Below are 72089 nucleotides of genomic sequence, written 5' to 3' on the forward strand. Positions count from 1 at the left end.
CAGCCTTCGATACCATCGACTATGGTATCCTTCTGCGACAGTTGCGAGAGGTGGGAGTGGGAGGCACTGTTCTTTGGTGGTTCTCCTCCTACCTTTTGGACAGGTCGCAGTCGGTGTTGGTCGGAGGGCAGAGATCGACCCCAAGGCCCCTCAACTACGGGGTGCCACAGGGTTCGGTCCTGTCCCCCCTCATATTTAACATCTACATGAAGCCGCTGGGTGAGATCATACGCCGGCACGGGATTAAGTACCACCAATAGGCAGATGATACGCAGTTGTATCTGTCTGCCCTGTGCCAACTCAGCGAAGCAGTAGAAGTGATGTGCCAGTGCCTGGAGGCTGTTAGGGTCTGAATGGGAGCAAACAAGTTGGCACTCAATCCAGACAAGACCGAGTGGCTTCTGATGTTCCCTCCCAAAGATTGGCAATTATTCCATCTCTCAGGCTTGGGGGTGAAATTATACGACCCTCAGAGAGGGTTCGCAATTTGGGAGTCCTCCTGGATCTCCAGCTGACTTTAGAACACCATTTGTCAGCTGTGACCAGGGGGACCTTTGCCCAGGTTCTCCTGGTGCACCAATTGCGACCCTACCTGGATCGGGAGGCCCTTCAGACAGTCACTCACGCCCTTGTGACCTCAAGACTGGATTATTGTAATGCGCTCTACATGGGGCTGCCCTTGAAGAGTGTTCGAAGACTTCAGTTAGTCCAAAATGCAACCGCGCGAGCGATTGTGAGTGCACCCAGGTACACCCACGTCACACCTATCCTCCGCGAGCTGCACTGGCTACCCATTAGTCTCCAAATCCGCTTCAAGGTGCTGGTCACTACCTATAAAGCCCTACATGGCATCGGACCTGAGTACCTGAGAGACCGCCTCCTGCCAATTATCTCCCATAGACCGATTAGATCTCACAGGTTAGGTCTCCTCCGGATTCCATCTGCCAGCCAATGTCGGCTGGCGACCCCCCGGGGGAGAGACTTCTCTGTTGCAGCTCCAGCCCTCTGGAATGATCTCCCTGTCGAGATCCGGACCCTTACTACCCTCCCGGCCTTCCGCAAAGCCACCAAGTCCTGGCTACTCCAGCAGGCCGGGGGGGCTGTGAAACATCCAGCCCCACGGAAATTGTGAATGTTGTGGGTTTTGTTTTTAAAGTGTTGTCTTTGTCTAGTTTTCCCCCTTCCCTTGTCTATTGTGAGCCGCCCGGAGTCCTTCGGGAGTGGGCGGCATACAAGACAAATAAATACAATACAAAATACAAATAGGTTTGGCCATGCCACCACTTCATGGCCATTGACAAGCATTGCCTGCCTGTTCAAATGCAGACAGCTCATCCCAGGGTGGTGACTTTGACAGTTGAGAATTTTCCCTGTTTAGTGAGAGGTCTTAATGTTTTTCAGAAATCCTTGGCATTGGAGATATTCATGGGGAGGCATTCCCTCTTGTCTTTCAATCTTACTATCCTGGGGTGAGGCCCATCTTAAAAACTCATAGATTATCCCATTCTGAATGCCCCAATATTTTCTTGCCCCTTTACCTGAGTTAAGATTTGGATCTTCCGTTGTCTGGATTGTTCACAAGGGCAGATAGATTGAAGAGTGAGCCTTATAGGTTTTCTTGGATTTCAGTTCTTTCATCTCTTTAATATTGGCCTTAGCATGGATCAAGTCAACATCCCCTAAAGCCCCAGAACTTGGGTCATTAACCACCATACACATACCTAGAATCTTCCATTCTGAGAAACTCAACTTCTTCTGAAAAAGAGAAAGAAGCATAAAGAGCTTAGAAATCTTTGCACATTAAGAAATACAACAAAGATAATTTCCTGTTGTGCAATTCTTCTTCCAGTTATTGGCTGAAGCTATAGTGTCACAAAATATTTACCAAAATGGTGACTTTTTGTAGAAAATAGTAACTGAATGTTGGAAAATCAAGGAAACAGAAGACAAATTTGATGAGTGAAAAAATATATTCTTGATGTGAGAAAGGGAAATTAAATACTGAAGACCAGAAATGGAATTTGGAAGTTTTCAAATAGAAAACTCAAACAACTGTAATAGCCTGTGATAAACTTTCTAAAAGGGATTCCACAAAATGTGTTGGATTACATTTCCCTGAATTGCAGTTTCCAGAAAATGTAATATAGCAAACTGGAGGTGTTCACCTGCAACATTACTTTAAATATTCAAAATTAATAAAATATATATCGAGCAAAAGTTGTGATGTGATCATGAACCAAAGGGGAAATTATTCAGGACAACTATGATATAGGACCAATGTACCTTTTCCTGAGAGGGTTGCACAAACCCCAGGGAATAAGATTTCTTAAAGCAATTGCATGTACAGATGTTGCATGTACAGATGCAGCATATGTGTTCAAAATTACCTTTTCCATTTAAATCCAGATTTTAGTCCAAACACTGTGCAACTTTACTAAACAATTTGTGGAAAATCATAGCAATGGCACAAATTATTTTTATTGCAATACAATTAATCCATGATTTACAACCATACATGTAACAATTGTTTAAAATTACAATGGAACTGAAAAAAGTGAATTAAAACTGGTGCTCACACTCATGTCCATCATTCCCATACTCACATGATTAAAACTTGACCACTTGGTAGCTGGAATGTATTTTTAAAAGTCATAAGTGCATCCCTGGGTCATAAGATCACCATTTACAATTTGCCAGCTAGCTTCCAACAAGCAAAATCAAAGGGGGAAGCTGGATTCATTTAATGATATGATTGACTTAACAACAGCAGTGATTTGCTTAACAAATAAGTCGTAAAATCAAGTACAATTGTCTTAACAATCACGTTGCTTAGCAATCGCCTTGTTTAGGGTGAGAGTGATGGCGTTGGTATTCTCTTAGATATGAAAACATGTCTTGCTTTCTTTCTATTCCCTAAGACTGCTCATATACTTTTAGGCTTTCGTCACAACTTTAAAGACAAACTGTTGCAATGCTGATCTGCACGTAGTCCGGTATCTTCCCATAAGCAATGTGACAGCAGGACATGTGGCCATGAATAATCTAATGTTCTCCTGATGAAAGTGCCCTGTCATGATATTATTCTAAGCAAGTTCAGTAGTGTGGGGGCAGTGTTTGCTAACTTGCTAATAATTTCATATTCTAAAGAGGATTCACACAAGCATATTATGTGCATAATTTTATCTGCAATCCTTTGGAAACTGCATTGAATGCTGGATTACTTTGGAGCAGATATACATTGCTATTTTCTGGATTTTTAAAGAAAGGAAGGTAAACAGAATATCAATAAAGTACAGTACACATGCTGTCCCGCCTCTTCTTAAAAGCTTCCAGTAATAGAGCTCTCACAACTTCTGAAGGCAAGCTGTTCCACTGTTTAATACATATAAACACAACCTCTAGATATTTGATCCATGGGTAAATTTGCTCAAGGAAGGCAATGTACACATTTAAAGCAATGCTGTTTATTGCAATTCATTGACAAAATAATCAGAAAATATCTCTAGTTCTCCCTAAATGCACAACAGGAGAGACCTACCTCACTGAATGAACTAAAGACTGTGAAGGGCCTGTTCAAGATTTATAGCTCTTTGTCTGCTTATTACAGAATTATTAGGGCCATGGAACCTTTAGTGGAAAGGATATCCGTTTTTCCACAAATTTCTCCCAAATGCTGAGGGTCACCATAATAGACTTGTCTTATTCTTGGACTCATCTTCCCTCTTGTTAAAAAACCTGTGTCCAGAACTTCCCTCAAATCACACCAATGTACCTGCAGATCCATTGCTGGCTCACCTTTTAGCTCACCTTGGAGAATTCTACTGCCAGATTTTTGGTATTGCCGGGGGCACAAATGGGTGGGATCAGAACTGCCTCTGAAAGAGAGGAAGCTCTCTACCAAATTCTGTCCATTCGCGCGCCCCCCTCTCTCTCCCCATTTAACCCTCTGTAGTCTGTTTCAGAGAACTCTCCTAGTTATAAGCTCTGTGATTCAAGGCAAGTCTCATTCAGACCAGTTCAGCTACTCCCTGGTACTGCCATCAGGGTGATTCAGAGTCCTTATTCTGCAGTCAGTTGCATTGATTTTGTAGTAATACACTCATAAATAAGAATATGCAGATTGTAGACCTACAGACAAATATAATTCCTTGCAATTGTACTCCATTTTCAGTTTGCTATCTACAAGCTACCAAAAATGCTGGCGCATTTCACATCTCATGTTATGCCATAATGTGGTTTATTTCATTCTGGTTTAGTTTAGTTTAGTTTAGATTTGTAGTTGAAACTGGAGGACTGAAACTATTGGTACTTATTACATGGAGATATTTATATACAAAAAGCAATGTTGTTTTCCCCCAAATTAGAGCCTCATCTATATTAAGGCAACAATATTCTTAGCTTGTGGCCTAATTATACACGATAAACTGAAACCCTAGTGATACATCCTCCTCTATTTTTCCTCCTCCAAACTGACAAAATAATGCCTTTCTGAGCATCTGCCTGTTAGGCAAAGAAGGCATGAGGGATGGAATACTGAAGACGTATAAAACCAGATTTTGCTGCAACCCCCTTCCCCACAATACACATATAACAGTAAAAATTACAACTACCATTCTTCTGTATTTCCTTCAATAGCTGAGCTGAAAACCTTGAAAGAATCGCCTGCAGTTTCTTGCAGTCTGATCTTGGCTGGGGCTCTCATTCACACATTCTTCTTGCTCCATTTATGAGTAGATGACCTCCTACGAAACCAAACCCTTCCTGCGCATCACTGGTATTTTCCCCGGGAAACCTTGAAGGAAAACCATTTCATTTGATTTTACTTTAATTGCTGCTTGAAAAAAACAACCCACCCACTATTGATTTGAAATATGGCAAGAATTAAACCGAATGTGAACTCCCAGCCCTAGAGATGATCAGGAAACTGGGTTTGAGCAAAAAGGGGATGCTTTAGTGCAGGACACCCTTCCTGCTCCTCTCTTTCTAGGATCAAAACTTAGCACTTGAATTTTAATAAGATTGGTCTCTCTGGGGTAGTGGATTGGCTGCAGCTGGGCTTTGTTGAAAGCAAGCTATAGGTGGAAATGCGGGTGGGGGTTGAGAAGCTGTGCTGCAAAAAACCGAGGGGGACAAACACCTGAAAGAGGTAAAAGGCTGGTGGACGAAGTGGAAAATTCAGGGAATTTTTATATAGCTTTACATCCCAGTCTCTTCTAGCGATCTGGCTTCCGTAGTATAAAGTGACCAGATTTTAAGATGGGTAAAGCGGGACACCATTGACGGGGCGGAGGCTCCGAGCACCTGAGCTGTAAAAAAAAAAGGCTTCCCCCGATTGCCTTCCCCCAACACCCCCCAACACCCCCCAACCCTTTCAAAAGCCACCCCTATCGCCAGCCTCTTCCAACCGGATCCCCGCCTGCCTCCCCTCGGCTCACCCGGGCCAGGTTGCTAACGGCGGCTTGCACAGCATGGCTGCAGGGAGAGCGGCGCCTGAGAGAAGCAGGCAGAAAAAAAAACTTCCAATGGCTGAGCCACTTGGCCCAGGACCAAGCCTCCTCCTCGCCACGCTGCCACCACCAGAAAGCCCCCCACCCACCCAAGGCCGCCGGACGGTTGTCGCAAAAACATCGTGCGTTGGCGCGCACATGTGCAGGAGGGAAAGGAGCCTCGCCCCTCGTCGGGTGCTTCGAGTGAGCCGAGCGGAGGGAGGGAAACCACTGCCCTCTAAAGGCCACATAGGGAACGACACTTCAGAGAAATAAAAACTTTTTTTAAATGGCATCCTTTTTAAAATTGATGATTCAGCGTCTTTTCTTTCTTTTGGAAAATCGGGACTTTTTGAACACACCGCGGGACATGGGACAAATTTTGAAAAATCATGACTGTCCCGCCAAAAGCAGGATGTCTGGTCACCTTAGTAATGATTGATTGATAGGATCTAGTGGGCCAAAAGGTTTCACAGCCATCGCTTCTTGTATTATACAGTATTAGAACTATTTTTCCTGAGCAACAAATGTGGTCAAGCGTGAAGCTTTAAAAGATGATAAAATTTTTAAAAAATTACTGATTCAGGACGATCTTGTCAACTTTTCAACTAGTCTCAAATCTTTCTGGACCAGTTCTGTTCTTTATGCTGCTGCTTTTAATGTCCTGTGAGTTTCTGGTTCTGATGAGGATTCTAGGTGAGAGTGCTTGTCTTTTGCCCCCCTTTTTTATCCAATTCTGCCCCTTCTAGTTTTCCTTCCTTTAATAGTAGGAAATGAAAACAGGATCTAGCTGAGCAGAAGATATATTGGGAAGGCCCTTCAGCTATTGCCTTTGAATATTTTAAGGAAATGAATGAAAAATTCTGATTGCTTCATTTAAAAAAATGTCTTTCAATCTATACCCACATCGTTTCCTCTTTATATGAATAAAGCAGTGGTTTCCACGGGGGGTGGTGGTGGTTAATTTTTAATGGGATCAATTTGGACCTTGTTTAAACCAAGTTAATGACCTTTTAGGCTTCCTCTATGTGAGTAGAGTTCACTTTTTGAATAAAGTAAGAATTATATGTCGGGGGGAGGGTATCAGGATTTTAAAGATGCTTAGGTGGGTCATGGCCAAAAAAAGGTTGGGAACCGCTGATATAGAGCGGGGGGATTGTAGTGGGAGCATTTACACCAGATCAACTTTAAACAGTGGTGAGTTCCTACCAGTTTGGACCTGTGGTAGTGGTTTGACAGCCTGGGTCGCTGGAACCGGCAGTGACCCAGGCCTGCCAAGGCCCTGAGCTGGTTCCCCGGGCAGTGGGGTGCAGCACCATCATGCTTTTCAGTTCTGTTCATGCACATGCAGTGCACATCAAGCGTGCACATGATTGAACTGACAGTAGTGCCTGCTGGAACCCACCACTGACTTTAAATATGGGTCAATATGTTGAAAGCAAATATTGGAGCCTTTGGGGGATAAACTGGCCATGTGGAAGCCCCTTAGCCCTTGCTTTGTGGAAAGTTAGCTTATTGGGAAGCTGGCAGAAGCCTGCAGTCCAAATTCCTGGATCCGTTGGGAGAAGATGGTGATCTGCTATGCATTAGAATCAGGAGGGCTGATTATATATGTGTGGGTCAGAGGAGGCTGTAATGTTGCCTTTTCCCAATGTATATTTTATATTTAAAAGGAGGGGCTTTAATTCAAGTTGATCAGGAGGTGGTATGGATTTATCAGTTTGGATTTTATAGAAGTAGAAAAAATGAGGAAGTACTAAAATTTCTAAGTGCTTCTTTTCCCCATCCCCTCCCAAATTTGGGGCTGCAATATTTCAGTATTGCAACCAAGATGCAGAAACTCCCAAATCAAAAGATCATAGTATATATACAGGGGGGGGGGGGAAGCACAGGAGTCTATAGCAAAAGCTTGATCTGTCCTTTTATTCTGTTATAGGCCCAGAGGATTGAAGGGCTAGCTTGGGGAGTAGAAACCGGGGGTGGGTGGTGTTCCTGATTTTCTGTAGAATGTGTTTAATCCCTGAGCCAATTAAAGGCTTGTCTTAGTCCGCTCATGATTCACACAACATTTCTGCCTCCCCACCCCCACAAAAAAGAGGTTCTCCTTCTTTGGGATCAGCTATTTCCTCAATTAAAATCTTTGCCACTGCATTTTCAATGTCTGCTTTTTTTTTAAAAAAAAAAGAACTTTGTATCAATTAAAAAATATCTCCACTTCTTTTTATAATTGTGATGACAATTATAATTCATGTCAGAAGAAGCAACTTAATTCTTGCCCTACCATGTACTGTAGAAATGGATTTCAAGTTGGCACATGAGGTCCCCGTTTCTACAAGTTAGATCTAGGCAACAGAATTGCTGGCATCATTTGTTTCATCATTTATTTCAATGATAGTTTGCTGAACATACTATAAAGGCCTTTTTTATGCATAACTGTCAGCCCTAAGTGTGGGTTTATAAGCCACAGTGGATGGTTAGCTTATCAGCTGAGTAAATATTCCAATTAAGCCATCACAGCTTAGTATAATAAAGTTATGCTTTACTTAAACTGTTCAATGCTTGTATAAATTTGGGTTTGAAGAAGAATGAGACAGAAAAACTAAAAGTTTCTGGAAGTTGTTGGGTGTTAATGTAAGTTCCTTTTTAGTAGTAGGACACAGCTTCCTTCTGTTTAAACAGTAACATTCCCCCCCCACCCTGCCCGATGCTGTGCCTAAAAGCAGACAGGAAAGGATCCATTTTGCAGACAATTCAGGCATTTTAATGCAACGCTTCTCAACCTTGTCACCTTGAAGCTGTGTGGACTTCAACTTCCAGTATTCCTCAGTCAGCACGCTATTATAGTTTGAATTATTTTTCTGTGTCTTTTCTTTTTATTCAGGAACAGACATATTTTTCTTGGCTGAGAGCTCTTGCCTTCAGATTTAACTGCTTTGTAAGCTGCCACTTCTGTGTTAGTAAGAAGACATTTTCATCCAGTTTTCAAAGTAGGAATTGTGCAGTGGTATGATGTCTTTCTTTTATTTATTTGACATTCCACACATAAATTTGAAGACAGCAGGCTTAAACATTTTTGTTTATAGAAGTTCAGTCTCTAATCCTCCAGGTGGGCAGAGGTGGACTTCCTTCTGAGGAACTCAACTCTATCTGATATTTTTTCTAAGCTGGAAAAAGAGGCCCAAGAAAGGCATTTGCCAAAAGGGTCTGATGGACCAGGAAAAACACACTGTTTCAATACATTCTAGCGATGCTCAAGATCTGTTCCAGTGGGCCATATCAACACAGGAAGGAATTCCTCACTGCCTCAAAGGTCAATGGCAAAAATATTTGAAAACAGTCCCACATCCAATCTCAGGATGGGAAGCCTCACAGTTGCCAGGTCTGACCTTATGGGAGGACTTGACTACCTTTGATCATGTGGTTGGTGCCTGCCAGTAGTCTTGGGAAGGGGTGATCCACCTTCTGCCCACTCTTGGGGCTGAAACCCAACAGATTTTAAGTAATCTGAATGCCAAAGGGGACCATAAGAGGATTAAAACAACTTCCATGAGCAACAATTCAAGTACTGCTGAGATTCAGTGGCAGCTCTTTCACTTCTTCTGTTCTCTGCAGGTTGAGGGACCCTGTTAGGTCTTTAGCCAGTTACGGGAACTCTGCCACTGCTGGTTGGAATCAGAGAGTTGCCCGAAGGAACAGATCCTGGAGCTGCTAATTCTGGAGCAGTTTCTGACAGTTTTGCCAAAGGCATAGGTTCTGAGACCTATGCCCAAGCTGTTGCCTTGGCAGAGGGGTTTCTTTTGCGCCAGCAGGAGAATTTGGAGTCACAGATGAGGAGATTTATTGCATAAATTGTGTAGAAAATGAGTAACCCATATTTCAGAAAGATAAAATACCAATTGCATTGCATAAAAAGCCACTCCGTGTTAGCAGCATACATGTATATATCTTTCGGTTTATGATGGCTGAGCTCACACAACAAGCTAATCCAGCCTCAAGATGGATTAACAGTATAAAATTACAGGTGATCTTTGGTTTATGACCACAACAGAGGCGAGAATTTATGTTGTTAAGCAAGGCAGTTGCTTAGTGAGTCATGCCCAATTTTAAAACTTTTTTTACCATAGTTGTTAAGCAAATCACTGCAATTGTTAAGAGAATCATGTGGTCATTAAGTGAATCTGGCTTTCCCCATTGACTTTGCTTGTCAGAAGATGGCTGGGAAGATTGCAAGTGGCAATCCCATGACCACAGGACATTACAACTGTTGTCATATATTTTAGTTGCCAAGCACCCATATTTTGATCACATAACCATGGGGATGTTGGGTCAGTTGTAAGTGCGAGGACTACTGATCAGTCCCTTTTTTCAGTGCAATTGTAACTTTGAATGGCTACTGAATGAATGATTATAAGTCAAGGACTACCTATACTGTGTTCATGTATAGTTATGCGCAATGGTGGGATTCAAATTTTTTTACTACCAGTTCTGTGGTCATGGCATGACTTGGTGGGCATGGCTTGGTGGGCATGGCAGGGGAAGGATACTGTGAAATCTCCATTTCCACCCCACTCTAGAACAAGGATACTGCAAAATCCCCATTTTCTTCCCCCCCCCCCCACTACCCTGCTTTCCAGCTCCATTCTCCTGTGCAGGGCAGCAGAAGAATACCCATCTGATCAGGTGGGGACGCTGATTAGCTGGTACTCAGGAGGCAGCGAATAGATGGGGGCAGTGCCACCCAGAGGTGATATTTGCCAATTCTCTGAACTACTCAAAAGTTCCACTACCGGTTTACCAGAACCGGTCAGAACTGGCTGAATACCACTTCTGGTTACGCTCTAACTAACCTTATGATGACTTAATGCATGCTGAGGCAATGATTAGGATGCCAGAATACACAAAGCTTATGAACCTTACCAATTTCTAGTGCGCATGTGCGCACACACACACACACACACACACACACACACACATGAAAGCTGTCCTCCATATTGGTCTTGTGAATAGTGTTATGCAAACAATCTATAGGATATTTTGTATAAACAAATTCTGAACAAATTTTGTTCAATCATGTTAGTCTTTGGGGTTGCTAAGAGCTAAGTTATTGACACCATGGTGGAATGCTTCCCCACTACCACCACTTTTACACATGGACCACATTCTGAACTGTTAAGAACACTTCAGAAACAATTACATACTTGAGTTTTTTCAGAAAACCTTAGCTTTCCTGTTCCCCAGGTTTGGAACCTTGTAATATTCAACATGTAACTTTTCTACCTACAAGAAACCTCTTGAAGATGAGAAAAGACTACTAGCTTTACCTCTGATATTTGCATATTTGGCCATAGGGCACATTGATGTGCATATTGCTTAATGCAAATTAACTAAGGGAAGTCTTTTTTTTAGACATGGTGCACTGAACTCTGCAGATCCCTTTGGAATTATGCAAGTGAAGAAGAATTATGATTCAGCCCAGTTATTCAGAAGTGCACACACAGCACTCCATACTATTTCTCAGTAGCAGTGAGATTCAAGTCTCACTTCCTTTTGCTCTCATAATGTTTGCTAGAATCAATGATAAAAATCTTCTGGAAAAGAACTCTTCTGATCTTCTAGAGGACAGCTAGGAGGAAAATAAGGTTGAATCTTCCTTTCTAGTGATTCTTAACAAAACTGTGGTTTTTGCCATTCAGTTGAAAATGCCCCCAAAATAGGTAGGTCTCCTTATTTGGTTTCAAGTGTGGCCACTTGAGTTGGTGCCCATATTGTTAGTGTGCCCAACAACACTTTTCTTGCCTCTTTGTACACTCTGCCCTACCAGAAGATTTATATATTTTAACGAGAAGCAGTCCTTTCATACTACAGGGCGGGGCATAACCTTTTCCTAGGGGGTCACAGCAAGATCGACAGCAGTTTACAACTTCCGCGACACCTCATTTTAAAGCCCATAAAAAACTGAATTGAATGAGCTATTAAATGTTAAATTTGCTTTAAGAATGGCTGGAAAATTCGATTCGGAAGAACAAAGGATCATTGACAGAATAAAATGCATTGCCTTTCGAGAGGCTCGCGATGCTGGAGCGACGTTTATCAATCGAAAATGGATTGCAAACAAATTGAAACGTCATCCGGATTGGGTTACTGATAATTGGAACAAAACAGCCCAAGAATGTTTCACAAAATTTGGAGAAGGGCGTCCTCTGCAACTGTCCCAAGAAAGCAAAGCCATCATTGCAACTGGCAGTCGCAAACAACGAAAAGGAAACCGAAAAGTGGCCCAAGAAATCCTTCAAATTCGTGGAAAACGAGTTGATCAAAGGACAATCGGCCGATATCGAGAACGAGAAGGTTTGAAGCCATTCCACGTCATTTGCAAACCATTGAAAACTCAAACACACGTTCAAGATCGGCTTTGGTTGTGCGATTGGTTGTCTGAATGGACCGAGGAAGATTTTCTTCATTTGGCGCCATCTGACGAATTCTTCGTTTATGCCATTCGAAAACCGAATTTCCAGAACGATCGAATTTGGGCTAAAGACGTCGACGACATCGCCAAACATGAACGATATCGACAAATCGTTCGCAATCCGACTTGCATCGGGATTTTCGTCATTTTCACAGCCAAGAAACTGCATTGGGTTTTGAAGGATAAAGGGGAATCCTGGGATGGCAGTTATTTCCGTGAGAAAATTTTATTGGAGAATGTCATTCCATTTCTCAGTGATCCAGACAATGTCTTGGTGGTTGGTGAGGCTGTCTTTCTTCATGACAAAGCTCCTTGCATGCGTGCAAATGCGACTCAGCAATTGTTAAAGGAAAACAATGTCGAATTTTGGGGCAATGACGTCTGGCCGGGAAATTCGCCAGATCTCAATCCGGCAGAGAACATTGGGGCCATAATTAAGGATGAAGTGGAAGCTCTGATGATTCAGGAGCAAGGTCAAAATCGATATTCGGTTGAAACTTTGAGAATGAATTTGGAAACTGTGTTGAAAAATCTGGAAAATCGAACGGAACTGTTTGAAGATTTGTTGTGTTCTTATCCACCTCGTTTGAATGCTGTTCGAAGGGCTAATGGTGGTCATACTGACTATTAAATCGTGTCAATAAACTCAGTTTTTGATGGGCTTTCGAATGGTGTATGAATTATTTGTGTTGTTATTACAAGTGTTGCTGTGACCCCCTAGGAAAAGGTTATGCCCCGCCCTGTACTTCTATTATAATTAGCCATGCATACTATGATGCCTCAGAATGCCTGTTATGTATTTTCAAAATTCCAAATATCCAGATGAAAAAAAGCAAATGGATCCAGAAGTTTGAAGCTTTTGGCTTAGCTTTGCAGTCTAATCAAGAAGGATTTTTGGACATCAGGTTGGGCAACTTGCAGGCACAAACAGTGGCATCTGATGCCATGATAGCAGCAAAATTTCCAGATGATTTTTTTTTAAGATGGGGGGAAGCTTAAAAAAATGGGGCTAAGACCCCATAGGATTGTAGTACAATAATTGCCATTGGGATGGATATTATTTTATGCATTGTTGTTGTTAGCTGCGAAGTCATGTCCAACCCACTGTGACTCCATGGATAACGTTCCTCCAGGCCCTTCTGTCCTCTACCATCCTCTGGAGTCCATTTAAACTCACTCCTACTACTTTGGTGACTCCATCCAGTCACCTCATTCTCTGTCGCCCCCTTCTTCTTTCACCCTCAATCTTTCCCAGTATTAGGTTCTTATCCAGTGAGTCCTTCTTTCTCCTTAGGTGGCCAAACTATTTGAGTTTCATCTTCAGGATCTGGCTTTCTAAAGAGTAGTCAGGGTTGATCTCTTCTAGGACTGATCAGTTTGATTGCCTTGCAGTCCACTAGACTCTCAGGAATCTTCTTCAGCACCATAGTTCAGAAGTCTCAATTCTTTGGTGCTCAGCCTTTCTTATAGTCCAACTTTCACAGCCCTATTTTTTATGTATACATAGCCTTAAAAAGTAGGAAAGGGAGTAAAATCCTAACTTTTCGGAAATCGTTGTGTTATTTTCCTTTGTCTTGTGACCTACAGTTGCCTTCCTCCCTTCCAAAAAAGCAGGGGGAACCTTTATGCTTTGGCCAATTATGTAAAACTTAAGATTAATGCCAATGAGTTTGCAGGTGTTGGTTCCTTCATTTCTGCCCATATACAAAATGTTCATAAACACCTAAACAGTGTTCTGTATAATAGCTAATGTTTTAATGCATGACTTCTTATCTGCAGCTGGTTTCATTTCTATTGGCTTTATCTGTTGACATGATATCATTTTGCTAAAAATTGTTTTTGGAAAAAGGGGCTTGGATATTAACTTACAGTGTCATTTCAGGAGTCTGACTCATTTCAAGAGGCAGCTGTAAATCTCTCCAAAGGCAAGCAGGCCATGTCAGATGCCAGACAAAGGCTTCTTGCCAAGGAAGTCAAGAAACATGATAATGGGAAAGCAAGCTTGTTAGGTAAGCCTTTAATTTGCAAGTGGTGATAGTCTTTCTCTATTCAGCTCAGTGTAAGGTCATATGATCAGGCCTGTGTTTCATTCTACATCACAATATTCTGAAAAGGACTATGACCATGATGGTGAACCAGAGGTGAGTTTCAGCCGGTTCTGCCAGTACACATGTACCGGTTGAAATAATTTAGCATGCCTTCCTGTACCGGGGCTTCCAGGGCCCGATACCAGAACACTCTCTGCCCTAGCCTGCTCCTCTCCTCCCCCCTGCTCACCCACCAGCAGAAGCCTTCTGGGAGGTTTTGGCTGTTGGGCACGCAGAGGGAGAGCGGGGAATCCATGCAGAGGTAGGAAATTGCATGGATTCCCCACCCCCTTCATTAGAAATGAGGTAGCTGTCAGAGGAGAGAGCAGCGCGTGCCCGTTGGCTTGTCCAACGAATCCCCCTCCTGTTAATTCCTCTTTTTTTTTTGAACAAGCCACATTGGGGGGGGGCACTCTCTTGCTTTGACAACTGCCTCATTTCCATTTGGGGGGAAGAAATCCATCTTTTCTGTCCCTCTTCATGGATCCCCCCCAATTGGAAACGAGGCGGCTGTGAAAGACAAGGCAGCGCACCCCGCGTGGCATGTTCAAACAGCAAAAGAAGGAACAGGAAAGTTCCACGCCAGGCTTTTTAAACAGCCAAACTCCCCTCCTGTTCCTCAGGCAGGCCAGATTGAGAGCGCATGACAAGCTGTTGCTCCTCCTGTCTCTGCCACTGTTGCGACTCTTGTGAGAGGAAGAGAAAAAAATAATTAAAGGCTCCTGCCATGGAGCGACTCACCCGCACCCCGACTGGCAGAGCTTTTTTTCCCCTCAGTTTGGCTCTTCTTTGCCCCCCAAAGCCCTGTCCCCTCTTGGCTGCCCTCGCTGTCACCACGCCCCCTCTGTATGCCCAGCCGACAGCCAGAAGGGGAGTGAGTGATGGCGGCATGAAGCAGCTGGCAGTGGCTACTGCTCCTGGGCTCGCTGTGGGTAGTGGGCAGTGCCCCGACTCCCCCGCCACCACTGCTGCACTTCCTCAGCAGCAGCACCTCCTGCCCGCAGAACCAAGACAGGGAAGAAGATCAAAAAACATGGAGCCACAGACTCACCCCCCTTTCCCCTGCTCCACAGCTCACTTCCTTGGATGGGACCAGGGCGCGCATAGGGTGAGTGGAGTTTGCGACCAACTTTAAAGTGAATGGGGCTGTTTGTGACTAAATGGGACAGAGAATATAAAAGAATACAAGGGAACATGGAAGTAATCTAGTCCAACCCCTTTCCAAGGCAGGAGTCCTTCTTTCTCTTTGAGAGATGTCAGTGGCAGACATGAGAGAAATTGTGTGTGTGTGTGTTTGTGTGTGTGTGTGTGAGAGAGAGAGAGAGAGAGAGGGAGAGAGAGACAGAAAGAAAGAATGAGAAAGAGAAAGAAAGTTAGAGAGAGAGAGAAAAGAAGGAAAGAAGGAAAGAAGGAAGGGAAAGAAAGAAAGTAAGTGGGGGCGAGAGAAATAAGGGAGGGAGGGAGCGAGGGAGCGAGAGAGAGAGAGAGAGAGAGAGAGAGAGTGAACTTATGATCACAATTGAGGCCAAAATTTTGTTTGCTAAGCAAGAGCATTGTTAAGTGAGTTTCACCACATTTTCCAACTTGGCCATGCCCACCCGGTCATATGACCACCAAGCCACTCCCATCTGGTCACAAGCCACTCCCAGAAAACAGGCCACACCTACAGAATAGGTTCTAATTTTTTTTTAAACCCACCACTGTGGTGAACCTATGGCACATGTGCCAGAGGTGGCACACAGAGCCTTCTCTATGGGCACATGCGCTGTTGCCAGCTGCTCTTCTGATTTCCAGAATGCACATGCGCACCAGCTAGCTGGTCTTCACGATGCTGGAGCACCAGAAAATGGTCTAAAAATGGCCTGGAAAATGCCCCCAAAACAGGCCATTTTCTGGGCTTTTCTGGGCTATTTTTTCAACCGTCTTTGGGCCATTTGTCGAACATTTTTTGGCTGTTTTGGAGCCATTTTTTCAGGCCAAAAATAGCCTGAAAACATGCCCCAAAAAACCAGGCATTCACACACCAGCCAGCTGGTCTTAAGGCTTCCGGTGCTCTGGTATGCATGAAGAGCAGCTGGCTGGCATGCACATGTGCTCCAGCTGTTCTTCAGATTTCACACCAGCCAGCTGTTCTTCAGATTTCTGGTGTTTTGGCATATGGACATGCACATGCATGCATGCACGTTCTCGTTTGGGCACCGGAAGTGCTGAAAAGGTTCACCATCACTGGAGTATGAAAATGCTGGAAGTCAGTCCATCTTCACTTGTGAGGTGTCCCTTTCATACTTTGGATGGGCCTTTCTATAAAAGTTCATTCTCAAAACATTTTGAAATTACATTTTGCAAATTCCTAGCTGTATTTCAAAAGAAGAGGATTTCTATAGGAAAGTTAGAAATTGCAACTTCTGAAATCTTTTTTGGTAACTCCTGGCACCATATACTGCTGACTTTTGCTTTCTCTCTGGAACAAAAACATACCCAAGTAAGTCCGAAATAGGAAAACTAAATTAAAATCCCAGCCTGTGTTATAAGCATCATATAAGGTAAGGTTATAGTTGAATCAAATTTGATACCTAGTGACACCATGCATTTAGTTGTGTATTCTTTGAAATGATGCAGAAGAGGTTGGCATTGCCTTTTAACAAAGCTTGTTTTTACATCTAGCCTATGGTGGTGATGATTTCTTGATTTTACATCCAAATAATATAGGTAATCCTCCATTTATGACTAAAGTAGAACCCAACATATCCATTGATAGACAAGACAGTTGTTAAGTTAGTTTCACCCCATTTAAGGGCCTTTCTTGCCACAGTTGTTATCTGATTCACTGCAGTTGTTAAGTTAGTAACACAATTGTTAAGTGAATCGGTCTTCCCCATTGGCTTTGCTTGTCAAAAGGTTGCAAAAGATGATTTCATGATTATGTGACCCTATGACCATAAATACATCCAGTTGCCAAGGATCCAAATTTTGATCATGTGACTGTGAGACTGTTACAATGGTTGTGAGTGTAAAAAAAAATCCATAAGTCATTTTTTTTCAATGCCATTGTAACTTTGGTCACTAAATGAATGGTTGTAAGTCAAGGTCTACTTATAATGCATTCCGTTCCACTGTAAGATCAACTAAGGTTAGCTAGATGCTGACAGCCATCCATGTATAAAAAGGAGGCAAACCTTTCAATTCTACCTGTTGTCCTGCCAGTTGCAGCCTCTGATCCTTCATTACCCCAAAATACCAAGTTTTATAGTTACCATTCTCTGCTGTACAACATGTAGTCTGGCTTATCTCTGGAATCTTCTAAGCAACTTGTTTAGAATAAACAGTAAGTTCCCATATTACATAGAAGTAAAATATCTAAAGCTGTTGTTAGTAGAAAACAACTTTTAACAAACTGGGATATCTTTTTGGGGTTTTCAAGATCTTGATCACACCAGTGCATTAAGTAACAACCTCTGAAATTCTTTCTGCACTATCTCCTAGGTTCCGGAATCACCGACAGAGGAGCAGGAGCCATTCAGAATCAAGAGATCAAAGGCGAGGGGACACATGGTATTTTGCAAGAGGCTCTCAAAAAGGAGAAACCCTACAATTGTATTGACTGCGGGAAATGTTTTGTGAGGCTATCAGACTTGGCGAAACATGACAACATTCACACAGGTGCCAAGGCTTTTCACTGCATGGAATGTGGGATAAGATTTAGTCAATTGTCCCACCTGACTAGACATCAGAAAATTCATGCAGGGGGAAAATCATACACGTTCACTGAATGCGATGCATCATTTGCCCAGAGACCATCGCTGATCAGTCATTAGAGAGTCCACTCTGGAGAACAGCCTTATCATTGTTCTCATTGCCAACAGTACTTCAGCCATCAGTCAGCATTTAAAGTACATGAACGTATCCACCCGGGCCAAAAACCTTATATCTGCCTAGAATGTGGGAAAAGATTTGTTTCTTCTTCTACACTCACAATATAAAAATGGATCCATACAGGAGAAAAACCATTTTCCTGTGCCGAGTGTGGGAAACAATTCATCCAGGGCTCTAATCTGATTTCACACCAATGGACACACTTTGGGGAAAACCCCTTTTGCTACAGATTCAGTTATCCATCGGACCTCACCCGGCACCAGAAAATTCACACAAGAGAAAAACTATTTCCTTGTGTGAAAGGAGATTCACTAGGTTTTCAGATCTCCTTGTACATTGGAGAATCCATACCAGGGAGCACCCATGTTGCTGCCTGGAATGTGGGAGGAGATTCTGTCAGAAGAGTGCATTGGTAACACACCTAAGAATCCACATGGAAGAGACAGCAGCAGGAAAAATCAAACAGTCACAGAAAAATAATGAACTGAAAATCTGTGACACTGAAGAAAAGGCATGCATTCCAGAAGAAACAGGAGTAAAATGCTTCAAAGGTGAAGGAGCTCACTTCAACTTGTCTTTTTGACTCCAGGTCCATCCCTTTCTCATGATCTTCTTAGGGAAGAAAGTATATAGAGAATGGGAAGAGTTCATGTATTGTTTCTTCAATAACTTCTATTCCTCCTCCAGTGACTGATCTTTCAAGGAACATTGCTGGACTTTGTCCCTAGTTTTAGGATTAGCCTGGAATATTATGGCAGTAGAAGCTGGAATATTCTGCTTTGGATTAGTACAATCAGTACAATCGAGCGGGTTCAGAAGTATTTCACAAGAAGTTTTGCACTCTTCTGTACATAATAGAACTCACTATGCTACTAGCCTTGATAACTTAGAACTGCGAAGCTTGCAGTCAGGCCTAGGTATTGCATACAAAATTATACGTAGTAATGTTTTACCTGTAAATGACTTTTTCTGTTTTAATCACAATAATACACACTAACAACCACTTTAAACTTAATATAAATCGTTCTAAACTTGACTGTAAAAAATATGATTTCTGTAATAGATTGTCAAAGTTTGGGATGCTCTACCTGATTCAGTTATTTCAGCTACAATTTTTCACAGCTTCAGTTACAAATTTACTTCCATGGATCTTACATCATACTTCAGTGGTTAGTAGAGGGGGTGTGCATAAGTGCACTAACATGACTATCATATCTGTCATGGTATTTTTATTCTTGCTCTCATTTTTGTTTGAAATTTTTAAATAAATAAATAAATAAAATCCTCAAACCAATCAGCTCTCAGCGTCACTTATAATGATAATGGGGTAGACTTCAATTCCTTGGATGAAGGAAGGAGGATCATAAACATATGTAAGGTATTCAGATTAGATACAGACTGTTAGCTGAAGTTAACTAAATCAAAACTATGGTCTGTCTTAGTGATAGCTGAAATTTAGCTGAAGTTTAGTCCCTTAAAATTAAATGCTATGATTTATATCGTTTGTACAAAATTCTCTACAGGATTCCTCTTCTATGTTCTGATTTTCCTTCTCCTTTCCTTTCTGAAGCTGAGATATTTGGAGTCTCATATGTTGTTTGAGGCCACCAAGTTCTGGGACTTCCTTCTATTCATGTATCTACAACTGAAAATAATAAATATACTGTATCTGGAATGACTTCTTAATCACACAATCCTGATCTGCTGTGCTATGGCCCACTGAAGGAACTCCCAGATTGTACCAGTCAGGAAACGGCAAGGCATTTTTCTAAATTGTGCCAAGCTGGTTTCCAAACAGGGCCAAATAATCATCATCACTGAAGGAAACAGGACAGTCTATAAATTCTTTTACCACTGCAGACTTCAAAATTGCCAATTGCTTTATCGTTTATTTTATTCCACAGGTAGTGTTACTGTCATACAGCAGAAACTGGTTTCCTCCACGTGTATTAATATGTTTGTGAAAATTGGCTAGATGTAGGATTAGCATCAGATGTAAACCCTGTCTCTTTTGTAATACATCAACACATACATGTTCAAAATGGACAAGGTTTGGATTGTGACACTACATCCACTATCTTGTAGAGTTTGAATTCTTATATGCAGTGCTTACAGTTCTTGAAAAAAAGTAGCAGGAGTTTCTCAACACAGTGCAATCTCTTTTATCGTTATCGGAAAATCCACAGTCTAGATGGAATGCTCTGAGGAGCCCATCACTTCATCAGCAGTGATGCCTACTGTTGATCAAACAAGTGAATGAAGTAACAGAACAATGACAAAGAAGGTAAAGAAGCCTATGAGTGCTTGTGGGCAAGAGATAGAAATTATGGTCAATCTAAGGGAAGCCTGCTGTCCAAGGAAAACTGATAATATGGAAGGACACCGGGCACTTCTGCTATCAAGCAGCTAAGAGGCAGATATACAAGCAGATCTTATAGGAATTCTTAACTACTTAGCCTAAAGAAATCCAAAACCACTTTCAGGAAGCTGGCCCAAAGACCCAGGCAGGGAGTTTCCTGCTAAGGCTGAAGGAAGGCAAGAGAGAACAGCAGACAGTAATATTTATGCCAGTTTGTCACAATCCTGAGAACTTCAGCAGCAACAAAGGAATATGGTAATGAGAATTAATATCTTCTTTAGGAATTCCATGCCTTTACATACCAATAAGCTTCACTGAAGGTTTAACTTATGCCTGAGATATAAATTTTGGAGGACAGAATATCAGGAGAATACTCTAGTGAAGAATGTGGAAGTGGGAGGACTAGGCTGCCTCTGATGTACTTCATTTTAGACATAATTTTCTTAAGCCATTTTAGAACCAGTCCACATTAGGATGGTGTAGGAAGTTATTACCCAGCCCTCTCCCAGAAAAATGAAATAGGAAATATTGAAAAGGCAGATTACCCTGGATGTGAAAAGGAAGAAACATGTTTTAAAGACAGAATAGCTCCGTGCAGCTTCCTGCTCATCCCTCTTTGTCAATGGGCCATTAAGATTAAGCCAATTCCTTTACATAATAAAGAATTCTCCCCTTCAGTTCCAGGGTGATGGGATTAAGGCATGACTAGCCTTCACTCACTCCCCACATGGCATCTGAGAAATCAACCAAACCTGGATTCAAAGCACAGCCTACAGAGTTGCCCCTGCATGGCCCCATGGGAGTCTGACAACCAATCAGAATACAAGCTCAAGATCAAAGGCCAGAGAGGGCATAAAACCAGGGACTTTCAGCATCTCAGCCCTTCTCCTCTCTTCTTCTCTACCCAACATTGAAGCATGTGATCACCTTTTCTGTTCAGGACTCAAGCCATGTGGCCTGTCCACCATTAAACTATCTTTCCAAGCTGCCTTCATGTCTCCCGTGTCTTTCCCTCCACTTGGAGCTGAACCCAGAAGGACATTTCTTTCAACAATGGGTCAGAAGCTTTTATCTGTTGTTTTGATTATGGTCGCCAAAGGAAACAAGCCAACATGATACAGATTATACTGAATCACAAACCCTACAGGAAGTTACATGGATTCCTCTAATCTTTTTTTTTTAGCAAGCTTGTTTGCTAGCTATAAAGGTAATAATTAACAGCTCTAAAGGATTTTCATTGAGCCATATTGTTGAACTTTTCTATATTGATCCTAGATAATTGGTAACTTTATTTTTTCTTGGTGTTTTGAAATGTATTCTCTGAAATGTTTTGAAATGCACTCTCTGAAATGAACATAACATCACCCCCACCCTCACTCATTTTGGGAATTTTTGAAGCAAATGAAACTCTAATGTTTTAAACCTATATTTTTGGATGTTTTGAATCTACATTTCTGTGGTGTCTTAAATGCAATCCCTTAAAATTAAATGAACATAGAAGCCACGTCAATACAAGGAGATCAGGAGTGGGGCTTTGTGCTATCAAAGTTGTCATCTTGAATTTTGCACTCTGCTATGCTTGCCTCAGTTTAGATTAATTTTAAAAGCCTTTCAGTTCACAAAGTGGCCAAAAACAAAACAACAAGATATTTCAGGGAGAGAAAAGACAGAAAGAGGAAGGCAACTGAAAGTGAGAGAAATGGCATCAGAGAGAGGAAAAGGGGGTGTCCCAGTTTATGACAATCCACTTTGCTCTCCTAGACTTTGTACTCTGGATCTAATGGGCCATGGACGCCTTATTTAGTAAACAATGGTCTTCTGGCAGAGAAAGCTGGTCAATCAATAATGTCCTATCAGTATTGTTTGAAGAATTTCAACATCTAAAAGCCAAATTGTCTATGTTTTATACATTTCCTGCTACTGTAGAGACAGCAAAGACAGGCTAATAATGCTAAAACCAGAAAGCAGAAAATTATTCTGCTGAAGAAAAAGACATTCTCCATTTTCCTCTTACTAACTCAAGGAAGAACTATAATAGTATTATACCACAGATATCTTGGATTTCTGTTCTAAAATCTTGTTTCTTGAACCCATTTTTGCCAAGTCTCTGAAAGGCTATTTCCTCTGAAAAAGAAAAAAAGCCCATCTCCTCAACAATAAACTTCAAATATCTAATTATTTAAAGGCAGCGAGAATATATTACATTCATTGGAAAGACTTGGGTGAAAGATGAGTCAAAGGGTTAAGAGAAAAAGATGGAGATTAGAAAACTAATCGGGAATTTAGCTTGAATGGAAGGAACGGTTACTTTTTACGAATTGGATCAGCACTTTTTAGTACATTAAAGAGTAATTCAGTTGCATATTTGGAGAGGCCACAGTCAAATTTTAGGGGCCACCAGCTGTACACCATTTTTTTAGACAAATATTTGGATCGTTGAAATGATTTCATCAGCTACATTGATTCTTAATTATAGCTTTTTTCATCTTAAAAATATATGAAAAAAGTTATAAACCTTCAAACCTGCATCCCATGCTTATCTTGAGGGTTGAAATCTTTCTCATCACACACCTTCCTTCAATACTAGGATATCGACAACTTATTGATGGACAACTCTCCCCTTTTCTTTGATTTGATGTTTATTATTTCTCCCCAAAAGTGTATTTTTATACAAGAAAATTTTTTGATTATACAGATTACACCTAATAGAAATGCTCAGAATGAAGTTACATAACAAATATTTATGTAGTTTAGCTTTAAATGTAAAATTCAATTCATCTATATCACCATAAGCAACTAAACCATTTTCCCCATTACACCAAAGGTTAAAGTAGGCAAAATTACAAATGGGAGTGAAGTTTCAGATAGACAAACATGGGATGGAAAAGAAATTCTGTACGGATTTTAAGGGGATTTTAAGGGATATAAATGATATTACTTGTGAAAATGGCCTTTGGTACAGCCTGAACCAGTATTTGCCTTTCTCTGTATTTGCCTTTCTCTGTATTATCCTCAAAAATGCACAAAAAGGAGGGTATTTGGAAAATATATATATTTAAAAATGCTCATTTTGAGGGTACAAAAATACAATCTCCCTGAAGATGAGCTTGGCTTATGATGACAACATGGATACGTCCATGCTGGCTTTTTTAAATAGTAATACTGAGATGGTTTCTTATTGATATCTTCAGGGATTATCCTATATCATTGAGATTTCCTGGATGTTTTTCATACAACTGTTATTATCCTTAGATTTTTTAGATCAAATAAGGTTAACTAGATTCTACCACTAAGGTAGCTGATGTACTTGGAGTAGTTGGATATAAAAAAGAATTCAGATATTTATAATGTAGAAAAAATATACTCAAATGAAAGCTAAATAGGGGAATTTTAAGAAAGTTGTAAACATCAAACGTTCCTTGTCCAGCATAAAAAATATATAAAGAAAATTTTGATGGAAACAAATAAGTTTTGCATACCCCTGACTCCAAGATGGACCCAATTCAGGTTGACATGTTTATCTTGATATGTTTCAGGGATTGTCTAAACTTTATAGCTCAGTTAGTTCAACTCTGCTTATATTTTGATATGGATTTGCAGGAAAGTTGATTCAAATGTGTGATATAGGATTTGTCTACACCTTGTACAAAATCTGTACTGTCCTATATTTTTCACAATGACAGGCCATTCAACCTATTTGTATATTGGCTTTTTATTATTTTATTAGGGATTGGAATTATAATTCCTGGATCTAACTTTTTAATATGCAGCAAGTGTGATCTATGATGGTTCTAGTGAGGATATTAAATCAAATGTTGTCACTTATAATGAACAATAATGAAAACAAGGAGTTTGAAAACAATTTGCCAAAGTCCCATCTTGTAAGAACACTAATATCATGGATATCTCTAAGTACATCCATGTTGTCTTCAATCCTTGTCTAATTACTTCAATTTCTGGGATAGTGAGAATAGTTGATCAGTCCAAGGGATGCCAGCAAAAGTCTCTAAACATTCATGCTAATAACATGAGAACTGATGACATGGTTATGACATCCTGTGAGCGGATCACAGAAGGACCTATTTCTGACAGTAGCTTCTGTTTTTCTAACACTTAAACTTTTGTCCCTTCCCAGTCTGTCAGTCAGTGCTGCTTGCTGAAGGATCAGATGGGGCCTTCACAAGGCAGATGGTGTCACCTTCAGGGTCCCCTTCAGAGGCGATTTGTTCTCTTCCCCGACTATACATTTCTCGAAGGCCATTGACCATATTTGACCCAACACTGATGTTTTCCATGAAGGGCTCTGCAAGAACAAAGAAAAATGTTACTCCACTTCTATTTCGATTGGATCTTCTTTTCTTCTACTTGTTTCTTCACACCTTTTAATACTGGACCATTTGAAGCATCACCTGGTTATGTGGCCATGATTTACAATGTTTCTGTTGGAAATTGGTGTTTACTTCCAGTTTCAGGGGGGGGGGGGAAACGATAGCACTCAGTGGTTTCCCTTAATGACCACAACATTAATAACTGTGGCACTTGTTTTATGGCCACTGCAAAATAAGTTGTAAAATCTGGTGTGATCATATGGTGACCTAGAATCAAGTTCAGACATACTGGAGAAAAGAAACCCATGCCATCTTCTGAAACTGTGAATGTTAAAGGAGTCTGTCACATAGAGAAAGATGGATGCTCTTTGAATGCTGATCCAAATGGGTCAGCAATCCAAGACGTCAGAAGACATGCAACCCTAACCTATGTTTACAAAGCCTTTTCCCCTTGAATTCCTTTGATCACATAGTAAAGTTCAGAAACAAAGTAGAATGGGGCAATTCTAAAATTTTGGGCTGGACTGGGAAGTTAAAAAAAAGTCAGAAGACAATACCACTTGCTTCTATATTGCTTCAAAGAAAACTTAAAGGATGTGCACATATTATCATCAGATGTCAAGTTCAACTATTCTATATGTGTATAAATAAAGTAGGTGGGTAACAATCCAATTAACTATTTTTATAGAAAAAAAATATGTTATTGTGGTAGTTAAGAATAATCTAGATTACAATTTGGATTTAAGGCTATGTAGAATTTTTATGCCAATAATTATTTGAAGCATTATAGAAACAACACAAGAATGCTAGCACATGTTTCATCAGTTAGCAATTCAGATCTAAAACAATTTATCCAAATCAAAAGGAAATGAATCAATTGAAGTAGCATATTATTATTTGGCGTTTGCTATTAGAAACTATGCATATGTACTTCTATTCCCCCCCCCCCCTTACACAGTGCCTTCTACTGGTCAATATCTAATATAGCATCTAAAGGAGCAGACTTTGTTAACTATTCTGCAAATAGTGAACCTGTGTACGTAAGCAAATAAAATCTGAGGTACCCTGCCAAGTGGTCAAATGTTGAAAAACTGTTGTTAACCTCTTACCTCGTCTCTGGCTGAAAGGATTCAGTGCAGATAATTTCACACCCTTTTTCCACAGGTAAAACGATAAACCCCCGATGAGTAAAATAATAGCTAGCAAGCTTAAAATGATTGCAGCAGTTCTCCCTGAGCCTGGAAAGTGGGGAGGAAGACAAGTCAAGGGTAAGACAGCTGCATTATTGTTACCTTCCTGATCATAATTCCTACAATTTGGACAGGATATATACCTGACTGTCCTTCACATACGGCTCCCGCGTAGGAGCCACAGATGCACTTCTTGGAACTTGTGGTTGCAGCTTGGCACTCAGCAAGGGATGATTCTGTTCCTTTACATTTCACATTATCCAGAAATGCTGGGCCATTACTCATGCCATATTCATTGCCTTTGGGCACAGACAATGCTGAACCACAGCCCAATTGTCGACATATCACTGTGGCTTCATTAAGACTCCAACCTGAATCCCCAATAGAGAGCCAGGTGTGATTATAGTTCAACTCTACTTGTCCAGTACAGGGATTGGGGCCTTTTGCTAATCGTACATCCAGGAGACCTAGAAAACAAAAGAGAGTTAACTTGATCTTCTCAACTGATATGGTGTGTCCCAGTGTTCAGTTTGAGATCATTTTAGCCACAATTAAGATTTTGGAAATATTTGGAAGGAAGAGCCAACGTCGCAAAGAGATGGATGTGCGGTCTCAATGCTCTGAGACTGCAGCCAATACTTTTGCCGCTGGGTGGTCCAATTGGACCTAGACTGTCCTGAAGAGACAGTGAACAGGAAGCATAAGTCTTGCTGACCTCAGGGATATTGCAAATTCCCTGAAAGAAATAAGAGAAGTTCTTCAAGCCAGTGACCAAAAATCCAGCCAAGGCTGACAAAGTCGGGGCGGCTCCAAAACAGAAGGTATGGAAAGAGAAAGTGTTTCCAGCTGGTGAGGAACTTTTACTGTTTTAAAAAGAGACTGCCTATAAAAACTTAAAATTAATCTAAATTGGAGAATAGAAGAATCAAGCAGCAGGATTAAATTTGGAATGATTTTGGACAGTGGTTATCTTACTTTTTAAATGCTATTTTCATGGATGGAATTTATGCAAGCCTTTTGAAACGGATGGATTAAGTTTTCTTCTTCTATTTTTTCTTTTATTGTTCTCTGTAACCTATGGACTAAAGTTTTCCTCTTTCATTGCTGTGGGTGTTTTTCTAATTCATTTAAAGATTGGACTCTTTTTTCTAACTTGAAATACAAAAAAGATACAAAAGGAACTTAGATTTTCAACAGCATTAACGCCGCTCGGAGGCTGGGGGGATTTGTTGATTGGAGTTTTGTGTATTGAAAATGGAACACTTTTTTTTCCTCTACGGATTGTTTTGACTTGGCATTTCAAGGTTTTACAGAGAGTGATAAGAAGGGAAGCACACAGATGTCCCTTTGAAGTATATTTCTAATCAGAGAAAAGTGAAAACAACATTCTTTAATTTTATTAATCTTCCAAACTAGAGCAGCTGTGTTTGTTATAATGGCACAATTTCAAAAGAAAATAGAAGTCTCAAGTTTGCAAAAAATAATTTCAGAAATACAGAAATTATCAAATACATATGAAAGAATAGAGAAAAAACTGTAATACTGAGAGCACATAACAATAACATATGATGATGAAATTGAGGATGTCTATCAAATGCAAAACGGGGTGGTTGAAACTCAAAAAATTGAAGTGGAAAATGAATAGAAAGAAATTAAACCTGCTGATATTTATGGTGATTGCTTTGTCTCTGAAAATGGAAAGAATGGAATACTGAAAGAGGAATTAAATAGAAAGGAAATCTATTCCAGAGGGCAAGATACAGAAGAAGAAGAAACTAAAGAATCTATGGATTTAAAGAGAGAAATTCTATTAGCAAAAGCATTGATAACACTGCTGACAATCAAAGATAAGATGAATAAGGAAACAGAAAGAGGGCATCAAGATTATATGAGAGATCTTATAAGCAAGGAGTTGCTAAGAGAAGTCTATACAAAGCTGACCAAGAAGGTGATTAGAGGACTGGCACTACAAATGGCAGAAGATATGAGACTGTTTTGCTATTGGAAAGATACAGGTTGATAGATGGAAGAATATAATTTAAAACAAGTTAAACTTAGTGAAATTTATTGATAATAGATATAACTTAAATAAATAACTGATAATGTAACTAAAGTATACAATGTGTAGTGTTATGATGAGTATAATTGGATATGAATATTGAATGGCACCCATGTAAGGAAGATTAGCAATCCCTTTGGATTATACATAAAGGATAATAATAATAATAATAATAATAATAATAATAATAATAATAATAATAATAATAATAATAATAAACTGTTAGATACAATTAAAGTTTGATTATTAGGGGGAAATTTTATGATACAGGATATAGTCAAATCAAGGAGGGATAAGAATAACAACGTATATATAGATATGGGAATAACATAAGGAAACTGGATGTAAACTTTAAACAGTGATTTGAAAAGGAGGATTAGAAAATATGTTATTAAATATTATGGATGTTTAGCTAGAATAGGACATAAGGATTAACATATTAATGCAGAAGAACTACTGCCTTCTTTGAAGAAATATATGAATAACAAACTGAAAAGCTGTAGGAAACATATATGTTGTTTTGGCTCTAGTTCATCTGCCTTCCATATTGCTTTCCTTTCTCCATATTTTCGATTGTGCATTTGAGGGTAAATACAACTCTGGAACATTTAAAGGATTTTGAGCCCTCCTTTATTCCAAACTGTAGTTGTGCGCGCACACAAACACACACACACACACACACACACAATTACACTTTAAACTACAAGCATTTGTATTTAATTTGCAATTTCCTCCACCTGCAAGTTACCTGAGCAAACAGCACCAGCATCTTCTGAATGATCACAGTCATGCTCTCCTACGGAACGTCCTCGGCATTCTTTGATTGACATTTCTGTCCCAGTACAGTTCACGTCATCCAGGAGAATAGGGCCAGAACCTCTTCCAAAGTGTGCCCCAGAGTGGTATTCCAAAGGAATGCCACACTTTAACTGCTTACACACCACAGCTACATCTTGAAGACCCCATCCATCATCACACACAGTTCCCCATTGATCTTGGTGAAGGACTTCAACCCGGCCTGCACAAGAATTTGGACCATCTTCCAGTCTTATCTTTGCCACATTGAGGGTAAAAGTGTCTACAGAATAAACAGATTTCATACAATTTAAACAATGTCAAGGCTTTCAATCCATTCAAATAGAGCTTTCTGTCCTCCCCTCAGAAAACCTTTCTGAGGGAGAGAGGAGGAGAGAATGAGAGGAAAAGGGAGAAACGAAGAAAGAGGTAAGGAGAGGAGGATGGAAGGGAGAGAAAGAGAAGGAGACAGGGTAGGAAGGGGAAGAGGAAGAATAGGAGTAGAGGAAAGGTAAGGGAAAAAGAAGGGGAAGGAGAGGAGGATGGAAGGGAGAGAAAGAGAAGGAGAGAGGGTAGGAAGGGGGAAGGGGAAGAGTAGGAGTAGGGGAAAAGGTAGGTGAAGAAGAAGGAGAAGGAAAGGAGGAAGGAAGGAAATAGAGAAGGGAGACAGGGAGAAAAGAAAGGGAAAATAAAGTGGTGTTACAACAGGCGGAAGGGATGGTAAATAAAGCAACCTGAACTGTATATTAAAACCTATTAAATGAAATAGCAAATGTATAAGAATGACAAATGTAAAGATGAATAACATTTATGTGAATGTATACTTAAAATGAGAAATGCAAAAAAAGAAAACCTTTCTGAATACCTCCCCCCACCCCAAGCATGAGACAGTGCAAGTACAAAGTATCCCCAAACATGTTGTGGTAGTTGAGGGCTGGAGGAAGAAATGGAAGAGGAGAATCCTATAGGCACTTCTCTGTTTAGCCTCAGAAGAACTGACCTTCCTCTTTCACACTAGGTTTTGTGTTCCTACTTGTTCTCATCCACCATTCAATTCAGAAAGAATGTCCTCTTATTCAGAATAGACTCATGACTTCTTTTCTCAAAAGACACCTTCCCACTCAATTTCCTCAAAATCTTTTATCTTTCAGGCATATCTTTAGGCATGAAAAAAATCTGGAAAACCACTAGACACCAGCATCTCTCCATTACCATGTAGTGGTTACCCAGATGTTTGCAACTCAGATATACTTGGCATATTCTCTTTACCCCCATTCTTCATGAGCTGGACATCGGTGGAGGAAGAGAATTAAAAGAGAGAAAAATCAGGTCTCAGCAGATGCCAGGGAAGCATCTCAAGTCTTTCACTAACAGGCAAAAACTGGGGCAACAGGAATAGCAAGAGAGAAAGAACTGGGAGCAACAGTATCCCTCCCTCCCTCCCTTCTCATTTGACAATGTTCCCATTGAGTCCCAGCACTCCAGGCAATCCTCAGAAATGGTTGTGAGCACATATACAATTTTTTGCTTTCATATAGTAATTATCCACATTTTTTGTGGTCCAGATGTGGAAATCTTTCTTGGAGCAATGAGGTTTGATAGAGGTGTGGGGCAAGGGAAAGTGATGGAGATTTCTTGTTTCTAGGCTCTAAAAAGTCTCACTCACTTGCCTTCATTCTACAGTACTTCTATAATTGCCTCTATCTAGCAACTTTGTAGAACATTAGAATCTTTGGTGAAAAAAATGAAATCGTAGGCTCATTCTGTCTGTTAGAAATGAATGCAAGAAAGGTACAGAGCAAGGAAAGTTAAGGTTTGCCAAGAAACACAGCTGAGCTAATATGGCAAAATACTTTCAATTGATTGAGGCAACTAAAATTTGGGCCAATTTATTGCCAATGTCTTTGCATCAGAAAGCTCAGTAAAGGATAAAACTGCCATCAGGAACTTAAAGGAAGATGTCAAAAATAGCTGCTGACAATTATTATTCTTTCTTTATAATCTGCAAAGTTTGCATCTCTTATGAATGAAGGGTGTCCACCTTGGCTCATCCCCATTTTTGCAATCTCAAAATACTTCTTCCAAATAGAAAATTTGGTAGTAAATGTATTGCGTTTTCTTGGCATTCGTATAGCATAGGTATACTATACATCTGTAGGACTTATGTAGGATTTAGCATGCTTCCCTAAGAATTTTTTTAAAAAATACCAAGTCTGGTGAGGTCAATGCCATGCTGAGCTGTGTTGAAAAGTGGTGAAGCTCGGTGGCTGAAGAAAATAAGAAAATTTAGTGGTGTTGATTAAGATTCTCAGTTAATCAGATAGAATTGTCTGGAAGTTGAATGATGGCAACTGGAGTTCTTTTCATTTCTTCCATAATCTGGATAGACTCATTAGGTGAGTAGGTAAATTGTCACTATGGTATAAGTGTTCCAACTCCTAAATCCTTTACCCTAGGACCGTGATGGCACAAATGCCAGAGGTGGCATGCAGAGCCATCTCTATGGGCCTGCCAGCTGCTCTTCTGGTTTCCCGTGTGCACACGCATGCCAGCCAGCTGGTCTTTAGGGGCACCAGAGTGCTGCAAAATGGCCTGAAAATGGCCTGAAAAATAGCCTGGAAAATGACTAAAGTTGGCCCCAAAACATCCTGTTTTGGGGCCTTTTTCAGGCTGTTTTTCAGGCTGTTTTCAGGTCATTTTGAGCCATTTTCAGGTCATTTTGGGCCATTTTTCAGGCCATCTTTCAGGTCGAAAATGGCCCACAAATGGCCTGAAAACAACCTGGAAAACAGCTTGAAAAATAGCTGAAAATGTCTAAAAATGGCCTGAAAAATGGACAAAAAACAGGCATATGTGGGCCAGCCAGCTGGTCTTCAGGTTTCCAGTGCTCCGGCACGCGCACATGCATGCATATGCATGGACATTTCTGTTTGGGCATTAGGTGCCAAAAAGGTTTGCCATCACTGCCCTAAGTGATTCCTTAAATGTAACATCTCTGATGAATGTTTAAAGTGGTTTTAATCCTCCTGGGAGCTGATGAAACAGCAACATGAAAAGAGGAACAGGTTATATCTGAGGCTTCCACTTCTATTGAGGAAAGAATTTGTCCCTCTTTCAAAATGTGAACATCATTGTCCTCAAAACACAATAGACAATGGACTGCAAAAATATCAAACTAAGAAGTCCTAGACCCGTGATGGCAAACCTAAGGCACACGGTGCCAGAAGTGGCACGCAGACCCATTTCTCCTGGCACGTGGAGCCATCACCAGTTGCTCTTCTGGGTTTGGGCGCAGCAGCCATCTGGTCTTCACACGCATTGGCATGCCAGAAAGCAGAAGAGTAGCTGCCCGGTGCACATGCACCTGCCAGGAAAATGATCTTTGTTTCCAGTGTGCACATGCACGTCGGCCATTTGGTGATCTGGTTCCTGTCATGCATGCACATGCAAAAAACAGCAACAGGAAGAGCAATGGCCGCGTATGCCAAAAGACACAGAGAAGGGCTCCCATCCATCGCTTCTTAACAGAGTAGAGCTGTGGTCGGGCTTCCTTCCCTCCCCGCCTGAGAGTGCTTCTCGTGTGGCCCCAGCCCTCCAGTTCATGGCTCATCTATGGCCCGAAGTGCCTGGCCAGCTCAGGCACCCCAGAAAAGCAGTGGCAGCCACAAGGGGAAGGGCAGGAGTGGCTGGCCGCCTCCTGCAGCCACTCCAACACCAGCCAGAAGTGTCACTGTGACAGCTGCCGGGGGCGAGGGCAGCAAGGATGGGCAAGGGCTTCCCTCCTTCCCCACCCGAGCGGGCTACTTGCATGGCTGCAGTCCATGGCACTGATGTGGATCCAAGGCCTGGAGTGTCTGGCTGGCTCGGGTGCTCCAGAAAAGCCAGCCGGTCCCCGCGCAGCCCCAGAAGAGCAGCAGCTGCAGCCACAGAGGGTAGGGCAGGAGCGACCAGGCAGCCACCACAGCTGCTCCCATGTCAGCAAGCCAGGCCTTTGGCGGTGTCTTTATGCAGGTAGCTTGCCTCCCTGCCAGCAGCTCCTCCAGCATCCTGGCTGGAAGCAGCAACACAACAGTCGCTGTTACCAGGGCGAAGGGGTGGCAGTGGCGAGAATGGGCGACTGCCACCCCTTCGTCCCTTCTCCAACAGCGGCTGTTGTGCTTCCGCTTCCAGCCAGGATGCTGGTGGAGGAGCTGCTGGCGGGGAGGTGAGCTACCGGCATAAAGACGCCATTGAGGGCCTGACAGAATATATCCCAGCTGGAAGCAGCAGAGCTCCACACCTCAGATCCTCCTCAGAGCCATGGGCTGGAGCTGTGCAAGAAGCCTGCTTGGAAGGGAAAAGGAAGGAAAGCCCGGGTCCGCCCGTCCTTGCCATCGCCACCCCTTCGCCCCCGGTAGCAGTGGTTATTGCACTGTTGCTTCCAGCTGGGATATATTCTGCCAGGCCCTCTGTGGCATACCGGTACCAGACATGAAGGGGTGGCAGTGGTGAGGATGGGCTAATCCATAGAGTAACCAAGGGTCAGTCATGACTGAATGGCTGAAAAAAATGAGAATTCTTTCTGAATTACGCCCCAAATAATATTTCTAAATATTTCTAAAACAATGTCGCAATTTAGATGTTTATATATATGGTAGTCACTGTATATCTTGCAGGTCCTGTTTGTCATCTCCCAAGATCTCCATTGCTAGTTTACCCCCCTTTGATACATTTAATAAAGCTATGTGCTATGAAGACTAATGCAAAAATCATCACAAATCACAACTTGAATTACCATGAATTACCTGAACAAATAACACTTGCATCCTGACCATGAACACAGTTGTTTGTCCCCTGGGTATTTGCTCTGCATTCTTGAAGGGAATTTTCTGAGCCGTCACAATTAACATCATCCATCCAGATGTGGCCTAATCCAGGTCCAAAATGAGCTCCTTTTGGAGCCGATCCAGCACCTCCACAGCCCAATTGCCTGCATACAACTTCTACCTCTTTTAAGTCCCATGTCCGGTCACAGACTGTCCCCCACTCATCACTCCCAGGTGTTCGAACCTCTACTCTTCCACTGCAGCGATTCGTGCCATTGACTAGCCTGAGATTCTCTGAAAGTAAAGCAGTCAAAGGGATAAACGGATTAGCCTCTTAGAGTATGTGTTTGGAAAGATCAGGATGTGAATAAAACTTTTCCCAAGAGACACGAAGCATTTTCAAACTGAGCTGGACCTACAATGGTCTTCAGAGAGGCCAGCAAGAACAGAACAATTGAGAGAGATGATTTGCTTCATAAACATATGCTTTGCTTCAGATTATGGAGATACATCAGTATTATTTTTACTAAATTCTCTCTATCTTTGACCGATTGTAAATATGACAGATTATACCAATATGTTTCCAGTGTGTACCTGAGTCTTCTTTAGTTTTCTTCTCTTGTTGGAATTGATTATAGCACATGACCACATACCACTCTTTCTAAAAATTAGAGTTACCCTGAGGTAGATGGCCAATAAATTTTATAAATAAATAAATAAACAATCTCTTTTTCCTGAGGAAAAATTGGATGGCAAAATATAAGAAGAGACTGGACTGGCTAAGATCAAATACCAATCTAGTCAATATCCTATTTCACACAATAGTGAAACAGATGCCCTTGTGAAATCCACAAGAAGAACATCAGTGCAATAGTATATTAATCCTACTGGGTCTTATTCAGAAGACTTTGGTGGAGAACATGAGACAATTTACATAGTAGTTCAAACCAGTAACTTATCTAATGATCAGGAATCGTTGAAGATTGGAAATCAGTCTGATTATCTGTCCTTATTTTACTTTCTCCTAATATAGAATACATGTTCAAGTTACCTGAACATACGACACCAGCATCTTCCCCGTGGTTACAGTCATTGGTTCCCCAAGGCTTAGCCTTGCAAGAAGTGAGGGAAGTTTCACTTCCTGTGCATTCAACATCATCCAGCCAGATAGCATCATTTCCTCGACCAAACCGAGCTGAACGAGGGGCAGAAATGGCTGATCCACAATCAAGATACCGACACACAACAACAGCTTCATTCAAGTCCCAGTTGTCATCACAAACGGTCCCATACTGCTGGAGATGAAATACTTCTACCCTCCCGGTACACCGGTGAGAGCCATTGACTAGTTTGAGCTCCACTGGATCTGAAAAGATAGACGATATTATCAGAAGACCATTGACTTTGAGGAAATTCCCCACAAAATTGATGTGAACATTTTTACAACTTTTATAACCTTTGGCCACATCCCTTAGCAACCTTTGTCTTCACTAAGATATTTTTTTGGTGGGGGAACATGTCAAGGAAGTCTTCTCTAGACTGAGATAAGCATAACTTATTCCAACAAACTTTCATTTTTCAATTGTTGCTTACCTGCAAGCACTCATGGTAGAAACTCTCATTATTAAAAAATCAGCAGGCGTGTTTGGAGGTGCTCATTCTTTTTTGAATTTGGTAATTATCTCTCTAAATATATCCTGGATTGCTTTAGATTATTTTTTCCTCAATCTAATTAGAAAATAATAAATTATATTTTCTAATCATCTTTAGAATATACTGGATCATGAAATATGCTTGGAATAATTCTTGTTGTTTTTAATGAAAAGAAGGACTAGGTATGGCATGATATCAGTGTTCCAATATCTAAGGGGATGCCACAAGGAAGAGGGTCAACCTATTCTCCAAAGCACCTGAAAGCCAGACAAGAAACAATGGATGGAATCTAATCAAGGAGAAAACCAACCTAGAACTAAGGAGAACTTTCCTGACAGTGCCTGCAAAAGTTGTGAATGCTCCAACACTGGAGGTTTTTAAGAAGAGATTGGACAACCATTTGTCTGAAATGGTATAGGCTTTCCTGCCTAAGCAGGGGGTTGGACTAGAAAATCTCCAAAGTCCCTCCCAATTATGTTATTCTGTTTTTCAGCATCAGATTTTCATTGCTTGTGACTCCTTTCTTTGAAATTTAGCTATTATTATCTATCATTAAATTAAATGTGACTTTGATATTATTAACTGTTATGAACAATGATATTATTTTCCTGTTTCTGGACACTGGAAGAACATTACTGAAGATTATCCACATTCCTCCTTTCTTTGCTTTGTTGGGAGATAGATGATAGATAGATAGATAGATAGATAGATAGATAGATAGATAGATAGATAGATAGATAGATAGATAGATAGATAGATAGATAGATAGATAGATATTATTTCTAAGCTTGGTAGAAGGAAAATCTGCAGAAAAATTAACAGATAATGGAATAAGAGAAATCCCCCTCCCCCTTTTTAAATAAGCAATTAAAGAAATGCTAAGGTAAATATTATTTATTGCAAGAACTTTGGAATAAGAGATTGGTATACCTCTTATTAAATCTTAATAGTTAAAGGTGTAAAATTATTTCCTCTTTTGCCTTAAAGATAAAATTAGCAACACAAGAATTAATAGATAGTTTCACTTCTCATCTTCTCAAGAAGATCTTAAGTTCTAAGAGTTAAAACTGAAGAAGCTTCTTGGATAAGAAACAAAACATTTTCAATGAAAAAGCAAAGAAAATTCAGTTGCCTTTTGAAAAAAGCATCTTTGGGACAAGTTTTTTTATCCATTAAGCCTAAAAGAAAAGTTTCTGGTATCTTCTCCATTAAAATATGAATCTAATTACTGTTGTTAAATACCATCATTATTTCATAAAAAAATATTTTAAATTACAATTTGCTGTAAATTTTAAACACTTTGACCCCATGTTTTTCCCTTTGTTCAAGCATTATATTATATCCAAAGCTCTTTGGTCATTGGATCATACAATGCTTCACATACTCATTCTCCAAATTCAATTTCAATAACAGTTTATACCCATCTTGGCAATAATATGTTCATTATTACTACACAATAAGGTCAAATCTATGACTTTTAAAGTTTGATTTAAGCCTTTCTTTTAGTTGTTAAATATGTAAACCAGTGAAAGACATGTCCTTCTGATTCCATCATTTCTTTCAATTTGAGGATAAGTTCACCTTGTAATAGTTTGTAACTAATATTTGGGGGGTTTTCTTGCCATATGAACTTGGAAATATCAATTTGCCATTGTTTAAATGGAGTATCAGTAATAAGTATCAGTAAAGTCTGAAATAAAAGTAACATCTTTGGTAGAACATTCATCTTAATTACAGAGATTCTACCCAATAAGGGTAATTGCAAATTATCCCATCTTGAAAGGTATTTTTAGATATAATTTTGATATCAACTACAAAATTGTTTTGAAACAATTTAAAATTTCTATTTGTCCCTGTAACCCTAAGATATTTCACTTTTTTCTCCATCTTGAAACCTGACATTTTTGTCAAGATTTCATAATCCTGAAAAGCCTTATTCTAGACAACCATTGTTATTTTCTGTTTATTTGTTTTGAAGTCCATTAGTGCTCTAAAGTCATTTAGTTTCTTCATCAAGTATTCAATATCTGTTTTGGGGTCTTGCAAAAATGAATGATATGTATATGCTATGTGAACTATAAGAACTATAGGTCATTTAACAAACTACTTTTTAAAAGAAAAAAGAAAAAGAAAACACCCTTGTCTTTGTGTGATGTAAGAATCTGGTAACTAAAAGACTCCAGCCTGATTTAATAAATATCAGAATGAAGCTCTCTTCACTAAGTTAATGCAACCAATGTATTAAGTTGCATTAGCAGAGGGATACTATAAAGATCAAGTAAGGTACTAATACCACTCTACAAAGCCTTAGTAAGACCACACCTAGAATGCTGCATCCAGTTTTGGTCACCACGCTATTAAAAATTTGTTGAGATTCTAGAAAGAGTGCGGAGAAGAGCAACCAAAATGATAGCAATAGCAGTAGACTTATATACCGCTTCATAGGCCTTTCAGGCCTCTCTAAGCGGTTTACAGAGAGTCAGCATATTGCCCCCAACAATCTGGGTCCTCATTTTACCCACCTCGGAAGGATGGAAGGCTGAGTCAACCCTGAGCCGGTGAGATTTGAACCGCTGACCTGCTGATCTAGCAGTAGCCTGCAGTGCTGCTTTTTAACCACTGCGCCACCTTGGCTCTTAGGGGACTGGCGGCTAAAACATACAACAAATGATTGCAGGAACTGGGCATGGCTAGTCTAGTGAAGAAAAGAACTAGGGGAGACATAATAGCAATGCTCCAATATTTGAGGGATTGCCACAGAAAGGAGGGGGTCAAGCTATTTTCCAAAGTACCCGAAGGCTAGGCAAGGAATAATGGATAGAAAATGAACAAAGAGAGATTCAACCTGGAAATAAAGAGAAATTTTCAGACAGTGAAAGTAATCAACCAATGGAACAGCTTGCCTTCAAAGGTTGTAGGAGCTTCATCACTGGAAGCTTTCACAAAGAGACTGGACTGCCATCTGTCAGAAATGGTGTAAGGTCTGCTTGGGTGGGGGATTGACTAGATGATCTGCAAGGTCCCTTGCAACTCTGTTAATTTGTATCTATCTATATCTACCCTCTCTGGTGTGAGTTGATGCCCTTCCATGAGTTCATTTAAAATGTGTGAGAATTGTTGGTCTATCTTGAAACTACCTTCTTGGAGGTTAGAAGAACATCTTGTAGATTAGCAAAAATATTATTTCAAAACATTTGTATTTTATGTTTCCTCCATATTAAATGTCTTTTCATTATAGGTTCATGGAGATTAGACTTTGTATCCCAATATTCAGCCATAATAAATATCCCCAAAGCAATTGGAATAAATAAAATAAAAATCCCAAATTAGCTAAAACTAACCTGCACACTCCACCCCAGCATCTTCTCCGTGGTGGCAGTTATTTCTTCCCCAAGTGCTTGCTGTGCATTGACTGAGGGAGGTTTCTGTTCCTTGGCAGTTCACATCATCTAGCCAAATTGGCCCTGTTCCCTGTCCAAAAAATGCCTTTCTTCGGGCTCTCAAAGCAACACCACAGCCCATTTCCCTGCAGATCACCTCAGCATGCTTGATGTCCCAGCGGTCATCACACACAGTCCCCCACTGCTGGTCATGGAAGATCTCCACTCTTCCTGAACAGCGGCTTGAGCCATTCATCAATCGGAGTTCTAATGGGAAATAAAAGGTTGAAAAATCACAACATCATAAAATAAATTGTTGGCAAGGTTCTTGAATATCTAACTGCTGGGCCATTTCACACGAAGGGGAGGGGATAGATAGATAGATAGATAGATAGATACATAGATAGATAGATAGATAGATAGATAGATAGATAGATAGATAGATAGATAGATAGATAGATAGATAGACAGACAGACAGACAGACAGACAGACAGACAGACAGACAGACAGACAGACAGACAGACAGACAGACAGATTTACAACCCCCAGTATGCCCAAATATGGAAGGAAGATCACTACTTCCATTCTCTGTGCTTCGGCTCGCCACAAGAGACCATCCAGACACATACACACACACACACACACACACACACACACACACACACACACAGCTTCTTGCTAGGAAACATGGTTTTAACCATCAACATATCTAATTTTCTCCATAAGGAGAAGCTTTTGACCCTTTTTGCTTCCAGAAATCTTGGTTCCTGACATTTACAGAAGAACAATTTTTAAGAAGGAAATTATTTACTTGAGATAAATAAATTCATCCTTACTGAGGAAACAACTTTTTAATCTCAATATATAAGAAATAGAAGTAACATATAAGAAATAGAAGATGAGAAGGAGCAAATATTAATTGAAGAGGCACTTAAATCTTCTTCAACTCAACAGCTACACTTGCGCATTGGCTGACATACCAAGAACTATATATAGGGCAATTGTATGTAGGCAGCCAAAATCTAAATGAGAAGAAGATGCTGAGCAAAGAAAAACAATGCTTATTATTCGGGTCAATCTCCAAACCCATTGTATATTACCCTTCCTTAAGTGCACACCTGAACATATAGCACCAGCATCCTCTCCATGGTTGCAGTTGTGGTCTCCCCAAGATTTTAGACGACAGTCACGGAGAGCAGCTTCTGTTCCTTTACATTTGACATCATCCAGCCAAATAGGATCATTTCCTCTTCCAAATTTTGCTCCTCGTGGGGCCGATAAAGCTATTCCGCAGCCGAGTTCCTTGCACACAACTTGCGCATTGGTGAGCTCCCAGCCATCATCACAGACTGTTCCCCACTGTTGGTTGTGCAGCACTTCAACTCTCCCAGAGCAACGACTTGTACCATTCACCAATCTGACTTCATTGGGGTCTGAAATGGTTAGAGTCACTGTTATTTTCCTACTTCTCACAACAGCCTGTATGAAAACTAGGTAGAGTCAACACAGGAGTTTGGACCTATATCTGACTTCATATGTCACACTGTCATAATATGCTTTGTTTGATTGTGATTTGTGAATGGTCAAGAATAAAACCATTTATTCTAACATAGTAACTCATGATCCGACATTATTGACTTCAACTGTTGCTTAACATGCTGTGTCATCAGAAACATGCAGTTTGTTTATCATTTCCTGATTTACTTCTGATCAGTTTTATGCCCCATTCAATATTTTAATGAAGCCTAAAGGACAAGGACACAAGACAACAAAACTGCTAAAATAGAAGGAACGAGGAACTGGCTAAGTAAAACATTACTTTCTTGATCTGCAGGATTGTTTTCTTTTGTTTGTTGTTTATTCCACTTGTATGCCACCCTATTCCCAAGGGACTCAGGGCGACTAACAAATAAAAGTGTGGGGGGGGAATACAAACAACAAAACAAGGACAAAAACAAGTTAAAAACAAAGCAACAGTCGCAACAATTCAAGTGGGGCTGGGAACTCATCAGCCCCAGGCCTGCCGGAACAGCCAAGTCTTAATGGCTTTGCAGAAAACCTGAAGGGTGGTGAGGGTCCGGATCTCCACGGGGAGATCGTTCCAGAGGGCCGGAGCAGCCACAGAGAAGGCCCTCCCCTGAGGGGTCGACAGTCGACATTGGCTAGCGGATTCTTTTGTCTGGGCATGGTCTTGAAACAAGCCATGGCTTAAAGGGATGCTTGAAAGCAATTTCAAAGCTCATAATTAGAAGCATCCATGGTGTGGAGCAGGGAGATTGTTGAAGGAGAGGGAAGATAGCATCCCTGTGCATGTGTTGACATGCACAGAGGACAAAGGTTGTACAGTAATGCTGCTGCTACTGCTTTGGTTGTTGTGACAACTTCTACATTCTCCCCTCATATTGCAGCTGATTATAAGATATTTTACTTTTTTTCCACCAGGACTAAACAGCTCAAGCAATCTTTGATTGATTATGTGATACATAGTCATTGTTGATTTTAAGTGGAAGGTGGTTGTTAGATAATTGCTTGTTCACATACCAATTTGGATCCCTCCCTGCTTCCTTCCTTCCTTCCTTCCTTTCCTGATGAGAAACCATTTAGCTACTTTTAGGACTACTGACCCAACTTTAAATGCTGCTATAATCTGCATGCATGTGTGCCAAATATTTCTATTTCAAGAAATCATTCCTCACTCTCAGCTGAGCTAAGTCATGTCAGTTTTATCCAGAAACCTTGCCATGGCGGAAGAACTGGCAACTAAACCAGGAGTCTGCTCTTGATCTAGGTTCCAACATAACTGACCAAATTACCTGAGCATTCCACACTTGCATCATTGATGTGTTCACAGCTATGCTCTCCCCAAGGTCTTTTTGGGCATTCATTCAGAAAAGCTTCTTTCCCTGTGCAGTTCACTCTGTCTAGCCAAATGGTTCCAGTTCCTTGGCCAAACCGTGCTACCCCAATGGCCTTTACGGCAGTTCCACACTCCAGTTCTCTGCATACCACATTGGCATCATTTAAATCCCAGTCTGCATCACACACAGTCCCCCATTGCTTGTTGTGGTACACCTCAAGCCTTCCTGCACAACGAGTGGGTCCATCTACTAGTCGAAGTTCTGATGGGACAAAAGAAGTAAGCAAAATGGTATATCCTCCAAATACAATTTCCACAACTTTGAAGGGAAACGTATTTACCAGGGGAAAAGAAAAATACAATGTACACATATTAAAAATATAATCAGAAGTCAGATAATAATATTGGAATAGCAGAAAGGATCCTACGAGCAAAATCACATCTGATTGTTTCTGATACGTCCAAGCCAGCCCATTCAAAGTCCCCCAGGGTTTTTGTCATTGCCTATATCAGCACTCTAGATGTCCGTCTGAAAAGCTTCAAACTAGAGACTTTTGGACCAGTTTTTGCTATATCACTTAATCTGAAGTTTTTCTTTTCTGTCTAAGAGGAGCCTCACTAGGTAGCAGGACCTTGGTTGATCTTAAAAAGTCAACTTAGTGCTTGAATGGGAAATAGGTTGGACTGGTATGTCAACAAAACAAATAACATGCAGAAAAAAAATTCCCTCCTGGAAGAAAGCAATGGCTAGCAACTTCTATATTGCTTCAAAAAAGCAACATAATACGTAAAACAGTCAACTGGAATCAAGATTTATTTCATACTTCTTCATCATTCTATCCTGACAGGAAAACAAAAGTGTTATTTTGCCATGATTTCACCTCCCATTCTCTTGACAAAAATATTTATCAAGAGAGGGAAAAGAAAGTTCCTGAAAGTTCTCTGAAATAAGAGGTGACAACTTGCTTATGTGCAAGTTATGTTTCAGAAATGTTTGCATTTGGCATATCACAACAGGCTAAGAGTATTTTATTGCACTGGAATTATTTTCAATACTATATTCTTCCAGGTTTTATTTCCTCTTAATAAGGAAATAACATGAAGGGTCTCTCAAAACTACACATCAGTTTTAGCCACTTCTGTTTTCCTATTATTTTTTTCACTTATTTCTTTAGCATTCTTTTCTTACATTAAAACCATTTTGGGCTTACCTTTTGAAGGAAAACTATTAAAATAGATGCAAATATAAAACAAATAAATGCATAAATGGAAACAAAAAAGAATAAACAAATAAATGTGTAACTACTAAGTAGTCTATTTATCCACCAAACTATGAATTTATTTTCAGAAAAATTGATCCAACCCCTCTGCCCCACACACACACTCAGCTTCAGTCCTGAGTTTTCAGAAGTACCTCTTACCTGCACATACCACACCAGCGTCTTCTGAATGAGTGCAGTCATGTTCCCCCCATGCTTTTGCTGGACATTTGCTGATGGCTGTCTCTGACCCTGTGCAGTTCACACCATCCAGCCATATGGGACCAGCTCCAGCTCCATAGCGAGAACCACGTGGGGCTGACAGTGCATTCCCACAGCCTAAATACTGGCATACAACCTTGGCGTCATCAACGTCCCAGTCGTCATCACAAATAGTTCCCCAGAGTTTTTCATGCAAGATCTCAACTCTCCCTGAACAATGATTGGGACCATTTGATAATCTGATCTCAGGTGGTTCTGAAAAGAGAAACATTGATAAGGAATGAACATTTCTGGAGATAGTTTACTGCACAATTGGTTTTCTACAATATACTAAGATCTCTTTTAACACTGAAGCCCTCATTGTGTTTATACCTGCAAATGAATATGGCATTTTAATGTGGCATTCTAAGATGGCTCCATTCTTATTGTTAATATTCACTCTTTCCTATGCCTTTTTAATATTTTAATAATAATTATTTTCTAATTTTATTAATGATTGTTTCTATTTTATTGATTTATTACTTATACACTCTCCAGAATACATTTTTGTGAGATGAGTAACCATGTAAATTTGACAAATAAATAAAATATGCATTGTGATTACGAAAATGATTCAAAAAGAGGAACTTTTCCTACTAATGGTCTAAACCAGTGACATGATGCCCCTCTCATCAAATATTATGAGTAGTTTTGCAACCATTGTAAAGTTTCATAATGAAGTTAATACGTCATTTTAAAGTGAATATTGGACAAAATGCAGCATGCATCATGCTTTTTTTTGCCATTCCAAGTGATCATTTGCATATCACTTCCAGTATTAAGTTGCTTATAATTCCATATTTCTGTAGTTATTATGACCATAAAGTACAAATGTTTCTTCTTTTTATTTCCAGGTACAAATCTTGAGATATATGAATGCAGACATATATGTATAAAAGTAAAAGGGCTGAATATCTCAATGGTATTTTTTTTTGGGGGGGGGGAACGGTTGCTATGTCAGAAAAAGGAAATTAAATTTTATTTTTCATTAAAACTTCAGACTTCCCCTTCTTTGCAAATCAAATATTCTCTTCCTCTTATGGGGTCTTAGCGTATCACAGAACTTTGCTTTCAAAGGTATAGGAGGAAATAAATAATGAATTTTCATAAGAAGATTTAGAGAATCTTTATCAAGGCAACATTGAGGAAAACAATAGAGAAATGAGGAGATAACAGTTAAACAGCACATTTGCCCCATCTTAATTTTTAGAAGACAGCAGATCCCGATGGAAGATTTTTTTATTTCATCCTTATGATTGGTGGATGACATTTTCAGAAAAAAAGAAATTTGGTGGATCGTTTATCTCTTTCAAGGAGACTTGGACAAATTTCCTATTAGTTCCTTTCCCCACGGCAATAATTGCTATTTCTTTCTTTTTGGATTTTTTGTTGTTGTTTGTCTAAGATCCTTTCACTTTATCACTGCCTTACATATTTAAAAGACAAAAAAATGAATGGGGAATATTTTTCAAGGAATGACTTTCATTTTCAATATGCCAAACTAACATAGTTTGGTGCTACAATTGATTTTGCATCCAGAATTAACACACCCACCCGGTGGATGGACAGAATAATCCACAAATAAGAACAGAATATATAATATTTCCTCCGATATTTTATGATTATTACCTGCACACTCCACGCCAGCATCCTTAGTGTGACTACAACTGTGTTCTTTCATACTTTTTGGTGGACATTTTCTTAGACTGTCTTCTTCCCCTGTACAGTTTACCTGATCCATCCAGATTGGACCAGTTCCTTGTCCATATTTAGCTGCACCTGCTGCTGCTAAAGCACTTCCACAACCTACTTCCCGGCACACCACAGTGGCATCAGCTAAATCCCAGCCATTGTCACATACTGTTCCCCATCTTTGGTTAAACAACACCTCAACCCTTCCAGTGCAAAGGCTTGAACCACCTGCCAGTCTCATCTCTGTGTAGAAAGAAAAAGAGAGAATGGAAAATTAATTTAGTGTAGGGGATTCTAATGTTGCAGTCATCCAGAGCAGCCATTCTTGGATTAAAAAGCAAGCAAAGAACATGTTTATAACCTTCTTGTAGTTTCTGACAGGGATCTGGCAAAGAAGTTTGGAATTCCTACTGCACAGAAAGTAATCATATTCTTCTTTCATCAATGCTCCCCTTCTTAAATATAATGGTACTCAAGTTTGGCCAGTCTCAGAAGCTAAGTAGAATTAGACCTAGTTAGTACTGGGGCAAGGGACCATATGTCAATCCAGAGCCATTAGATGATCAACCATCTCTATAATGATGTCAGGCAAACTACAAACACCAGGACTCAAGCTTAACTAAGGATATATTTACAATTTTGAACTCTCATATTGGTTCATGAGTTTTTTTGATGTTATAGAAAGAGTTTAATGAGTTTAATTCCAAGGGATAGTTAAACTGTCCTCTTGTAATATCCTGCAGCTATTCTATGTATATGCCTTTCCTTTGTTATGGTAAATAGTACTTATCATCACGAGAGAATGTTTTCACTCAAGCATATGCAATACTAATATTCTGTAATACATTATAACATGCACTAAGTTTATCATTCCAAGGTTAACATTCCAAAGATGCTATCCATCTACCTATTCTGTAATGCATGTGGAAATTTAACAGTTGGTGCTCAAATATTAATGGGTTATAATAATTCCATCCATACTGTGAAAAGCTTCCCTTGTTGAAACCTTCATATCAATCAGTCATGCCAAATATGACACAATTTTCAGTTGATGTACTCACCCGAACACACAACACCCGCATCTTCTCCATGATGGCAATCATTGTCTCCCAAAGGTCTTGATGGGCATTGATTGAGGAAGCTTTCTGTCCCAATGCATCGAACTTCATCCATCCAGATGCGACCAGTTCCTCGGCCAAAATTGGATTCCCTTGGTGCTGATATTGCAGTTGCACAGCCCAGCTGCCGGCAGACAACACGGGCATCTTCTATGCCCCAATTATCATCACAAACAGTACCCCACAGACCATTATGGAATATTTCCACTCGCCCTACACAGCGACTTGAACCGTTCACCAGGCGAATCTCTATTGGTTGTGTAACAGTTGGTTGAATAGTCACAGCTAAGCCTGTAAAAGCCAAGTTCACAGAGTGAATTAATAAGGACAGGACAGGACAGGACGATTAAAAGAAAAGTGCTTCGAGAACATAGAAACAGGAGAGAAGAAAGAACATGTGGACAAGGATTTGAGAAGCTTTTACTGAATCAGAAGAATATTCTTCTTTTTTCTTCCTTCAATTGTCCAATTCTCAAAGACTATCTGGACAACCCTCTGCAGCTCTCTGGGGAGGGCTTTTACACAAGTGGTTTGCCATTGTCCTCTCCATAAATGCAAGAGAAAGTGACTGGCCCAGGGTTATCCAGCTTACTTTGTGCCTAAGGTGAGACCAATACTTCTTCCACCACCTTTGGTTGAATGCAAATCTTACTACTTATGCTCTCAATGTTATTTCAAAGCTTTGCTTTTACAGAACCATTTTACATTCTCCAACCCTCCCCCTGAAGTCCTCAAATCTTCCTTTTTGATCAGATTTGGATTAAAAATATTTCTTTTTCACTTTCTGGAGAGAAGTAATGTAATTGCTAGAGTAAATATTTTTATGACTATTGGAGTTCTGATATTTATTTATTTATTTATGTAAATATATCCCACTTTTATTATTTTTACAAATAACTGGAGGTTGTGAACATATCCAACATACTTTCTTCAGGGGTGGGGTCTTACATGTGAATTCTTTTAGAAAGGGGTTCTCTGCCCAGTTGCTGGGTGGATGTGCCCACCTAGTCAGCCTCCTACACCATGGTAGGGGGGTTGCCCTTCCTGGGGCTTTGGAGGCTTTCCTCAAGCCTCCGGGAGGGTGGAAACGGCCACCTCAGGCTCCGGAGGCCCCTCTGGAGGCTGGAAATGACCTTGTTTCTGGCTTTCCCAAACTTATGGTAGGGCCATTTGTTGCCCTCCCCAAGCCTCCATGCACACCCTGCACTTACCTGCGTTAAAAATGGGCTGGTGGAGATGCCTGTGAGGGTGGGCGGGGCCAGCCAGGAATGGGATTTGGGTGTTCTCTGAACTGCACAGAATCTTAGCTAGAAGTTCTCCCGAACTCCTGCGAACCCCTAGCAGCCTACCCCTGAGTCTTTCTTCCTCTTATTTTTACCATCACAACAAACCTGTAAGGTGGTTTGGACTGAGAAAGAGTGACTGGCCCAAGATCACTTAGCTGATTTTCATGGCTAAGGCAGGACTTCAACTCACAGTCCCCTGTTTTCTAACCTGCTGCCTTAACCACTAAACCAAATTTATTCTCTTTTAGTGTATTTTTGGTCATTCAGATGTATTTCTGTTGCTGCCAAATTGTTTTGAAAAAATGATTAGTTTTTTTTACTTAAATAAACAAAATAAATAAAATTATTAATTTTATTTTAATCTTTTATGGAGACTTCCATCTCACAACAGATTCTGGACAGTATACTAAATCCATTATAATAAATACAAAATCATTCTGCTCTGATTAAACAGTAATTACCAAAACTAAACCACACCATTAATGGTGCTTATCTAACTGCCTGATCCAAAAGCTTGAAATAAATGTTTTACAGAATATTCCTTTGGCTAGTTTGGATCTGTTAAATAATGCATGGAGTATAAATATCTTAAATAATTATAAAGCATAGGAGTGAACTAAATGTACTAGAGGGCATGAACTGTTTCATAAAAATAATATCATATTTCATCTTACATGTGAATCCATTGTTGGAACTACTTAGTCCATGCAACATAAACAATTACAAAAATAAGATACAACTTCTCAAAAGTCCATTGCTGAATGTTGCACTGCAGAATACATATTTTCTACATATCATTTTAGAAATGTTTTAGTAGAACAACCCATTCCATTCCTAAACTCATTGTCATACCATGTAAATTCTACAAATCTAGTTTGCATCCATGAGTCCTATTGGAATATGACAAATCTCAGCCTTTGTATGTAAACATTTTGTTTTATTCAATGGTAGTTTTAAGAACTATGCATTTCTACTACATTATTTTCCTATTTTAATTTTTTTTTAAAATAAGCTGAGCCACTCTAGCCAATAATACATTTTTCTTTTTCAGAAACCCATCCTGCTCACTATATTTTTTACATAATAGGTTTATGTATTCTAACATCAGAATATTCCAAAATATAAATGTATTATTGGCTCAGCTCTTCATCCTGCTTGCATCTTTCCATTCCCTTCCTTTAGTTGTTGTTTTTTTCATATATTTTTGAAATAATCTTCCATGACACTCAACAGAAAAATATGGGGAGCAAAATGGGGATCTAATTTCCGTCTCCCAAGTCAAAACTATGCAAAGAACAGGTGTAGCTTAGAAGTCAAGGCAACCTGGATCTTTCTTATTCCCTCTTGATTATTCCCAGACCAATAATAATAATAATAATAATACAATTGTTCTCAGCACAAAATTTGAGCTACATCTCTTTTCCCCCTTCCCTTGAATATAATCCTCTAAATGTGTCTACTACAGATGGGCTATAGTCAGTAAGAATTCAAATGATGGTTCTGAAGTTCAAGAAAAGCTCCAGCAGAACCTGTGAACAGTCTCAGGAGATACACAGTTAATAATCATCTGAGGCTGATCAAACACAGGCACCACCTAAAGAGCTGGAGTACAGATAATGATGACATATGACCTCTCAGTCCCTGCACCTGATGACTGGAGTGAAGAGCATAGAAAAGACATTCTGTGAGGCTCCTTGCAAAGTAAAGGCATACATCTCTTGAATAAAGGCAGCTGGCTTTAAGAGGTAGCCCTGACCCATGATCTCTTGTTGGAATCAACAGGTGCAGTCTCCAGTTCTTGTGTGAGATTTGTTTGCATTTGGCCCACCTCTGGACTGATTGATAACCTTGACATGGCTCTTGGAACTCTGGACTGGTTTTGTTGCTTATATATTCTTGTTAAAAGCAAAACTACTTAGTAAGCTTCTTTGTGCTGTTATTTTCTGATCTTGAGTAATCTGCTAATATGTCAATGTATAATTGAAACCAAAAACAGGACATGAGCAAAGATTGTTGAAATGAATGCAGATAATATATTGCCATCAGGCAGATTTCTTGTCAGCCCTAGACTCTTGTCAGCCCTAGACTAAGAAATAAACTTCATAGAAGAGCCTGATGCTGGGAATGATTGAGGACAAAAGAAGAACAGGACGACAGAGAATGAGGTGGCTGGATGGAGTCACTGAAGCAGCCAGTGTGAGCTTAAATGGACTCTGGGTATGGTAAAGGACAGCAAGGCCTGGAGGAATGTTGTCCATGGGATTGCGATGGGTCGGACACGACTTCACAACTAACAACAACAAAAAGTCTAATAAACTACTTCCATTTAGATTGGCTACCGTAACATAATCTTCTTTTATGTACATGTGAATTAAGGAGATGCCTGTCTAAGATATTTTTTATAATCCTCCCTCAATATTTGATTTTAAGCACTGTTTCCCTTTTTGCTGCTTTGGTAATTGATCGTCCCTCTCTCCATTCAGGTCATACTTTTTATTCTCTGCACTATTATACCAAGTCCCATGTCCTCCAATGAATTGAACCATTCTGCTTGCCACTTAATCTGCCTCTTCCCCTTTTCCTCCAACAATTCACTCCTTGAAGACTGGGAAAAGAAAGAAAAAATGATCATTAAATTCTGGGGAGAGATGAGATAATTCAGTTATCTAAAAATATTCTGTAGTATGCTTTCATTTGAAAGTAATCTTTCAGAATTATTTCAATCTGCAACTCTCTTCAGGTTGAAATACATGTACATGTTTTGCTAAATTATTCTGGCAGAATCTCCCAATAGCACAATCACTATTGCCTACGCAGCTCTCTTGTTTCTAGAGATGTTAGTTATAGCAAAATGTGGCTTTGACTACTTTGTAGATCCTGGCATGATGCAATGTGAGCAGATATAGATAGATGTAGTTGTAATGTGACCTTGTATTTCCACCTCCCCTTCAAGCCCCCTACAGGTTATTGCCATTCTAATTTCAAGTAATACAACAAAGGGGTTGATTTCATAAGGATCACTGTTTGTACTGGAGTTAACCCTGGGTTTGTATCCACAAGTTTCCTAATACTCTGATAATTTCAGTAGGGGTGTGTGTGTGTGTGTGTGTGTGTGTGTGTGTGTGTGTGTGTGTAACTAAGTCTATATGTTTAAATGGTTAGTGAGATGGACAAATAACATTCTGCCTCCTTTTAGCTCTAGATTTGTTAAAAGATTTGACATTAAAACTCTAGATAGGACTGCCGTGCAAAAGACAGATAATAGACATATTTAGAAAAGTTAACTTATGGGTCCCGTCCCCCCCCCCCACCTATGCTCAAAACTTGAGTGCACAGTTGGCCAAAAACTCTGAAATGCTCGGTAAGAACTAAGAGATGTCATAGAGCAGTAGCATCCAACCTTGGCAACTTTAAGACCTGTGGACTTCAACTTCCAGAGTTCTTAAAGGTCTTAAAGTTGCCAAGGTTGGAGACCACTGTTATAGAGGACAGTTTGAGAGAAACTAGCATTAGAGAAATTTGCAATTAGTCTTAGCTCAAGAATATTCCCTTTGAAGTAACCTTATGAAGGTAATGCCTTTCTGGGAAAACCAAAATAGTACACAGTGATGGATTAAGTGGCAGTTATTGAACTTTGGAAGAATGATTCAATATGTTAAGTTTGAACTGCAATATCTATCGCAATAGAGCAATGAAGCAAACAGAACTCTGTAACAGTCCAAATCAGTTTTACTGGAAATCCAAAATTAGTTATTCTCTAGTTCTCTTTGTGTGTTTATTGAAAATGACTAATTAGCGTCATAGAGGTTCTATTGCTTTAATCACAATCCAGATAAAAATTACCTGCCTCTATTATTTGAAAATTCCCATCGACCTTGGTAAAAGAGACTAGAAGGTTTTTTCTCTCTCCCGTGTCTTTCTTTTAATAGTTTAATAGTTTTAATAGTTTTAAAAGACTCACAAGGGTGATGATCCTCAAGTTTAGCATGACTCTATAGTCTTAAAAGTTGGTTTTGCAAGGCAAAATTTCATAATCTCACTGAATTTCTAAAAAAGGAGTTGTTTCTTGGAAAATTTAATCATGAAATGGAAAATGGAGAATATTGCTCAACAACTCTAACTGGTTTGCTCTAGGAGAGAGAGGTTGCTTCAAAGATCAGCTACAAGTACTAATATTGCTTGATGCAGAGCCAGAAATTTTCCATGCAAGATTGGTAAACATTTGCTCTTTTTCCTGTTGATTTCAAATCTTCATCTCCCCTTTTTTCAAGCAACAGCTACTTATAATTACAGCAACTAGACATCTTGGATGTATTTCTTCTACAGCTTCTTTAGTTGAATTGCATATTTAAAGTATGCATGCATGTCTTCTAGTGACCTATCTGTAGTGAAAGTCTTGTTCCAGGCTCTTAGGGAATACTGAAAGGGGACTAGGAAAATCACTGTATATTACATATACGCAGTCTGATTTTTAAATTCCCTCAAATATAGATAAAGAGATTGCACTTTGGTGATAGTTCATATCCCAATTGAAAGCTTGAAGAATTTCTGGCATGAGTATTACATTGACCAGTCTTTTCTGTTCTTATATAAAGGGTAGGGTCTCTTCTTGAACCACCCTAGTTTTTTGCCCCTTCTATTAGATAATAATTTATGGTTTATGGATTACAAGGAGTGGCTGGGTTCATGAAATGGATGATAAAATAAGTAAAGCCAACACTATTATACTTAGAATAATGTATGAACTAGTCTAGGAAAACTGTGATTAAAAAGAGCTCATTTGCACCATTGGTATAATTTAATACTTTTTTTTGTAACAATATACTTAAAAGCATAAAGGATCCCTGATTTGACTTAGCTAACTAACTTGGTGGCAAAGACAACATGGTGGGAAAGACAAATGTTAATTTAAAGCAAAAACAAGTACAATAACGATGAAAACTAAAAAATCATTAATGGATTTGAAAGCCAATGTAGTGAGTGATGTGTCAGAGCTTGTGGTAGGAGTAGAAAGTCCCAGGTTCAATTCACTTTAAGCTGTCAAAATTACTGAATGAATGAAAAAATACTATATTGTGATGATAATATAGGTTAGTGAAGAATACTTCATGCACTAACTTAGATTTCTGAATAAAAGGAAGAATATAAATATAAAAAATACTTAATTGAAAAATAACAAAGGGGCAAGGAACTAGGGTCATTCAAGAAGAGTTAATGGGTTTCCCTCTTTTGGTCTATTTTAGCAATGGTACTAGAAGAAAAAATATCTAATAAGATGTTTTATTTGCATAGTTGAGAATGTTTTGTTGATATCTTCAGTTGCCAATTGACTTCAGTTGACACACATCTTCAGTTCTCTCCCCCCCCCTCTCTCTCACACACATGAAGATTTCCTGTTTTGAGTGCAGCTATTGAGTGATCATTGCAGCAATGTATTGAACTTAGAAAGGGAGGTGCCTTAGGAGAGAAATATTGTCATATTATTTGGGATACCCATGCTCATGTTCAAAAATATTTGTAGAAAGCTTTTCTGTCTAGGACCCTCTAGAATGTTCCAGGTTAAAAAAAAAACGGCATACCTTTTGCTGAAATGCTAAATCTGTTCGTAGAAAAGAAGAAAGAAAATAAAAATTCTGTGAAGAAAAAACTGGAAGACGTAAGCATTAGGAGGTACAATACAGTAAAAGAGTCAAAGAAAAGAGCAGACCCAGAGCCACTGAAGAAGTGGTTTGAGGAATGTAATCTCAAGTAGAACTGTTGTCTTACATCTTAACATCTTTGACAAGCGCACATGAGAAGAAACTTTATTGGCAGCTTTTCTAAAACCTATGAAAGAAGGTGGAGGTATAATTCTTTGCTTCTATGCACTCTTAATAACCTGGGCTAATATAGCAGATTACAGGCTATAGTCTTCAATGAAAAGAACTCCATCTTACAATGAATTGATTTAGACTGATAAAGGGTAGAAAAGAGAGAAAGATATAGACTTGAGAAAGAGAAATAACAAAAAAGAGAGATATTCTATTTGGCAGCCTGAAAAGAAAGACAGGAGCATTAAGGCAAACAAAGTTTTTTTTTCCTTTAAACTTTCAATTCTTTTCATATTCTTAGGAATAGAAGTTACTGATACCCATAGCAGACTTGGGGCAATGCATTTTTATATGGCTAATTTAGAGTTCAAAATTGTCCTCTTGGTCATGATCCCACTTTTAGCTCCATTCCTGGTAGCCACTGTTTAGAAATTATTTGGAAAAAAAGTAAAATAATAACGTACAGGTCCAACCTTTGGGTAGTTTGGCTTGGATATATTTTGTTTGTGAGCCTGTTCTAATTTGGCAACCTTGTAGTCAATGATCAAAGTCTATGTTTTCTTCATCTCCCATTTTTATTTTATTTATTTATTTATTTAGCCAACAGGAAATGCTCCTTGCCAATATTTATCCGATGTCTGGATCTGGGTGGTCCAAGAAATCTCCCCCTCCCCACAACTGTTGAAGTTTCACAAGCTCTTACGCAGGAGTATAGCCTTGTATTGATCATAATCACCAGTCTTCTCAAAGAGCAGCATGAACTGAAATAATCCTAAACCCCGTCTTCACAACCTACAGTTACTTGCATTGCCAGCAGTATGTGCATCTACAAATTGAAAATTAAAATACACACATACTATGGGGTTCTTGGCGCTAAGCTTGGTTGTTGTTGTTTTTTTGCAGACATTTCATTAGTCGACTAAATAACTTTTTCAGCGCTAAAAGGGTATAGGATTTGCTCTCTTTTTACATAGAGTGGCTTGCCCTATCAGTCAGGTCAAATAGAGAGGAATCTTCACTCCCTTCTAGCACTAATGATGTTAGAAAGATTAAGAAGGTGTAACCCTGTAAACTGGCAGATGACACAAGGGAATCTACCAATCACTTTCTTTAGATTTCCTTTATGAAATCAATTGCTGTCCTCATTTCAGGGACACAATGAGATTAATAACTGATAAAGTAGAAAGTCTACCTACATACTTCCCATTGTCTGAGAAATTAGAGGAAAACATATTAAGATGAAGAAGAGCCCTTAGAACTTTAGACATCATGATCAATAATAAATGACAATATTTGCAAAGTCCTATTTCCTAAAATCTGGCCTCAGACTGGGGTCTGAATCCAACATGAATTTATGTTTGTTTATTTACATATGTGTATGTGTGTGTATGCATGTATGTATATTTGTATGTACAGGGAGAGCTTAAAATCAGCTTGAAGGAAGGGGGGAAACTTCATTCATTGCCTCCGTTACAAGAACTGTGAGAGCTAGGTTCCAAAAGACAAGTCAACCATTATTATGCAGCAAAGCCTATATCATTTTCTTATCAAATTTCATCTGGATTTTTGAAGCCTCAACTATTTTCTCTTCGACATTTATGATCCCTTCCAATCTAATTTCAGTTTCTCCATGCTGAAGTGCACTGGCAAAGCCACCAATTATTTGCTGGTCATTTATCTGGCTGCTGAAAAGTTGGTTATATGCCTTTGTTTCTCCTCCTATCTTCCCAGTATGAAATTTAGACAATATAAAGAGGATATGGATTCTATATGCTAATTATTTGCATGCCTGCATGATGTTCCCTAAGCTAACAAAGACTCATCTAAACACCAGAATGGTTGTCTGTCAGATCATTAGAAATCACATAGTTCAAAATGGAGAATATAGTCCAAGACTGGTAGCTTAAGACACCCTCTCGCATTTTGGACAAAATGCTATTCTACAAAAAATGGATGGGAAAAGCAAAGCAAAAGCAGTCCATGATTTATGACATTGGAATACTTCTGTTCCAGCTGATCCATGTTTTATTCACTCAAAAGTTGCAAGGGCCTTTCCATGTGCTTCTTGACTGTAATTCTAATTTTTAGTGGCCAGACTCAATAAAAACTTTATCAGGTTTCTCTCTCTCTCTCTCTCTCTCTCTATCTCTCTATCTCTCTCTATCTCTATCTCTATCTCTATCTCTATCTATCTATCATCTATCTATCTATCTATCTATCTATCTATCTATCTATCTATCTATCTATCTATCTATCTATCTATCTATATATATATATATATATATATACTTAAAGTCACAACCCCTGGTATGCCCAAGTGTGGGAGGAAGGTCACACTTCCACTCTCTGTCATTAGGCTCGTCACAAGAGTCCATCCAGACAGAAACCCAATATTTTTACTGTTGCCTTTGTTATATTTGTGTTTTTATTTGTGCTGATAAATAAATAAAGGAAGACTAGTATAGATCTATACTAGTCTTCCTTTATTTATTTATCAGCACAAATAAAAACACACACACACACACACACACACACACACACACACACACACACACACACACACATATATATATATATATATAAAACCAAAGGGTTAGAACAACTTTATAAATGCTGAAAGCAATCTTCATTTTAGAATGTATTTATTCCAGAGCTGAGATTTAATAGTCTAATCTGAGAATGTTTGTTTAGTGTATTGTATGAGTAATACTGTCACTATTAATATCATTGTCATCATCTTCATCATCATTGTCATCTTTATTATCATCATCATTGAAAGGCACACAGGTAGTCCTTGGCTTATAATCATAACCATGCACAACATTTCTGTTATTAAGTGAGACATTTGTTAAATGAGTTTTGTCCCACTTTACGACCTTTCTTTTCGCAGTTGTTAGGTGAATAATTGCAGTTGATAAATTAGTAATCTGGTTGTTAAGTGAATGTAGCTTCTCTCCTGACTTTGCTTGTCAAAAGTTGCAAAAGGTGATCACATGACCTTGGGACAAAGCAACAGTCTTAAGTATGAACCAGTTGCTAAGTATCTGAAGTTTCATCAGATGATCATGGGGATACTTCAAAGGTTGTAACTGTGAAAAATGGTTTTAAGTCACTTTTTTCAGTGCCATTAAAGTACAAGAAACTAGTGGAAAGCATTTCTAAGCATGTACTTTTTAAAAAGAACATTGAGAAAAGCTATTGGATCAGACTAGCCTTTATTTAGTAAACATTTCTTTGTAAGAACGTTGGCAATCATCAGATAATAGATATGCCACAAATAACTCTTCATCCACCTTCTAACCACTTTGGTTTTACCTTGAAAGTTTATATTCTGGTAAGTTCCCTTGATTAAAAACATAACAGAAAAGCTAACAAGCACTAAATCATCCATTAGAAATTAGCTAGTGAGACCAGTAAGTCACCATAAGTTACAATCATTGACTAGCTGGCATCAAGAGATCCACCAGAAAAGAGTCAGGAAGTTATCAATAGTCAACAATTAGTTTATTTTAACAACTGGCTTAGATTGATTTCTAGTAATTAAGTACTTTACAGGCAAATATACATATACATAGGTGCATATTGGCAAATGGAGAAGGAATTTGCTCTTGCCACATGTAACAGAGGTAGGAGCTGGGGGTAAAGGAATTAACCATCTATTAGCTTAAAGTCTGTAGAGATGCTCAGACATCCAGGTAATGATTGTGCCAAAGGTGCTTTTTTTCAGGAGACAACTGGGCTTTCTTGTTTTTTTCTTTTGAAGAATTTTGATTCTCATCCAAGAAGCTTTTTCAGTTCTGACAGGATAGTGTGGAATGAAAGGATTTATACTCCTTGCAGACCATTGGGAATCTGCATCCTTTTTGTAGACAGCTGGTAATCTTCAATGATCCACTAAAAGGATGCCATTTACCAACTGTCTGCAAGGAGTATAAATCCTCCCATTTCTCACTATCCTGTCAGAGCTGAAGAAGCTTTTTGGATGAGAAGCAAAACATCTTCCAAAGAAAAAACAAGAAATTCCAGTTGTCTCCTGACCAAAAAAAAAAAAAAAAAGCACCTTTGGGACATATATTAGCTTGTTGCAGAATAAACACACACAAAAAAAGGATTACTCACCCCAAAAACAGGTAAAGAATAAAAGGGTCAAAGTAACCTCTTTGATTCTCTCTCCTAAGTATTTCTCCCCAAAGGGGAGAGAATAGGAAGCCATAGATCCCAATTAGGTAGAAGCAGATTATTCACTTGTTGTAATGAGTGAAAGCGTGGACTTAAACTGCTGCTTGTCCTGATGGGGTCAATGCCACAGGCAAAGGTTGAGAAGCAAAATACCTAGAGAGGGCTGGATGAAACTGGAGGGAGGGGTCTAATTCCTTCGCTGGTGAAATATACTATTTGCCAGTACTGCAGATATTTTCTGCGTATCGGACATTAAGAAACAACTTTCAGTTCCCCACAAATACCAAGAGATGAATCGCAGACGTAAATGAGCGTTGTATCTCAATTCCAGGATTAGTTTTTGCTGCTGTCGGACATAAATTTGCTAGAAAATGGCAAATGTGTTTCTGGGCATATGAACTCTGCTTTTTCCTCATTAGTAATTAATACACACAGACACACACACACACACACACATGTAAAATTTATTTTCGAAGCAGCTTGTCTTTCTCTCTTCCTATCCTTCTCTCCAAGTAAATTAATGAATTAATACCAAATGATAGCACTGTAAAGAGTAAAGTTTTTCCAGATGATTAATATAAAGTATGGCAAGTAGATTACTGTCTGGCACAATTATAATAATTGTATAATGTCCCTCTTGCAACATTCTTTACAGGTCCAACTCAAAGTATAGGCAGTCCATTTATATGCACAATTGGGACTAGGATTTCTATTGATAAGCGAGCTGATCTTTAAATAAGTCATGCCCAATTTTATGACCTTTTTTGTCACAGTCATTAAGTGACCCATATCACTCATTAAGTGAACCACACTGTTGCGAACCACACTCTCATTGACTCTGCTTGTTGGAAGGTCACAAATGGTGGTCACATAGCAATAGCAGTAGACTTATATACCGCTTCATAGGCCTTTCAGGCCTCTCTAAGCGGTTTACAGAGAGTCAGCATATTGCCCCCAACAATCTGGGTCCTCATTTTACCCACCTCGGAAGGATGGAAGGCTGAGTCAACCCTGAGCCGGTGGGATTTGAACCGCTGACCTGCTGATCTAGCAGTAGCCTGCAGTGGTGCTTTTAACCACTGCGCCACCTTGGCTCATAAACCAAAGATACTGCAACTATTGTAAATATATTCTGATTGTCAAGTGCCCGAATATTGATCACGACTGTGGGGTCACTGTGTTGCCCATAAGTGCAAAGACTGGCTCTAAGTCACTTTTTTCAACACTGTTATAACTTCAAATAGTTACTAAACAAATGGTTGCACATTGAGGAGTATCTGTATTGCTATTGGCTGGGCTAACAGTATTTCCTCCTTGTGTTCTATGGTGATGGTTTACACCGTCCCTGCTCAGTTTAGTTGTCTCTTATTTTTAATTACTGTCCCCAAAAGACACAACAAGTGCTGACACCAAAATCATCATTACCAAACAAATATTTTTTTAAAATTATTTTAATAATGCCTATATTTTGTGCTACCAAGTAGTCTTTGAATAAAATGGATTTTGCTGTTTTCCAATGCTGTTTAATGTTACTCAGAAACACACGGATGAAATACATTTTTTTACATTTTTGTAAAAAGATCAAACTTTTACTATGAGGTTTATTTTGTGCTACTGATTTTAATTTAGATTTTTCTTTATTCTAATAATCACTCAGGAATATACATGCATATAAACACAATACACATTTTCATATTTTGAATATATCATCATTATTTTACTCTTCAGATTTGATTCCTGATCTTAACAAAAAAATCATCTTTCTATCTAGGGTTCAATAAGGATTTCTCAAATATTGGTGGAATATTCTTGTAATTTGTATTCTGTTCTTGCGGCAATTCATAAATTAGAATCTAAGGAGCATCTTTATGTTTGCTCATCATGTGATTGTTCAGAGATGGGGTGTGTGCTAACATTTCATTGACACGGGATTGGAACTAAATTTTGTTTTCATTAATTTGTTTCATTGATTTTATTGGATCTAAGTAAATTCTCAGAGTCAAGCTCAATTCCTAGTCTTCATGGAGACACTCATATAGATTTTTTTTTTTGCCAACAAACACAAATAATCTGCTATTGCCTTTTTTCACATTTTTTTAAACTTCTCATACTAGGATGTGCCCTTCCGATTTCCTGTTGGTCTCCCATTCAAATATTAACCAGTTCCAATGTTTATTTTTTAAAATAGGCAGACAATGAGATACTGCCAGTTTCCATTGAGTTCATCTTATCATCATAAAAACTGGTTCAATCCTCTATAAATGTTAAGAGTTTATGCCTAATGTGTACATTCCTCATCTACCCATAATTTATTGATAAAGGATATCTTCTTTTTTGTGTACTATATTAAGCTCTATTGAAATGTTGGAAGATAATTTAAGCATGATGAAAAGTGCCCATTGTGATGCAAAAATCAACACATTGATTTTATGATGGTGTATGTGTATATCTTAACCATGTAATTAAAAATAGGAAATTAAGAGATAGTTTCATAAAAAAGAAGATAAAAGAAAGATTTATTGCTTCCATTTGGGGGAAGTAGCCCAGACATACATTTAATTGCTGATAACCCTTTCTATCATCTATGCCCACCATCTAACAGCAAAATTTCATTCAGCCTCTATTACTTATTGAAGAAGTGCATTGCTAACTACATTGCCTTCGACCTGGATGTGTTGACATTTTGAAGCGGCACGATCAAACAGAAATTCCCCTTGGGCTAAAGGTATCTGTTTGCTAAAGCTAACTTTCAACTGTAAACATGAGAGAGAGAATTGCCCAACATGAGAAATCTGGTTCTCCAGGTCATCACATGAAAGGCATGTGTGCAAATGCCTGAGCATAACCTGGCTTTCATTAACAACTTTCCCTCCATGTGTTCATTATGTGAATTGAAGCACAATTTAGATTCAACAGAGGTGCTACTGCTGGAGGAGTAGATGAAAATGAATTTAGAATTTTGGTGGGACTGCATTCTTACTGAAGGATCAGGCTCACAAATTGGGTATGTTACTCTATCTAACTGTGGATTAAAGTCCTCCTATAAACTGTAACACATTTACTAGATTTGGTTGGAATATGAGTTGTACCTGGCATTACAACATAAGACCTGATTTTATTCCAATGAAATTATAGCAGTGCATCTACCTTAATGCAAGAGGGTGTCCATTCTGAGATTTACCAGTTAGAGGTGATCTTTTTAGTTCTATTTCCAGAAAGTTTGGTTATGTGCTAATGTTGGCTAATAAGCCGTGGACTGGGCAGATAATATATGCCTAGTCATCTCTTTAGAACACATTGTTCCCATTTAAAGCTTAAATAGTTTCTGAGTCCTAGCACATAGCATGTATACTATAATATAAGAAAAAAAGAAAAATCTTTGATCACTAATATTCTCTTTTATGAGTAAAATATGTTGATATTTCCAATTCTATAATGCATACCAATAACTGGGCTTTTCTAAAATAGTTATAAAACTAGGGAAATTAATGTCTGAGGGAAAAGACAGTCATTTTCATTAATGTCTAGAAAGGAAGAATATAAAAGAGGTAATGAACTAAGGAATGTGCAATAGTTAGAGTAGAAATAAAACATGCAAAATTAAATGTTGTAAGAATAACAAATTTAGGCGAACAAGAATGGGCCACATGAAATCATGACTATATTATTTAGAGTATGGAAAAAAATAAAATATCAAATGTATTCTAAAAGGGCATATCTATGAGCTTTCCTCAGTAACTCAGTTAGTGCTCTTCATCTGTTTTTGAACTAGCAAAAAATTGAACTAGTGTAATATTTGCTTTCCCTACTGTTGATCTCTATCCTGTCACAATAGCCATTGTTCTATTTAGCTACCCATTTTAGGAAGGCAAGACATATAAATCAATATCCCTGGCTTAACCCACCAACTTTACAACTCTCTCCCTTTCTCAACATCACAGTCTGTTAGGAAACTACCCTCCAATCACATGGTTGCAACTGATGAGTGTTTTTGACAGATTGCTAGATCCATGGATTTAGCTTTTTGTCAAAATCTAGAACCAAGACATTTATTTTAGGGCAGGGGTCTGCAACCTTAAACACTCAAAGAACCATTTGGACCTGTTTTCCAAAGAAAAGAAAACTCTGGGAGCCACAAAACCTGGATGGGTGTGGCTAGCTCAACATCACTCCCATCCAGTCACATGACCCTCCCCGCCACACACCTACCCAGGTTTTGTGGTTCCCAGTTTTTTCTGTGCTGCTCACAGTGCCTTGTGCAGCACAGTTAAATTTAGCGCACTTCACAATGGAGGAGACAGCTTCCCTTCTCCTCTTAGAGCCTATTATGACACAGAGCATCGGCCGCAGCCGGATTGGGCCAGTGTCTCTGGACAGAGAGCAGGTTGAGCGACTGAGGTGCATGCAGCACCAACCAGGGCCGGAAGAAGTGCCCATTAGATGAGGCAAATATACTTCACTCCTAGTCTGGAATATGAAGCAAGTCTCCATCCCTTGCTACTGCCCTTACCTTTTCAGGCCAAGTGAGGAATGATTGGGAGGGGAGGGCAAGGTGCCAGACCAGCCAGTGGTGGGTTTAGCCAACAGGGAGCCACAGCCAGGGGATGAAAGAACAGCATGCTGCCCTTGAGCCATGGGTTGCCAACACTCGCTTTAGATTTAAAAACTTTTTTTACAAAGCAGAATTCACCTTTCTGCAAAGCAAATGTTAAGTTTACAGCTGACAAGAATGCAAACTGTTTAGTAAGCAGAGAATAGATAAAACTGTGGAACAGAGAAAACAGGTTAAACTTGTAATTTAAGTGCGGAGATATGTCACAGAATTTGACCTGGAAAATAATTACAGTAGAACAGTGTTTCTCAACCTTGGCAACTTGAAGATGTCCGCATTCGCTGGCTGGGGAATTCTGGGAGTTGAAGTCCGGACATCTTCAAGTTGCCAAGGTTGAGAAACACTGCAGTAGAAGTTCAGTATAAGAAACAGGTCCAATAGATCAAATTTATATGACAGGAAGCTTAAGATACTTGAGGGAAGAAATAAGAGATATTGCATAAACTGAAGGGTAAAACAATATACATAAAATAAAATAAAAATATTCCAACCTATCAAAAGTGGTACCGTAAAAGACAGATTAGGAATACAAGTCAAAATAAATAAGAAAATGGTAAGACAATACCTTACCAGAACCAGTTCAAATCACCAGGACCAGATGGATAATATCTCAGAATTTTGAATGAGCTGGCAGATGTGATCTTACAAATACTGAACCATATCTTTTAAAGATCTTGAAGCAGAGTGGAAATAACAGAAGACTTGAAAAAAGTTGATATGGTTCCCATATTAAAAAAAAAAAAGAGGGAAAAGTCGACCCAGGAAACTACAGATCAGCATGACTTCAATACCTATGGAAGATCCTAGAAAATATAATCAAGAAATGGATCTATGAACATTTAGAAAAAAAAGGTATTACAAACAAAGCCAACAAACAGATCTGTTTTCAAAAACAGATCATTCCAGAAAAATCTCATCACATTATTTGACAAAATGACTAAATTAATCAGCAATATGCTGTTTACATAGTACACTTGGACTTTGGTAAGACATTTGACAAAGTAGATTGCAACCTACTTCTTTGTAAGATAGAAAAATATGGAATAGACAGCATCAGATAGATTCATAAGTAGCTGACCAACCACCCTCAACATGTAGTCTTCAGTGGAATCTCGTCTACATGGAGAGAGGATGCAGTTACATACCCCAGGGTTCTGTCTTAGTCTTAGTATATTTCAGCATCTTCATAAACAATTTAGATGAGGGGATAAATGGGAAAGTCATCAAATTTTCAGAAAGCACCAAAGTGAGGGGAATAGCCAATTCTTTAGAAGAGAAGACCCAGAAAGATCTTGAAGATTTGAATACTGGGCCCTCACCAACAAAATGCAATTCATTGAGAAAAATAAGGCTGTACGCTTAGGCAAAATCAAAACAAACCCCAGATACACAATTATGGAATAGATGGCATGTGGCTCAACAGCAGTAACTATGAGAGGGATCTAGGAGTCCCAAGGAGCAATCATTTAAGTAAGAGCAAGCAATGTGATGAAGATGCAAAAAACAAACAAACAATGCACCCCTAGATTATATCAATAGAGGGATAGCATCAAGATCATGTGAAATATTAGAACACACTTATTCTGCTTGGTAAGACTAGAACTGGAATCCTGCATTCAGTTTTGGCCAGCATGATGCAAAAAAAAATATGTTGGGATTCTACAAAGGGTGTAGAGAAAAACTACAAGATGTTTAGGAGGCAGGAGGCTAAATGATTGCAGGAATTGGGAATGTTTACTCTAGGACTAGGTGTGACATGATAGCAATCTTCCACTACTTGTGGGGCTGTCATAGAGAAGAAGGAATCAACTTATTCTCCAAATTACCTGAGGGCAAGAAAAAGTAAGATGGAGAATTATTAAGAAGAGATGTAATCTAGAACTAAGGAGAAATTTCCTGACAGTGAGAACAATTAATCAATGGAATGGCTTGCCTCCAAGGTTGCAGGTGCTCCATCACTGGAGATTTTTAAGAAGAGATTGGACAACTATTTGTCTTGTTCTTGAGCAAGGAGTTGGACTAGAAGACCCACAAAATCCCTTTCAATCGCGTTATTCTGTTAATATTCTGAAGCAGAAAGATATAAGTGGATTTCAGAATATGCCACCTTTATGTTTAGGGAAGGATGGAGGATGAAGGTCTTGGGCCACAAAAGGAAAATATGGTGACTGAACACAGACTCTCAAAATCATACAAGTCAAAGCAGTGAAAGAAATGTAAATTAAAAGTAACCAACAGGGAAAACTATCAACACTTACAGAACATGAAAATGTGAAATGTATTTAAGATTAATAGGATTACTAAAGAATAATAATAGATGGAATTTAGTAGAAAAAATATGAAATGAAGAAAACATTCCTTTCAAATGGAATTATAAAATGACAAAATATTTTGAGAGACAATATAGAGGAAAGGTAAAATTAAGACTTTCCCTCAGTCATTTTCTGACTCTAGAACATGGTGCCTATTCTTTGTTTCTTGGTTGAGGGAGCCAGCATTGTCTGAAGACAGTTTCCATGGTCATGTGGCCTGCATGGCTAAATGCCAAAAGTGTATGGAACACCTTTATCTGCCCCCCAAAGTGGTACCTATTAATCTATTTGCATTTGCATTCTTTGGAACTGCTAGGTGGGCAGAAGCTGGGGCACGTAATGGGAGCTCATCCTGTTGTACGGAGCTCAAATCTCAAACCCAGGCTCTCAGCTGAGGCTGAAAGCTCAGTATCTAACTGCTGAGCCATTTGCAGATATGAGAAATGATAGGGTTGCTGTGACATAAAAAAAGTAATGAACACAAATAGAATATCCATTGAACTTCTTAAAATTCAAGGAGAAGAGATTGATAGCATGCTAATTACATTGACTGGTATGAAACAAAACTGTCTGGCCTTGAGTCTTAAAATTATTAGTGTGTGTATCCATGGCAAAGAAGGCAGATGAAAAAAATATCAATGGATTCTATTAATTCCTTATAGAAGCAAAGATCTGCTGAACTATTCTTATGAAGAATAATAAAGTTATACATGGAGAAAAAAATACAAATGAGTAGGCTGGGTTAAGGAAAGGCAGCCTAATGTTACATCAAATAACATATATATGGGAGAAAACAAGAACATTTAAGAATTTTCTTTTGTGTGTGTGTGTGAGTGCGCGCACGCGCACGCGGTTCTTTACAGGATGTTCTGAATTATGTAAATCATATCAGAAAATGGAATTAAGGAATGTGAACTTTTGTTATCAATAATTTTTTTATATAGTTTTAATGAAAAAGTTGAAGCTAAATGATTAAAAGCTCAAAAACTAATTGAAAGTAAGAAAGAAAAGAGTAAAAGAAATAAATCAAAATTAGAGATACATTGGGATATGTAGAGACCTAGACTATTCTACTATAAGTGGAAATACATTGAAGTGTTCATTGTGAATATAAAATGATCTAAGTTAATGTTAAATATGAAGAAAAAATGACTATCATGTTTAATGAATTCACCAGTGGTCCCAAAATAGGTTTTAAAAATTCCATTTTGCTCAAAACTAGAGATGGACTATGCTGGAGAAGTAAAGAAATTAATCCTAGGAAGAATCAAAAGGTAAATTTAGACAAACCATGAACGATATCTCTTTTTTCTAGATGAAATATTTTCTATGGAAGTTGGATCAGATAGAATACCTTCCTACCTATAGACATACAGACCATTCTTCTATTTTGATCAGCACTTACTGAAAAGTATCTTGGGGGCAGGGGGACTAGCTAAGAAAATATGCATAGAACATTCTTGAAAGAAGAAGGGTGGGGTAATGAAAAAATACTGATGGATTGGAAGAAATAAAAGTTAGACTTGATGTAAAAAATTTGGGAAGAGAAGAAGATGACTAGTTGTAGCTTTGGCAGCTTTGAATTTTTAATATTTTTCTGTTCCAGAACAAGATGTAAAGGTTCACCAAAAGAGAAAAGTATTGAAGGATGTGCAAATGTGGTCTAAGGAAGGATTGTCTGCCTGCCTGCCTCCCTGCCCTCTCAATATCCGAAGCAATTCTGGGCAGCTTATAAATTGAATAACTGAAGAAGACTACATCCTGCCATCCCAAGAGTCCACCATCCAAGCATAATTATTATCTTAATTCTAACCAACAGCAAGGTTTTTTAAACTCATGAGTTTAAAAAACGCCTTCCAGTTTTAGGAAAAAGCCTTGCTTTGCAGAGAAAGTAAATAACTGAGAAAGGCTTGAACCAAAAGACCATAAATCAGGCTACTGTTTTTTGTTGCATGCCTATATCTTTTCTTTATGTCTATGCTATTTTAGATAGGAGGGAATGATTTTATTATTGCATGGATTAAATACTTGTCAACTGAAATTCCTTAGTTCACTTCATTTGATTTCAAATCATCTAGAGATGTACCAACTGATCTAGAGCTGACCTTTTTCCCGTGCTCTTTAATTTGCTGACTATGCCCATTCATGCAATAATATTTCCTTTTACAGTAGATTATTTTGAATCAGCAATTCTGATGTGCTTTTCGTGTTCTTGTTACTGACAAATGTTGGGCAAAACTAGGATCTCTGCAGCATTCAGCATTTTTTAAAAGAAACAGGAAATCAGCTATGAACATTGTGTAAATTTAAATGGATAATGCTGCTGTGTAGACAACTCCTGCAGAATTGAAAATCAACATAATGTAAAAAAAAACAGGAAGAGAGGATCTTTCGGGTTATTCAGGATAAAATGTTTGTATTTTATTGCCATATTTTGTTTTGGGGTATATATAGCCACATACCCACATCTGCTTGCCTTTGAATATTGACTCCTGGTGTCTTAATGCATAAGTCCATGCAGTTTGCTTGGCAACATTTTTCAAAAATGATTTTCTATTGTTTTCTAGGATGAGAAAGAATTTCATCAGAATATCACCTGGGTTCGCTTCATGTCTAAAGCAAAACTAAAACTACGTTCCTAGTTCAGTGTCCTTAATCACTATATCAAACTGGTTCTCTATGCCTTGGTAGAGGTATGTTTATTTGTTTTGAGCAAAATTATAAAATTCATCTCATTCTCATGGAAAAATGTATGAATGTGAGAAAGAAATACTGTAGCACAGTATTGTATGTTTGTTGATTTAGAGAAAGCATATGATAAAATAAATAGCCTTAACTTACATATATGATTGATTGATGAATATGTACTATACTTGGAAATTCTATGCTGAACCTCATAAAAGCAGTGTATGCTGAAATAAAGCAATCATGAGAATAAATGACTCACTTGAAAGGAAAAATGAATGTATGCTGAGGGAAAAACATTCATGAGAATAAATGACTCATTTAGAAGGAAAGAAGAAGCCTTGAGGGAGTGGAGGAGAGCTGCTGCCAATGCAACAGTCAGATCAAGAAATCTGAGGCTGGAATAGAACTGTAACATACAGAAATATCTCAAACAAATCCCTCTCTACTTCAAATAAAGGTAAAAGAAGAGGGGAGTTGCATTAAGGCTTGCAAGATTCTGTTACTATAACTTTACAATATAAGTAGTATTGATTTGGTACCTTTGATTTCCTAATCGTCAATTTGAAGGGATGACACTAAAAGCAAATGGTCAACACTGAGCAGGAAGTTAGATATGTGAGGTCTCCTTGCTTTTTTAATATATTAAACATCTATTTGAGGAAGATGGGCATTAAGAAATGAAATGATAGAAATAAAGTTTGATAGATGATAGATGATAGATGTTAGATGTTAGATGATGGATGATGGATGATAGATGATGATAGATGATAAATGATAGATGATAGATGATAGAAAATAAATGAATGAATGAATAGTCCTTCCTCAGACCACTTTTGCACATTATTCAATACATTTCTCTTTTGGTGAACTCTGGGAGATTTCTACATCTTGTTCTGGAACAGAGAAATAGTTAATTTTCAAAGATACCAAAGCCACTACTAGTCATCTTCCTCTCTTCCCAAATTTCTACATCAAGTCTAACTTTTATTTCTGCCAATTATTTCTGCCAATTCATCAGTTTTTTTTCATTACCCCGCCCTTCTTCTTTCAAGAATGTTCTATGTATATTTTCTTAGCAAGTTTTTTTTTCTAAGATACTTTTTCAGTAAGTGCTGATCAAAATACAAGAATGGTCTGTATGTCTGTAGGTAGGAAGGTATTCTATCAGATCCAACTTCCATAGAAAATATTTCATGTAGAAAAATGATTTGTCTAAATTTATATTTTGATTATCCCTAGGATTAATTTCTTTACTTCTCCAGCATAGTTTTGAGCAAAAGGGGGAAAAAAACCTACCATTTTACCTATTTTGGGATCACTGGTAAATTCACTAAGAATTATAGTCATTTTTTCTTCATATTTAACATTAACTTAGATCATTTTATATTCACAATGAACTCTTCAATGTATTTCCACTTTCAGTAGAATAGCCTAGGTCTACATACCCCAATGTATCTTTATTTTTGATTTATTTCTTTTACCTTTTTTCCCTTACTTTCTATTAGTTTGTATGGTTTTAATCGTCTAGCTTCATCTTTTTCATTAAAAGTATAAAAAAGTTACTGATAATAAAATTTCTGTCATTCTTGTTAGCTTTAATTCCATTTTCTGATATGATATACATAATTCAGAACCTCCTGTTAATAACCACACACACACACACAAGAAAATCCTTAAATTTTTAAATCTGAAATTGCATAACTACTTACAAATATCTATTATATATAACATCCCTTGCCAGTTATGAAATATGTGTCTGTCTTATACAGAATACAGATACAAAATACCAGAGTTAAAAGGGACCTTGGAGGTCTTCTAATCCATCCCCCTGCTCAAGCACTCTGTACCAAGAAAAGAGAGAGAAAGTCTCCCCACCATCTCCTAAATTATAATCATTCTACTTTTGAACATCTAAAAATATTGGACACATCACCATCTAGTGGCTAATTGGATATTTTGTAGATAACATGTGAGTGATCATGTATTTTCTTGTGTCCCGACTAATCTAAATCAAACGGCCACAGTTCTAAATATTTTTTATAAAGGTCATATGTACATGTATCTGCAAAAAAAGACATTTTCTGTTTTACAAATGGCAAAAATGCAATTGCAAGAAATGCTATTCAATCTGGCTAGAAAAGAAGAATCAAACCCCCAATTTCTAGCAATAAAAATGCCATATGGAACAGTGTGTATGTGTGTGTGTGTGTATGAAAAATAGACTTCTGTTAATTAAATGAATTATCTAGCCAACATAAAATTCACACATATAATTTGTCAAGTTTGAAAAATTCTGGTTTCTAACACAAATGATATAATCCATGGCTTCCTACAATGAAACTTCTAAATTTACATATGTCAAACACACACTACCCTTGAATAATACTTTTAACGATCAGAAATAATGGGTATTTCCTGCTGCCTTAATAATCAGTTCCTCTTTTCTCTGTTTCCCATTTTTTTAGAATTCAGCCTAAACTTTTAGCCTCATTCTTTTAGAATTTGACTGCAATTCCTCAGCCAAGAAAGATAGTTATTTGGGAAAATAAAATGCATTGAGTCAGCAATAATGCAGGCAGAATCCTTTTGTGGAAAAGGAAATAATAATAATAATAATAAATAATTATCCAGAATGGCATTAAAATATCTGATATTTTTCTGCTATTGGGAGTATAATGCAGTGTTCCAGTAGAAAAGTTCTTTTGAAAGCTTTTAATAGATATTTGATTTTCTTTTTCACACTTTAATCCCTTTTTAATTGTTTCATTTTACTTTCTCTCTTTAGTTCTTCCTCCAACATAAATTTAAGGCTTATATTTGCTTTGGGAAATTCACAGTCATTTTATTTAAAGCCCATTTATAAAAATAAATGATACAACCCCTTAGACTAAAGGATATAGAAAAGTCCAATGGATTGTTGAAAGTTACAATAATTATGAAAGAAACGTTGCTAAAGTTTTGTTTGGTACTAAAAGGTTTGGTCAGTTCAAAAGTGTGACAGTCTCTCCAGAAGTGATTTGTCAAGAAACCCTTATAATGGAAAATAAGGCACACTCTGGGTCACTGAGATGGAAAATAATGGGGTGTGTGTATGTGGGAGAGAGGAAGAGAGGGAAAGAAAGATCTGCTCACAGAGTAGAATGATTGGCAGATGGATATAAGATTGGGAAGATCAACAAAATCCACCAATGCCATGGCCAGGAGAGAAGAGGATTGCTAGAGGCAGCTAAAATAAGGAAGCATGGAATATTCTTTTGTTTGAAATATAAGGATAAAAGTTGTGGCTTTAATCTACTACCTTTAAAACAACTGGTTGCTCTGTATTTTCTTGTTGTGGGTGGTTAAAATCTGCTGATATTTAAGGGTTCGGATTGACTGAGAAAAGAAATAAATAATTAAACGAATAAATAAATAACAGTCTCTGACGGCTAGAGGGAGCTATGAGGATGCCTAATTCTGAGCTGGTGTCAGTTATAAAACTGATTCTTGACCAGTCATTGGAGAAGATTCATCATTTTGCGAATCAGCTAAAATATATTTATCCTACAGATGATATCAAAATAGAACAAGAAACACAACTAGGTGTACAAAATGTAGAAAATTATCAAACTATTGTGTCAACTTTACAAACATCGGGTAATGCAAACAACCTAACTAACCTCAGAATATAAATCTGACTTCAGCTCTTCTTATGACGATGGAACAACCCTCCCAACGCAACTGAAACAAGTGTATCAAGTGAATTCACAATTTTTTAGAGGTTAAGTTTTGGACTTTTGTTTTATGAATACTAACAAGGCAGAGAATTCTTCAAGAAAAAAAGATATGACAGCTATTTCAGGGAGGGAAAATTTAAATGGGAAGATTTGCTTCAGATCAACCTACAACGCCTAACACAGGGGTTGGCAACCTTAAATACTAAAACAGTCACTTAGGTCATAAACGGAAACACACACAGCCCCGTTCAATTTTGGAGCCAACTGGAACCCGGTTCCCCCATCATAGTGTCTCCTCCTAGCGTGACATCCTTTTTCCTCTGCTACCTGGAAGTCTGGTTCCTCACCATAGAGCCCCCTTCTAGCATGGCATCCTTTTTTGTCTACCTGTCCTAACTAAATGCCCTATCAATTGTGATGCCAACCAGCGACAGGGAACTGGAGAGGGGGATGAAAGAGCCACATACGACTCCAGAGCCAGAGGTTGCTGACCCCTGGCCTGACAGAACAGCTTTGGGACTTTTTTTAATGGATATAAAGCTGAGAACTTCTTCAGGAAAGGAGACTTGATAGACTCTCCCGAGAAGAAAAAGACAATATTCTATGAAGATAAGCTGGAGGAAGTGACTTAAATATATTTTGATTAATCAGCATGGATTTTTTAAAAAAAAATATTTATGTACTGATAGAAAGCTTTAATTAGTTTTGTTTGTATAAAATGAATATGTATGTATATGCAGGTCTGCCGGTTGTTTAAGTAATGCTAAATAATATTCTAAAGTTGGTAAAATATTTTGGAGTAGATTTAAAAATATGAATTATATTTTATTCCCAACAGCAAGGAGAAGCTGAGATGGTTAAAATGATTCTTTTATCCAAATAATAGATTATATTTAATTTTGTCTCTAGTTCAAAATTGCTTCCAGATTTTGTGTTTGCAATGCGGAAAAAATGAAATTTGATTCTGTTTTGTAAACTAGGCAGGCTTATAATTATAGAAAGATGTTGTACAAACTGTTGTGTAATAGCAAAAAGTTGTGGTTGTAATGTTGCTACCTTCGACTGTGCCAAAGAGAGTCAGAAGTTGGTCTTTTTTTCTTTTCTTTTTCTCCTGTTACACTATACTCCCACTTGTTCACTTCCTCTCGTCTTACTATTCCATGTTTTTTTCTTTGTATTTTTTACTTCAATAAACTAATAAAAAAGTTAAACCATAAAACAAAAGCTAACGAAGTCGTTGTCACGACCCTGGGAAGGATAGCTTTGATCATTTAGAACCAATTTAATTATTTCCAGATATCAGAAAGATAGATTGTGACTTCTCTTTTTTAAAATCATTTTGTATTGATAAAATTATTATAATATATAATGCATCTAATTGTGCCAGAGGGTCAGATCAATGTCAAAAAGCCTTTCACAATAAAATCTTTAGATTTGCATTTGTAGAGAAGCAATGCTTGCTGTCTTTCAACTATTTCTTATTAGAAAATAGTATTCAGTGTTAGGACGTTTTTCAATTCCAAACACCTAGTTTTTCTATCTGCACAAAAATATTATTGTGTAAAACAAAATTTCAGAAATCTTAAGCAAACCTAATAGATTGCGTTGGTTTTCTCACAGTGGACCAGAGACTGAAGAAACTTAAATGAGTCTCTACTTGAAGATATATACATTTTCTTTGAAAGATGAATGTTGATACATTAATTTCTTTCTATATATACTTCTATATATACTATATAAAATTGCTTTCCATTAACAGGCTTCACTATTTCACTTAGCACTTGAAAAAAAATCAAGAAATGCATTTTTAATCACAT

General features: G+C 38.6%; 2 protein-coding genes across 2 annotated transcripts; one reads left to right on the plus strand and one right to left on the minus strand.

The window, feature by feature from the left end:
• The first annotated feature begins 13835 nt into the window (after window positions 1–13835).
• Window positions 13836–19143, plus strand: LOC106550053 (uncharacterized). The gene is given in 3 exon segments (XM_014067835.2): window positions 13836–13961; window positions 17523–18203; window positions 18206–19143. Coding segments are annotated over 3 exon segments (1044 nt in total). The 5' UTR covers window positions 13836–13888; the 3' UTR covers window positions 18496–19143.
• Window positions 19144–22889: 3746 nt separating this feature from the next.
• Window positions 22890–57044, minus strand: LOC106550055 (scavenger receptor cysteine-rich domain-containing protein DMBT1). Its single transcript, XM_014067836.2, has 13 exons — window positions 56885–57044; window positions 45613–45960; window positions 44489–44794; window positions 42761–43075; window positions 41296–41601; window positions 39601–39915; window positions 38443–38748; window positions 34500–34814; window positions 33428–33742; window positions 28597–28926; window positions 25933–26256; window positions 25709–25837; window positions 22890–24574 (listed from the first exon to the last, which is right to left on the minus strand). Exons 1-13 carry the CDS (start codon window positions 56976–56978, stop codon window positions 24411–24413), a joined length of 3567 nt encoding a protein of 1188 aa, XP_013923311.2. The 5' UTR covers window positions 56979–57044; the 3' UTR covers window positions 22890–24410.
• Window positions 57045–72089: the final 15045 nt, after the last annotated feature.

Source organism: Thamnophis sirtalis, unplaced genomic scaffold (assembly GCF_051295495.1).
Source record: "Thamnophis sirtalis isolate CommonGarterSnake01/CBP01778 unplaced genomic scaffold, rThaSir2_p1.2 scaffold_4, whole genome shotgun sequence".
In the NCBI taxonomy this organism is placed as follows: Eukaryota; Metazoa; Chordata; class Lepidosauria; order Squamata; family Natricidae; genus Thamnophis; species Thamnophis sirtalis.

Bases quoted from the DNA above. Each gene is read 5' to 3' on its own strand.
- LOC106550055 (XM_014067836.2), bottom strand. From the start codon at position 56,978: ATGGCTTCCTATTCTCTCCCCTTTGGGGAGAAATACTTAGGAGAGAGA. The intron at 34,815-38,442 runs GTTAGTTTTAGC...CTATCTTTTCAG, and splicing joins TGCTGGGGTGGAGTGTGCAG to ATCCAGTGGAGCTCAAACTA. The intron at 25,838-25,932 runs GTATATATCCTG...CCCACTTTCCAG, and splicing joins CGTATGTGAAGGACAGTCAG to GCTCAGGGAGAACTGCTGCA.